The 69,054-nt window shown below is 38.7% G+C and overlaps 2 protein-coding genes, 2 long non-coding RNA genes and 1 other non-coding gene across 5 annotated transcripts in view; all 5 read right to left on the bottom strand.

Annotated features, from left to right (window-relative positions):
- The window catches only part of LOC133861296 (shaggy-related protein kinase eta), an 8,340-nt gene extending 5,006 nt beyond the window's left edge, over positions 1 to 3,334 (bottom strand). Inside the window, exons 1-6 of the mRNA XM_062297049.1 lie at positions 3,068 to 3,334; positions 1,460 to 1,552; positions 899 to 958; positions 541 to 813; positions 350 to 424; positions 219 to 275 (exon numbers count right to left, since the gene is read on the bottom strand). Of these exons, the coding sequence (XP_062153033.1) occupies positions 219 to 275; positions 350 to 424; positions 541 to 813; positions 899 to 958; positions 1,460 to 1,552; positions 3,068 to 3,184 (675 nt within the window). The 5' untranslated portion in view covers positions 3,185 to 3,334. The remainder of the gene's footprint in view (positions 1 to 218; positions 276 to 349; positions 425 to 540; positions 814 to 898; positions 959 to 1,459; positions 1,553 to 3,067) is intronic.
- Positions 3,335 to 14,146: 10,812 nt separating this feature from the next.
- Positions 14,147 to 14,253, bottom strand: LOC133862097 (small nucleolar RNA R71). The gene has a single exon (XR_009899122.1). It is a non-coding gene; the product is annotated as a small nucleolar RNA R71 (small nucleolar RNA).
- Positions 14,254 to 17,428: 3,175 nt separating this feature from the next.
- Positions 17,429 to 21,724, bottom strand: LOC133862072 (uncharacterized). The gene is made up of 2 exons (XR_009899113.1): positions 18,298 to 21,724; positions 17,429 to 17,602 (listed from the first exon to the last, which is right to left on the bottom strand). It is a non-coding gene; the product is annotated as an uncharacterized LOC133862072 (long non-coding RNA).
- Positions 21,725 to 22,851: 1,127 nt separating this feature from the next.
- Positions 22,852 to 25,197, bottom strand: LOC133859768 (uncharacterized). Its single transcript, XR_009898800.1, has 2 exons — positions 23,721 to 25,197; positions 22,852 to 23,025 (listed from the first exon to the last, which is right to left on the bottom strand). It is a non-coding gene; the product is annotated as an uncharacterized LOC133859768 (long non-coding RNA).
- Positions 25,198 to 37,087: 11,890 nt separating this feature from the next.
- Positions 37,088 to 51,757, bottom strand: LOC133860312 (uncharacterized). The gene is given in 7 exon segments (XM_062295942.1): positions 37,088 to 37,958; positions 38,901 to 38,988; positions 38,990 to 39,133; positions 39,707 to 39,866; positions 39,868 to 40,267; positions 40,270 to 40,413; positions 51,526 to 51,757. Coding segments are annotated over 7 exon segments (1,827 nt in total). The 3' UTR covers positions 37,088 to 37,299.
- Between the last annotated feature and the right edge of the window lie 17,297 nt (positions 51,758 to 69,054).

Here is a 69,054-nt window from a genome sequence, read left to right as displayed (position 1 = left end):
CTCATATCTCATGGTTCCTTGGCTGCAAATGCATTTGGATCAAGGGTCTTTGCATAAAGAACTATGGAGCTTTAATTGCAATTGACCATAGAGAAAAGGTTGAAAAGCTTTTCTGAACATATAGCGCCAACTGACACAGCAAATCACTCTGTGGTCTCTATCATTTTGTAGTTAAATATTTGAATAAAATAAAAATTAAAAATGTCAAAAAGACATACCAGGACTTTTGCACTCCCAAAATCGCAAAGCTTAACTTGGTGGGTGAGAGGATCAACCTGCAGAATATATATAAAATAGGTTCAGATAAAGCATTCTGACACATTTAAGAAAAAGACAACGGATATCTTACCAAAAGATTTTGAGGCTTCAAATCCCTATGGCAAACACCGGGAACAGAATGGATATATGCTAGCCCCCTAAAGATCTGCAAAGTATTTTCCATTTATTTGTCAAAATTCTAAAGAGAAAAAAGAAAAACTATGACTAAAAATGAAAAAAAAAATTAAAAAAAAAAAAAAAAAAAAAAAACTCAAGTCATACTTGATATGTGTAAAGTTTAACAAAGATGAGGGGCATCCTCTGGTTCACACTGTTGTAATGCTTCAGAACCTGGTACATAGTCTCAGGAACATATTCCATTACTAAATTCAGAAAAAGCTCATCTTTACTTGTTGTAGAGAAAAAACAATGCTTCAAAGAAACCACATTCGGGTGATCCATCAAGCGCATTAACTGCAGCTCACGATTTTTATACCGCCTATCCTGCAAGACCTTCTTTATTGCCACTGTCTCACCAGTCTCTAAGCATTTTGCCTAAAATATAGTGATATCAGATGGTCAAAAGTACAAATAATACCAACAATTAGTTTTTACTCCTTAAACACAACTAGGTCTGTACCTGAAAAACAATTCCAAATGATCCAGTACCTACAACACGCTCTGCCATGTAGCTGATGGTCTGCAAGCAACATTACAACAAACACCTCAACATACAATATGAAAAGACAGTTAAAAAAGAAAATCCTCAATCGTCATCAGCAATTCAATATTCCAAAATCCTACTCAAAGTACATCAAAGCACCTCCTAGGGCCCAAGCCCACAAAATTGTTACATTGCATTACTCATTGAATAATGCTATTTAATAGAATTCTACATGATTGGCATACAACTAGGATGACAGTGAAAATCAGCCTTTTTTTTTTTTTTTTTTTTTTTTTTTAAGTGTTGATCTAAGGACTAATTTTCATACCTAATCATCAAGTTTTATAGCACTCGTATAACAACCTATTAAATAGCATTATTCTTATTCATTTCTAAAAACTATTTATCCCTAACCAATGAAGTAATGACAGTTTACTACAATTTTATAATTAAAGGGAATTAGAGGAGCTGAAAATAAAAGGCTAGAAAATAAATTTTTTTCTTTAAAAAAAATTAAAGGAAAGAGCTGGTCCTAACCCGTTTAGGTTCGCCATTTTTGCCTCCAATAGTAGTGGAAATGATGTGACCAGTGACTGCATCATTCCCCTCAATAACACCAGCTGACATTTCCTGCAATTCATAGCACCACAGGATGAAGAAAGCCGTAAAATAGACACTAACTAGAATAAGCAGGAAACTTCTCCCTCTTAATGTCTAGCAATGTCCTCACACAACACCCTTGCCCACCTGTAGCCAACAGCAGTCAAGCTCACTTACAAAAATCCCACTTTAATTGACCATAAAACATGCATAAGAACGCACATATAATGTATTTCTGTTATAAAACCAACTTTAACATCCATTATCTACTTATTAACATCCAATTGCAGACTAAACACATTTATTCACATATAAGTACCTATATACAAAAGTACTTTTGCACTTAAGTTCATTGATAGTGAGTCACAAAAACAAACATATGTGGCCATCTTTATCAATTCTATTTTTGGGAGTTGCCATGTCTAACACCTCATGAATGTGACGACACACATTGTCTAAAGAAATTACGAATCGAACCTGACTCAACAATCGAGCAGTGGTTGAAGAAAAAAAAATTATTAGTACATCAACCGCGCATTGATGATAAACAAACTAATAATTGAATCTGACTCAACAATCCAACAAGACTTCCCACTAGCAAATGCATACCAATGACAAACTAGGAATGTTTGGCACGGTGAGAATGTGAAATTGAAGAAATGCAATGCTAACAGAGCTCCAAGCAATATGTATAGGGAAAAGCAAAATCGAAATGGGTATAGCTCACAAGAAAGCATCACATGCTGTAAATTACTTGCAACCCAATTAAAGACATACCAAAGAGAGAATCAAAGGACATTCACGACATGAAGCAAACTAGTGCGTATTGAATAACATTCTACCAAAGAGGAAAAGGTAAAAAGTTCACAAAATTTACAACATTGTTGAGAAAAAAAAAAAAACCATGAAAAATCCCTGGCCCAAAAAAACGAGTACCAACACCAACGTCAACATTGAGCCACAAAATTCCTAGTAAAGAACGAAGATCTAACATACAATCAACCTCAAAATATTGCCAAACTACTCAAAAAGACTTAAGAAGTTTAAATTAAAGGAAAGAATTAGACGAAAGATGAGAAAACTCGTATCGATCTGTCTGATAACTGAGAAGTATTAGGAACGAAAGGTAAAGAAATTTGAAGTCCATGGAAAAAAAAAAAACACAAAAATCCTAGTACCTCAGCTGACCCTAATATAACCTTATGGCTACGAAATAAGCAATTTAAAAAATACTTGCAATTTTTAAAATAAAACACAAAAAAGCACATAGCAAAATAACAGAAGAATTTTTTATTTTTTTTAAAAAAGGAAATCACTCCGATCAGAGACCGCCGGTGAAAACTCCCGGCAACCTCAAACCAAGCAAGGAAGCACCGAAACCTCCAGATCACTCAGAATTCAACGAAGAACAAAGGCCCCGAGCTGGATCAAAGACGATCCAAACCGACAAAAACAGTCAGAGAGAGAGGTAGAGGGCTAAAATGGTAAAACAAAAAAAAAAATGGAGGAGGAAAAAGTAAAAGAGAGGGAGAGAATATGAAGAACCTTATCGGAGTCCATTTCGGAGGCGCGTCGGGGCAGAAGCTTCAGTGGCTTAATGATCTCTGAATGTGTTTGTGGCTGTGGTGGTTGATGGCTCGGCCCCAACGGCATGGTGGCCATGTGAGAGACAGACTATCACCCTCTCGCACACGCCCTCTCTCTCTCTCTTTCTCTTTCTCTTTTTATTTTTATCATACTTTTTCCTGTTTCTCCTCCTCCTCCTCCTCCTCCTTCCTAGTCAGCTTCTAAAACAAGAATTTATCTTTTCTTTCTTTTTCCTCTCTCACTAATCACTCTGGATGTGTCTCAAACGAATGGGGGTGATGGGTCCGGGCATGTTAGATAAAGCGGGAACGAGAGAAGACCCACGCGACTTTCAGGGTGAGACCGCCACGGACCAATTGGATTGCTCCATCTGGCATTGTTGCTTATCAATGTCCGAATTCGGCTAAGGGAAATGATTGGGGTACAACCCCTTTGTACAACTTTGGCACAACCCACTCACAATGAGATAGGGTCTATACACGTGGACTCCACCTCATTGTGAGTGGGGATTGTATCAAAATTGTGATGGAGTTGTATATTTATCATTTTTCTTCGGGTAATGGGATGATGGTCTTCATGGCCTTCTTTTGCATGCAAAACAAAGAGACAGGAGTCACATGGAACTTTATTATATATATTATGTGCTATTTCCAAACCTAGTATAGCTTTCTTTTCTTTTGGTTTAATTCAATATTATAAACTATTTTCTTATTTCTGATCATCCGGATATTCTGGGTAACATGGGTTGATGGAGCCTTGAGGGATCCTAATAGTTGAACCCATGGATCACCCCTCTTCTTTGGAGGAAGGATCCTCTCCATTTCAAATGAAATGGAGAAGAGTTGGTTATTGATTTCAAGAGGAGTAAAATGGTTTAAAAATTTTAAATGATCATTTTACTTTTCTAAAATTCATTAACCGGCTCCTCTCGCCTATTGTCCCTCTTTCTTTTCTTTTTTTTAATGCACAAGAGAGTTGTAGGGGTGAAAATACAAACGATTAATAACCGCATATTAACTGCTAATCACCCTAAATCATTAACCGCTCTTATAGGCAGCTGAAAAAAAAAATTGTTAACCGCCTTGGTTTTAGGGGATAAGTGGAGACGGCTACTAATCATATTTTATATATATATAGTGTTTTAAATGACATCATACATTCGGTAAAACAAAAAAAAAAAAAGAGCCCCAAAAACATTTAAAACAAGCTCAAACAAGAGGTCCAATAAAGAGCCAACACTCAAAAATATGACCAAATTTAAAAGCTGTTATTTGATGCAGTTATAACTTTAAGTAATCAATAACCGCCTAAGGCAAAGCGGTTACTATTATAAAAATATAATAACCTTCTTTTCACCTTACAGAGTAGAAAATCTCTACTCAAGCAAAGAACTCACCCATAAGACCCTCTACTCTGCATGGTAGGAGAGATTGGCCAATAATAACTAAAAATTCAGCCAAGCTGGTCAAGCATTATGACAAGTGTTAGAGATTTGCTAAAGTCATGAAGAATCCCCTAGAGAAGCTTAGTTCCATCTCTTCACCATAGTCATTTGCCAAATGAGGCGTTGATATTGTCAGACCAATGCCCCTGGGAAAAGGAAGTTGGAAATTCCTAATAGTTGCCGTGAATTATTTCACTAAATATGGGCAAAAGCTTAAGCACTAGCCACTATTACCACCGAGGCTGTAACAAATTTCATGTGGAAATCAGTCGTGTGCCAATACGGAATACCCCATGCGTTTGTCACTGATAACAGGAAACAGTTTGACTGTAGACCCTTTCGGAGGTGGTGTGCCGAGCTTCACATTCTGAATTAATACTCAACTCCGACATATCCTCAAACAAATGGGCAAGTAGGAGCAATTAACAAAACCTTTCTAAGGAATTCAAAGAAAAAGCTTGGCCAAAAGAAAGGAGCTTGTGTGGAATTCATCCCGGGAGTGTTGTGGTCCTACTGCACTACAATTAGAACCCTGACCGGGGAAACACCTTTCTCCCTAACTTTTGGAACCGAGGCTTTAATCCCGATTGATGTGGGTTCTCCGAGCTTCAAGGTATCCCACTACAATCCGGGATTCAATGATGAGGGAATTAGCTTGCTTTAGGATTTATTGCAAGAAAAACGATAAGTAGCACAAGTCACCCGGGTGATCTATCAGTAGCGAGCATCTCACTATTTCAACAAAAATGTGAACCCCAAAAATTTCAAAGTTGGAGATTGGGTTCTGAGAAAAGTGATCCTGCCAACAAAAGACCCGGCCGGTAGAAGGAAAGCTCACACCCAAGTAGGAGGGACCCTACCGAGTGGTCAAGACACTCACCCAAACGGAGCTTATCGACTAGAGACAGTCAAGGGCAAGCCATTTTCTGAGAGCATGGAATGCTGAGCATCTCAAGAAATATAATCTCTAATTTTCATGTCTTCTAAACCTTGTTATTTGATTACATGATATATGCAGTCAGAATTTTCATTGATTCATTGTTGTGGTGAACATCTATCTCTCAGAAATAAATGAGTAGCATGGAATATGATTGTTGATTTCGGAAAAATTGAAGAGTTACTTCCCTCAGACAAAACTCAGACAAACCCGAATATTGGTCTAAGTTATAAGAGGGTAGCTCAAAAAAACTGATTAGCTCTTCCATCGGACACAACTCAGACATAACCGAATATTTGTTCAAGTTATAAGGGTGGTTGTAGCACTCCGGATTTTTAAACCCTAAAATAAAAGCGTCTTAATTATAATTTAAGACTAAATAAAATAACTGGCACTCGATCTGCTTAACACTCTTCAGTTTTCTTTAACGCACCACAGTTTTCTTTAATGCACCCCAGACCGATTTCAATGGATTAATTGGTATGATATTATTAGTGTAACAATATTATTGATAAATAATATTATTTGTGGGATATTACACCTAGGATAATAATAATAATAATAATAATATATTAGCTAATTTAATTGTCAATGATTTTTAGCAAAAATCATCATTTTCCATTGATGATTTTTAGTTCACGTGGGAACTCAATTTATTCGCAGTTAGCTCTTAAATATTACAAAAGCTAAAATTGAAGTCCGAAGTAGTAAGACCAATTTTTATTTACGTGGGTTAAGAAGATAATAACTCATGTTTATTTTACATACCCAGCCCACGTTGACTCTTAAATAAAATCACGTTCACAACGTCCATGTCCGTTTCTTTTATCCAGCCCATTTCACCTACAATAAAAACGTCAAAAGCTCATTTTTATCTTTGCAAGAACCAGTCCAGCTCATCAACAACAAAACAAATGAAGGAAAATTCAGTTAGAATCCCAAGTTGAAAACTAAGTGTTGATTAGTTACAGATAAGAGAATTTTTAACAAAAGTACTGCTGCCGCCTGCTTGTACGTCCAAGACTAATATCGCCACCTTCGATCAAGATACACCCGTTGAAGATCCAGCCTTCCAAAATTGTTGAATGCCCAGCCATCGATCATTTCTGCTCCAAATAATCTAAACCCTCCAAGAACTCTATAAATAGGAGGCTGCACTGAGATCATTCTTTACACCTCAGTAACAGCCAAAACTCTAGCTCCCTCTGTAACTTGTTTTTCTCTCTTACAATACTGAAACTCTGAAGAAATTCTCTCCTTCCTCTGTTTCTCTATTAATTAGAACCTTTCCCTTCTACTGAACTGAAACAGAAAAAAAGAAAAAAAGAACAGGAACCTAGTTCCCTTTTCTGTTCTTAGACTTCTCGGCCAAATAGAAAAAGAAAAGATGGAAACCCACAACCCACTCTCATGTTTTTTCAGGTTACGAGTAAAGGAGAGCAAACAAACTCTGTATATGCGTAAATCAGACAACATAAGGACTAAGTTTTAGAAGATACCTGCCCTTGGCCCACACGTTCTCCACGGTGGTTGTAGACCCGAGTCCCTCACTCCATTTTCGGTGGATTCCAGTGACAGCATGTCCTCCTTCTCCTTTGTGGCTTCCAGTATGCAACGCCCCAAATTTGAGCTTGCAAATTCATAAGCAGAAACTTCTAATTTTCACGTGACATTACTATATCAGAGATAAACTATCGCAGCTGAATATTTTTTTTTAAAGTCTTAAGAATTGATAACATAACAGATTGGAATTGACTGAAACAACTCGATACATTTATCAAAAATTTATTTAAGTTTATCTTTACATGCTATATACACATACTAGGTGCATCAAAATTAGTGCCACAAACGACACATAAGCATACAATATAAAACATGCTAAACATAACATCGTTATAAATATTTACATGTTATAAAATAAAAAACACATAAAGACAACTAGCAATTTTTAAGCTAGCACATAATAGTCCGATAATGGTTTCAAAAACCATCAAAACTAGCATATGGGTCCATGCCTTGATTCTCCAAATCTGCACCAGTAATTATGCAAATATGACGTCATTATATTTACATAGACAAATAAGTGAGTCATCCATTTTCATAACTAAGTTACCATTAGATTAATAACAGTTCATAAAGAATAATATGCAAATGCTGTATGAATATGCATCGTGGTAATCATTTAGTTTATGTTTTATGATCATCTTACTTCAGATCTCTTGTTCTTAGGTTATCTGAACCCGTTCACGTCCGTTAAACCTCTCACTTTGAAGTCTTATTTGTTTTTACTGGAATCCTACTGGTCCCAGCATTAGTTATATATTAGAACTTTGGACACCTCTGGGTCCACAGATTAGCTTTTCTTCCCTTTGCTACTACATCAGCTTTGTTGATGGCTATCTTTTCAGTCATTTTATTAATTTGACTCAACATGTATTCATGAATGTTTTCAAGCAATAAACATATATAATACAATTCTAATGAAAAATAGAATCACCCCCAGTAAGTACATCCATAGTGCTCTTGGTGACATAATGTTGAAATATAAGTCATAACCATATATATATATATATATATATATATATATATATAGAGAGAGAGAGAGAGAGAGAGAGAGAGAGAGAGAATTTATATTTGATAATTATGAAAGTCATTAGATTAGTCATAAGGATCACTTTGATTTATGTTCAAACACTGAAACGCGGTAACATAATGTTTGAACATAAATCTAAACAGGATATATATATATACACGTGTCAAAATGCTAGATACTATCGCTGCATCGGGTCTGTGAGTGTTATTGTCTATGTACTAGCTTTGTCTTCTAATAGTGGATTTCCAAAGTTTGGCTGCCCCGAAGTGGCTCTTAATTGAGTTTCCACTTCGTTAACAAAATAATTGTGTTATTTAAATTCCGCATTTACATTATTTTATTACATGTTGCACACGCATACGGTTAAATTAGCAGTCACTATTTTTCAATTGGTATCAGAGCTTGCTACACTCTATTTAGATTAATTTCTTGAGTGTGATCTCTTTGACTTCTTTAATATGTCTGAAACTTTTAATTCTATTGCTGCCTTTGATGACTCGAATTATGGCTATTGGAAAGCTCGTATGCGGTTCTTTTTAAAATCCAATGATGTTTGGCAGATTGTAAAATCTGGTTGGACTAAGCTAGAGGCTTCAGCTGTCGAGTCAATTCCTCATAAAAACGCACGACTTGCCAATGATAAAGCCCTCTATGCTCTATGTCAAGTGCTTACACTGTCTGAATTTGCAAGAATTTCAAACTGTGAATCTGCTCGAGCAGCATGGCAAATCCTAGAAACAACATATAAGGGCACAAAACTTGTAAAATCTGCCAAACTCCAGATGTTGATTTCTAGATTTGAAGAGATTAAGATGCTTGAAGATGAGACCTTCGAAGAGTTTTACACTAAGATGAGTGACCTAAGAAAGTTGATGGTGAGTCTTGGGAAGTCCGTCTCAAATATAAAGCTCATCTGAAAAATTCTAAGATCTTTTCCTGAGAGTTTCAGAATAAAGGTGACTACCATTGAAGGATCTAGAAGAGATGAAGATTGAAGAGTTGATGGGATCTCTTCAAACTTTTGAGCTTTCTCTGCCTCCAGTCAAGAAGGTCAAGACTATTGCCCTCAAGGCATCCAAGAAAAAGGCTAGAGTCACATTTGAAGAAGACTCTGATAATGAAGAAGATGATGTGGCAATGCTGGCAAAAAATTTAGGGAGACTGATGAAGAATGACAAATTCAAGAAGTTCACCGAAAGACTGAAGAAGGCCCTTAGAGAATCTAAGCATGAAGAAGCTGAGAAGAAAGGACCCAAGAGGTCCCAGATGTTTTGAATGCTCAGGCTTTGGGCATATTCAGGCTGACTGTGGAAATCTCAAGTAGGGAAAATAGAAGGCCTACAATGCGACTCTCAGTGATAAGTCATAAGAAGAAAAAACTCTTGCACAAGATCAATTTCTAGCCTTTGTGGCTCCACATGAAGACCAGGAGGATTCTCAATCCTACTAGTCTAAGCACAGTGATGAAGACGAGGAAGAACTCAAAGAGGCCTACAAATCCTCTATGTAGAGTTTGAGAAGTTGAGGGAGATTCGTAAGCAGCACATCCATGAGCTGAATAGTCTACAGACAGAGAAGAGTTCCTTGCTGCTCAAAATATAGGATCTAGAGGAGAAGCTATTGGAGACATAGCTACAGTTGGAGATGGTCACTAATGAGAAGCTAAACCATATGCTGTCAATCCAAAAGAGCCCAACAGACAAGATCGGACTGGGGTATGTAACTTCTTCCTCTGATATCCCCTCCACTTCTAGGACTGTTTTGTCAAGCCCACAGTCCCCAAGCCTCCAACCATCATCAGAGATAAAAGAAAGGAAGTTATTGGTGGAGATATTTCGGCTATTGCAGAGGCCACTCAGAAGCTCCTTACCATTAGACGGCTTCCTATATGCTACCACTGTAGTTTAAGTGGTAACATCAGACCCCAGTGCTCCCTTCTCAAAGCTTAGAGATCACAGGTCAAGAAAGAGTTGCCTAGACAAGCTACATTTGGCACTAGACCTCTGGCCCGACATAAGGCTCCCCAGTATCAGGCTCCATGGCATCAAGCTACACGGCACCAGGCCCCACGGTATTAGGCTCGTAAGCATCAGCGATATCAACAACGATTTGTTCGTGCCAATCAGAATTGCAAATCCAAGACTAACAAATCAAGGCACTACATGAAGAAGTCGCATAAGCTTGAGGATGATCAATTCTATAGGGAGCTGCCTATATGGATGTAGAATATGATATGGTGGATGGATCATAAGGTGAAGTCCTATCAACAACCACCATAGGAAAGGCAGACATGGGTCAGAAAGGAGGAAGACATTCACCCCTTGAGGGGGAATGGACTCACCTAGTTGGTGAGAGTACATATGCCTAGGATTGGTTCCTAATCCTAGAGTATCAGGTTTGATTGCATTGCATTATTCTCTACCTGACATATCTTTGTTTGTTTTGCAATATAGGAACCATTGTTATTTTTTCTCCCTATTTTTCTTGTTGTTTTTGAGAAAATTTTACAGGTACTATTTGAGGATGACAGAAAAAGCACGTCGAACGGTTGCTTTTCTGTATTGGTAATTTTGATCATTTCTTCTTATGGACAGGTTTGATCTTGCCACACATGCTAGGTTTAGTGTTATTTTCTTTACCATTGAAGCATGTTTTTGTTTTCTTGTTTTATTTTTTTTATAAAAATAATAATGAAAAAAATAAATTTGGGGAAAAGATGTTGATTTTTATTCTTTTTTTTAAATAGCTTTCCAAATATTGTATGTATCTTTGCCTGATATCTCAATTCATTGTGCATTGATTGACTATACTTAGATATGATTGAAAGTTTATGCCTGATATCTATTAAGTTTTCCTATCCATCTTAATGTTGGATAGTTACCTTTCTCATGCGATGATTTTGTGCACTATCCAAGGCTTCCCTAAGGTATATATATATATATATATATATATATATATATATATATATATATATATATATATTTTTTTTTTTTTTTTCTCTCTGACTTTTAGCTTTTGAAAATTTTGATAAGTGAGATTTTTTTGTGGTCAAATTGACCAACCACTCTAGTTGAATCTAGGACCTAAAAATTCTGGCATTCTTTCTAGGTTGCAGCATCAAGTGATAAAAAACATTCAAAAATCAATAAATATTGATAAGTAAAAAGATCCACTGCTTATTGTGCTATAAATCTATTCTTGAACTTATCCATATAGAAACAGTCAGTGACCAAATCATTGCGGAAATAGACGGTCACTAAAGGACTAAGTAAAAAAAAAGTACTGCATCTTAGGGGGAGTGTATCAGATGATGGTGTCTAGGCCCTAGGAAAATTAGGTTTGACTTTTGATTGATCTATCATTGATTTTCTCTCTTGTTTAGAAAATTCAGTTGCTTTAAGTCATATCAGTGAACTTCAAACCTTATTGAGAAAGTCTTCACACACACACACGCGCGCGCATTGCATAAGTTGAGTAATATATTCAAAATTTCTATCTGCAGGGAAATTTGTGCTAATTGAACTCTTAACTCTCAATTATGTTTTTGCATATTTTTGAAATGTTATTTGACTGTTTTATCAGTTGATCATACATGCGCGTTCTGAAGCTCTTTTTAGGGAAATATATTTTTTTGCAATTTTTCCATAAGTTTTAGATTTTCAGTGTGAAGTGTCCAGACGGTAGTCTCTTGCGTCCGGACGGGTGCAGTTCAGACGGTATTTTGCACAATCTATGGCCCACAGCTCGTAGGAGTGAGCTTGTTCTGAAGAGGGCCCAATTCTTATTATATGCTCTATGTATGATGATGCATTTTTGCTTGTGTAAGCACATCCTTAATCTGATACTGGAGATGAGAGACGCACACTCTACCGGGCTTCCTTTTGCTTGCTTGATCATGATAAGTGTTGAAAGTTACACATTCAAGTCCCTTAATTTACATATGTTAAGCTCTTAGTTTTGTTATAGTTTGATGTTTTGTGTTATTTTTGTGTTTTCTTGTATTTTACAGGTTTTGGAAGAAAATCCATCAAATTCCAAGATTATAACAAAGTCGGCAAAAATTCGTTATTTTTGGAAAGAATCCAGAATGAGCATGTCTCAGTAATTTAATCATAACTTTTGAATCAAATATCAGATTGTAACAAAATTGGTGGCGTTGGAAAGCTAATAAAAACTTAAACAAATATACTAGAAATAGGTTTTTCTTAATTCGGATGTTTAACATGCTAAAATTGCCTCGAAATAAAGAACCGCAAATCTATACGAATTTTGGAATCTTTTTCCTACTTGGATGGAAATTTCAGGAAAGGAAAGGACTTGTAATTATTCTATTTGGACTAGAAGACCTATTTATAATTGTTCTAGGATTTTTAGAGCTTCTAAAGCTTCTCTAATCCCTATAAATAGGCCTCTAGCCTTTGAAGAAAAATACACACAAGCTTTGAGGAAGAATCAAAGGATACACCAAGAAGGAGATTCTTTCTAGTTTTTATTTTCTTTCTTCCTTTATTTATTTTCTGTATGTATATGATTTTAGTTTATATTAGTTGTAACTAATACTTTCATTAGGGCTCGATTGAAGCCCTAATCATGTCTCTTTACGTTTTTCAATTTGCTTTGCTACAATTTATATATTAATGCTTAACTTGATTAATTCTAGTTTCTTGAATTCCTCGCATGTTTATGTTTGGCCATCATATACATGTGGTATGGATTTGTTATTTATGTCAATTTGGATGACTGAGTCTTGGGCATAATAGAGTAACGAAAGAACTCTGACACAGGTTCTTGGATTAATCAACATAAAGACAACTGGAATAGAAACCATATTCCAATCTGAGTGTTTTTATTGATTTCCATAGATTTATGCTTCATTGAAGAACAACTTAGTAGATACCATGCTAAATCATTCAAGGAAGAAAAGAGTTAGAGTAGATACTATGCCTAACTCGTTGCTTAGGGAAATCAATAGTTTTAGGAGAAGATACCATTCCTTTGTGGCTGGTAAACATTAAGCATCATGCTATGATTGTAGTATTGTGCATATTGCGAATCTTATTTAAGTATGATTAGCAGTTGATATTGAAGCCCTACCTTTTTCTTATTATTATTTTTAATTCAATATTTTATCCTGTCTTATTAAACATATATCTTTTAGGAATATATTTTTAAGCATAATTTACCAATCCTCGTGGAAATGATCTCGTATTTGCCTACTATACTATCTTTCTGATCTTGTGCACTTGCGAGTAAAAGGTACAAGTATTGCCTATTTATTTAGGTATACATTTGCACAACAAGTTTTTGGCGTCGTTGCCGGGGATTGTGTTAAATTGTGATTTTAAAGTTTTTCCTTTTATTTTAGTTATTTCTGTTTATGATAATCTAAAAAAAATTAAAAATTAAAAATTCTAATCCGTTTCTGAGTTCTTTTCTACAGAACTTCGAATTTGGTATTGCAAACGAGCGCACAAGCCATATACGCTCGAGCGTAGTTCTTCCAAACAGCAGTACTGAAGCTGCTATCCACTGTTACAGAATTTTTTGTCTATGCAAGGTCGTCGATCTCAGAATTCAGACGTTATTCCATACGATCCATAGATCGAACACACTATTCGATAGCAAAGAGACGTCTCAGAATCAGAAAATATATTCAAAGTTGAGGAAGAGATGGCAGAAGTACGTGTAGAGAATCCACCCGAGCGAAAGCCAATGAAGAGTTCTTTCATACCACAGAATCTAAATCAACCATCATGCATTGCTTTCCAGCTAAATGTGCAAAGTAATTTTAATTTGTCTCCCCACCTGCTTAGCATGGTTCCACACTACAGAGGCACACCTACGGAGGATCCTTATCTTCATATTCGAGACTTCTTTGATCTTTGCAAGACACAAAACATCCATGGCTTAAACGCGGAAGGAATCAGGTTAACTCTTTTTCCATTTTCCTTGAAAGATAATGCTAAGTTATGGTTAAATTCTTTGGCTACAAGGTCTATTCATAATTGGGAGGAGTTGGCCACAAAATTTTTGAAAAAGTTCTTTCCAGCCCAAAGGACTAGGCAATTGAGGAGGGAGATTCAAACCTTCCAACAAAAAGATGGAGACATATTCTTTGAGGCATGGGAGCCCTTCAATGAGCTACTTCTAAAATGCCCACATCATAATCTATCTCAAGACGATTAGGTACAAGCTTTTTATGAAGGTTTAAATGATTCTAACAAAAGTCTCGTAGATTCAGCTTTTGGAGGCGTGCTAATGGAGAAAAATAGCAAAGAGGCCATTGAACTTGTTAGTATTTTGGCCTCATTCTATGTTTGGACAAAATCACTTATGTGTAAAGATGCTGTAAACATGGATTCCACTTGTCAGAGCATTTTTAGAAGACTCTGCACTACGAAAAAGATAGAAGATTTCAGATTCCCTGTCAGCCGTCCGGATGACGCGTCATCCTGTCCGGACGTCCATATGTCCACTGTTCCATCCGTCCGGACGACGTGTTCATCCCGACCGGATGCCAGACAAACCATCATCATCCGTCCGGACGACGTATCTTTTCGTCCGGACCCTTCACTATATCGAGAAGCTTTTGTTCCAGCTTGCATCCATTCAAACCTCTCAGCAGCCCGTCCGAACGACCATCAATGATCGATCAGCTTCAGATTCTTTCCAAGTTCAGAATATGGGAAGATTGACACACCGTCAGGACGATGTGGTTTCCCGTCCGGACGTCAGTCAGCATTGTTTCGGACGCGCATGCAACTAATATGGAAATTACCGATTCGACTTCAACCGTATGGACGTCTGCCTCTCTTGGTCTGGACGCACGCATAGCAGATATGGAAATTGCGTGTTGAAGAATTGCCGTCCGGACGTTCATCCCCTTCGTCCGGATGTGCTAAGCCTTATATGGAAATTACTTGCAGCGGACGTGCGACCGTCCGGACGTCAGTGTCTCACCGTCTGGACGTGGCTCTTAAACAGGAAAGATTTTCAGCGAAATTTTTGGAAAATCCTGTTGTACAGTTGTCCGTCGGGACGGCCCAGGTTTACTGTCCGGACGGCGTCTGTTCATATTACAGTAGTCGCCCATTCTGCACCTCAGCCTATAAATAGAGGCTCCTGGGCATTGAGAACTGCAAGAATTCGGTATTGAATTCCACAAGAGCTCAGAGAAGTTCAAGATCCCTCTGAAGCCGTTTCAAGTGTGCTGCGCTACAACTGAAGTCTATCTTAGAGGTCGGCTCTAAGGTAAGGAATTCCATTGAAGACCCCTTCAGGTAGGAGACCTGGTTGGGAAGCGTTCGTGTTGGGTTACACGTCAGAGAGCAAGGTACGACCACGCAACGGTACATGTGAGTGTTACTATCTTGTATCTAGCCTCGTCTTTTGAATAGTAGAATTCCTGGGTTTGGTTGCCTCGGAGTGGTTTTTCTCTTGATTGAGTTTCCACTTCGTCAACAAAAACTGTGTGTCTTTTATTTTCCGCTGTGCGTAATTTTTGTTGACACTTGTTGCACACACTTTATTTTTAGAAGTCAATTTCAATTTTCAATTGGTATTAGAGCTTGGTACACTCTGAGAAGATTAAATTCTTGAGTGTCATTTATTTTTGACTTCTATTTACTACTTTGTCTCAAACTCTTAATTCTGTTCCTACCTTCGATGGTACGAACTATGGCTATTGGAAAGCTCGGATGCGATTCTTTTTAAAATCTATTGACTGCTGGAGTATTGTTGAAACTGGTTGGACTAAACCAGAGGATACAACCCTCGAGACAGTCCCTCTAAAAAACGCCCGACTATCCAATGATAAAGCCCTCCATGCTCTATGCCAAGCACTTTCTCCTTCTGAATTCGCCAAAATTTCAAACTGCGAATCAGCCAAAGAAGCATGGAAAATCTTGGAAACAACATATTAAGGCACGAAACTTGTTAAATCTGCCAAACTTCAAATGTTGATTTCAAGATTTGAAGAAATTAAGATGTTGGAAGAAAAGACCTTTGGAGAGTTTTACTCCAAGATGAGTGACCTGAGGAGCTCCATGGTGAGTCTTGGGAAACCTATCTCGGATGTAAAACTCATTCGAAAGATTCTAAGATCTTTGCTTGAGCGTTTCAGAATCAAGGTGACCACCATTGAAGAAAGCAAGGATCTTGAGGAGATGAAGATTGAAGAGCTGGTGGGATCTCTTCAAACATATGAGCTGTCTCTGCCCCCGGTCAAGAAGTTGAAGACCATTGCTCTAAAAGCTTCCAAGAAGAAGGTAGAAGCATCATTTGAAGATGACTCTGAGGATGAAGAAAAGGCTGAGGCTATGTTAGCCAAAAATTTTAGAAGAATGATGAAAGATGATCAGTTCAAGAAGAAGTTTTCTGAAAGAGTAAAGAAGTCTCCCAGAGAAGCTGAACCTGAGGAAGAAGATAAGAAAGATCCTAGAGGACCCTGATGTTTTGAATGCTCAGGCTTTGGGCATATCCTGGCCGATTGCGGGAAACTTAGAAAGGGCAAGGGGAAAGCATACAATGTGACTCTTAGTGATGAGTCAGAAGAAGAAGCTCTAGAGTCTGAAAAATTTCTGGCCTTTGTAGCCCCACATGTTGAAGAAGAAGACTCGTATTACTCGGAGCATAGTGATAATGAGGAAGAGCTCAAAGAGGCCTACAAGACACTCTACATAGAGTATGAAAAGCTGAGGGAAGGCTGAAAGCAGCACCTTAATGATCTGAATAGTTTGCAGACCGAGAAGAGTTCATTGTTGCTCAAAGTACAAGAGCTCGAGGAAAAGCTACTAGAGACGCAGCTCTAGCTAGAGAGAGTCACTGATGAAAAGCTGACTCGTATGCTGTCTATCCAGAAGAGCCCAAATGACAAGACTGGCCTCGAGTATGTAGCTCCCTCTTCTGATGTTCCTTCTTCCTCAAAGACTGTGTTTGTGAAACCTACAGTCCCAGAGCCTCCTCCCACTGTTGAAGATAAAAAGAAGGAAAAGGTCAACGATGATGTTCCAGACACTCAGGAGCCTCATTCCATCAGAAGACCTCCCATTTGCCATCACTGTGGTCTTAGTGGGTATGTTCGCCCTCAGTGCTCTTTCCTGAAAGCACAAAAGGCCAAAGCCAAGAAAGAAGTGCCCAGACAAGCTCATTATGGCACTAGACTTGCGGCTCAGCATCGGACTCCATGGCACCAGGTACCTCACCAAGCACCAAGGTATCAGTATTGTAACGCCCCAAATTTGAACCAGCAAATTCGTAAGCAGAAACCTCCGGTTTCCACGTGACGTTACTACCTCAGAGATAAACTCTCGCAGCGGAAGATATAATTTATCCAACAGGCTTGAATTAAATAACACATCAAAGCTTTATTGAGTGATAAACGTAATTAAAGTATTACATTTCAAATTGATACAAGAATTCACTACAATCATCAACTACATTATCGAACAGTTCTAATTCCTGTAATGTTAACAAACTCCTATCCTTGAGCTTTATACACTTTCGTACCTGCAACATGGGCTATACCGCCCATATATAAATACATGGGTCAGTCAACTGCTTTCAATAATGATAAGATTACTGATTTAATTAAAAGTATGCGATGCAACAATGTGTAGTGCAACAATATGAGAACAATTATAAACACTTATGCCAAGGACTCAAACTCCGAAATCTCTATTCTTTCTACGGGCTTTTCACTGAGGGTCCTTTCTTAAGGCCTCAGTCCTGGGTTGTCTATCCCTCTCAGAGTACCAAACCCACATACTAGGGTTGTCTATCTCTCACAGGGCCTCAAATCCCACAAAATTCCATGGATGTCTATCTCTCTCAGAGCCTCAAACCCACCAACTGGGTTGTCTATCTCTCTCAGAGCTTCAAAACCGAGGATGTGTATCTTTCCTATATCCATGGATGTCTATCTCTCTCAGAGCCTCAAACCCACCAACTGGGTTGTCTATCTCTCTCAGAGCTTCAAAGCCGAGGATGTCTATCGCTCCTAAATCTAAGAATGTCTATCCCTCAGAGCTTCAAACCCACCAACTGGGTTGTCTATCCCTCTTAGGGCTTCCTATCTGTCTCTATGCCTTAATACTAAAACATGTCATATTACAACCAATATGCTCCAAACAAGTTGCATACTATTAAATAAAACAGATATCAAAACATTATGGAAAGCTCCACTTGATCATTCTGAGTGAGTAAGGAATACTCACAGTCTTTTTGTACAGTTTCTCAGTTCATCATATTAAGGATTTTTACTAGAAAATCCAGTGAAAATAGTGAGTTCGGTCGCCGGAAAGTCGCCGGAAAAGTCGCCGGAGTGTCTACCGGAGACGGGTCGCCGGTGGGTCAGGTTTCCGGGTTCGGGTCATGGGTTGGGGATCACTGCCGGGTTTGGGCTCAGCGGGCCTGGGCTGAAGTCAGCCCATGGGTCTGCAGGTCTGGGCTACGGGTTTTGGGCCTCTGTGGTCTCACGGTTCGGGTCATGATTTCACGCACGGTTACTGGGTTTGCGGGTTAGATCTCGCCGGGTCTGAGATGGGTTTTGACCAGTAGCTGGGATCTGGGCTATGGGTTCTCACGGGCTCGCCGGAGGTCGTGTCGTCGGTGTCTTCTGGCCTCGTCGGCGCCACCCACCGGAGGATCGGGTCCGGGCACTCCTCAACTTCCCGATCTCCCTCGACATCTCACGGTCTCTCTACTCTCGGGTCTGCTACAATCGGCCGGAACCCGGCCGAGTTTGGATCGATCTGCTACGGTTCGGCTGGGTCACGGGTCACAGGTTCTGCTACGGTATCTCCGGGTTTCACCTTCACGGGCCACCCGGATCTCTCTCTTCCCATCTCTCAGGTGCTGCCTTTCTCTCCGTTTCAGTCTCACTCTCAGACAACTTCTCTCTCTCTCTCTCGATTAGTTTCTCTCTTCTCACATCTCACGCTCTCATTGCTCTGACTTTCACTGTGCCACCGTGAAGAAGAAGGCAGAGAAGAAGAAACTTAAGGAACTAAAGTGGGGTTATAAAATAATGAAGGAAGAGAAGGAAGGTGCTGGAAATAGTGTTCCAATTATGATAGTCGGCCACTTATAAATATAATATCATTAAACATAATGTGCTGGAAAGAAGGGATAACAAGAAAAGGAGCAGGCATAATGAAAAAGAAGGAGAAGTGCGTCTGCAGAGGGAAGGTGCTCGACTATATAATGTGGTTAATAAACTAATAATGGAAACTAATGATTATATTATAGAGTTTATTCTATTCATGAGTGCAATGACAAGCTGTCCACTAAGTGTTCGACTATATAATGTGGTTAATAAACTAATAATGGAAACTAATGATTATATTATAGAGTTTATTCTATTCATGAGTGCAATGACAAGCTGCCCACTAATTACTCATTGCATCGATAGACTTATAATAATGAGGAGTGGAGAAAATGGTGGGAATAATTAGGCAGAGTAGGAGTTTCAGTGCGGCAGATTGAAGAACACCGAGTAGATTAAAACTGTGAAGTGATGCGTTGGTTGGGAATTATAATTAATGATATTTTATTCATATCTGCCTATTTTATTAACTTAGTAAATTTTCGGATTATCAGATTTATTAAAACACCGTTTATTAAATCAGTTGAAAATATTTATCAAACAATTGATCGTTTATTTATTCACATAATAATCATTTTTCATCTTTAATCAAATTATTAATATGTTTAAAAATCTGGGGCGCTACATTCCTCCCCCCTTAATGGAATTTCGTCCCCGAAATTCGTAAACTATGCTTCGCATAAAGTTTACCTAATGGAAGATTTAGATTTCTAATTCTTAAGTCTAGCGTCACAGATTTTTATGTGAAGCATCTAATTTATTAGACATGAAATTTAAACAAGTATACCGCACCGTGTGATAGTTATCAAATATAATATTTTAAGCTCATTATAACAAGAAGTATAATAGATCAAACAAATGTGTAGCTTGAAGAAGGGAAAATATTCATTTCTCATTATAGGAAAATCTCTCGTACAACAAATCACTTTTATGAGGATGTTTTCTGATAATCTTGGTGGAAAGCTTGCCAAATGAGAACATGGAAGCCTCGAAGGAGAGGAAGGTGGGGAAGGTGAAGAAAGCAAAGAAGTCAAGGCAAGCAATCCGGAAAGGATATGAGTGCGGTACTCATATCGTAGTGCTCTCTCTCTTCTGTCATAGATCACCATCACTGGATTGTAGATGGATGCGAGGAGAGTCCAGGTTGATATGGCGGAAGAGAAGGTCTTGCATGATCAAGGATAATCTTGCTTCTGGATAGTATGATCAAGAATAATCTTGCTTCTGTGTTTATGAATCTGTTTGTGATGCTGCATTTTTCTAACTATAGGTTTGGAAATTTGGTTATCGAACTACATCTTCTTTCATAGGAGGCGATGATAAGTTCAGACTAGAAGGAAAATTTGGCTCTCAAAGTGTGAAAGGTTGAGAGCTCAGGGGTGCGTTTTGCAAGAGAGAAAACGAGTGAATTAATAGAGGAGATTCGAGAAGGGTCGATGCAAGTGGTACCGACAGTGGATCGTAAAATCTTCCTACCTTTCTCGAAACGCTCATCCAGTTCATTCTCGGGATGCCCTTCTACGACTGCTAGTTGCGGAAAGTGCGGCGCGAAATCCGGAAAAGTCTTGGGTGAATTCGGAATTCGAGAAGGTGAAAAGGGTGAAAACTGAAAAGAAAGAGAGCTCGTGATTCGAGAGTTGTCTACTAGTGGTAGTGGCAGCTGCGCTCAGAATGACGTTGATTAGACTGTGTCTCGTTCACTGATTAAGTTCTCTTTTCTTCCTTCAGATCTTTCGAATAACCGCTTCATTTCTTTCTTTTCTCCTTCAGGTCCTTTGAGGAGTATCATCATTTCCTTAGTTTTCTAAAAATGGCTTCCTCATCCTCTCAAAATAATTTTGATCTGAATGCTGCGCCCGTAGTACCAGAAATTTGGCGTCCCTTGTTCCTATCTCAGAGAGGTCCTCTTCTGACAAATGACTCTGTGATGCTGAGTGATGCAGCAGCTGCCTCCGTGGCTCAAGGCATCATAACTCCTCGAGATGAAAAGTTGTTGGCGGATAGGACTGATGCTCAAGCCATCAATGACTCTTTGGCTTTCAGTATTCAGGGTGCTTCTTCTGTTGCAAATATGGCTCGACGTCTGCAAGTTCGGGGGAATGAAATTCGAGCGTTGAAAGCTCAAAATTTGACTTTGCAGCGAATGTACATGTACTTTAGGCGAAGGAATAGGGTTCTACAGCAAGAAAATAGAAAGCTGAAGAAGGTGGTAGATTCCTATGCGAAAGACTTGGGAAAGAGGTATGCTGACTTGGAGCAGAACACCAATCGTCTCCAAGGACAATACCAGGACCTCTTGCGTGTAGTCCAAAACCTCAGGGTTTTCCGCCCAGAAACTTAGTCAGGTATTCTATTCGATCTAGAAATTTTTATTTACAAAAATAAATAACTAACTGCAGTATTATGAAATACCTGTAGGTATAAGCATACCAGTAGTCTCCGGGAATGGTGCAGAAAAGGTCCTGTTTTGCAAGTCTATTTTTCTTTGAATCAAAAGCAGTTCATCTTGTTAAGACAATAATTATTCTTTTACGCACCGTTCATATCATCTAATATGTCTGTAATCTATTGAACTATTTATTTCTACTCGATCTTTTACTAAGGTGTAATTTTTATATGGTACTATGTTCTTCTTTCTATTTCTGCATAATTACTATCATCCTCAAATTTCATTAGATTAAATCTTTAGTATTACTCCAATTTAGTTATGCAGTCAATCAATACTTAAATTTGCTAATCATAAACTTATCCATCAAGTAAGGATTTCTAAGAGAATCAATAAATCACATAATCAAGATTTTATTTAACTTAAGCTCTAGAAAACCTCAATGATATATAAACTTCCCCAAAGTTCATCAGATGCATAGGGAAAGTAATCTCTCCAAAACTCATCAAATCATTTGATCAACTAATTTCCTCAAATATATATAAATCAGTAATTTACGCTTTATACACCTATCTTCAAAAGATACCAGATTTGGAATAATAGATGCATTAATCATAACATATCTTTCCTTACATTCTAGGGTTAATTGGATAGACCTCAAAGCCTCAAAATTTATCTCTGATCCTTAGGTTATCCTTATTATGGTTATGGGAAAGTTGTATCTCTAAGCACATGAAATATCTATAGAGTGCTTTATAAATTTACTAACTTAATATCCATAAATTATTTCAACGTATTAAACATTTGGATTCTGTAATCTATATCTCCAAAAAGAAACATTTATGACTATGCCTCAAAAATACTAGATATCAAATCATCTTAATTCTGAAATTACTTCTATTTACATACCTCCGATTTCTTATCCCCTTACGCTAGGATCATCATCAAGGAGGAAGGTTTCTGCACTAAAATACATCACACAAAGTATTTTATAAAAATGGTTTACACCTATAGCTCTTGTGTTATTCTTAGACATCTAGGGTCAAGTCTTAAGGTCCTCAGAGCAAACTGCTCTGACACCATACTGTAACTTACCCAAGTTACAGTATGACACTGAATGTTCACTAGGTCGCAGAACAACTGCTCTGATACCATTCTGTAACGCCCCGAATTTGAGCCAGCAAATTCGTAAGCAGAAACCTCCGGTTTCCACGTGACGTTACTACCTCAGAGATAAACTCTCGCAGCGGAAGATATAATTTATCCAACAGGCTTGAATTAAATAACACATCAAAGCTTTATTGAGTGATAAACGTAATTAAAGTATTACATTTCAAATTGATACAAGAATTCACTACAATCATCAACTACATTATCGAACAGTTCTAATTCCTGTAATGTTAACAAACTCCTATCCTTGAGCTTTATACACTTTCGTACCTGCAACATGGGCTATACCGCCCATATATAAATACATGGGTCAGTCAACTGCTTTCAATAATGATAAGATTACTGATTTAATTAAAAGTATGCGATGCAACAATGTGTAGTGCAACAATATGAGAACAATTATAAACACTTATGCCAAGGACTCAAACTCCGAAATCTCTATTCTTTCTACGGGCTTTTCACTGAGGGTCCTTTCTTAAGGCCTCAGTCCTGGGTTGTCTATCCCTCTCAGAGTACCAAACCCACATACTAGGGTTGTCTATCTCTCACAGGGCCTCAAATCCCACAAAATTCCATGGATGTCTATCTCTCTCAGAGCCTCAAACCCACCAACTGGGTTGTCTATCTCTCTCAGAGCTTCAAAACCGAGGATGTGTATCTTTCCTATATCCATGGATGTCTATCTCTCTCAGAGCCTCAAACCCACCAACTGGGTTGTCTATCTCTCTCAGAGCTTCAAAGCCGAGGATGTCTATCGCTCCTAAATCTAAGAATGTCTATCCCTCAGAGCTTCAAACCCACCAACTGGGTTGTCTATCCCTCTTAGGGCTTCCTATCTGTCTCTATGCCTTAATACTAAAACATGTCATATTACAACCAATATGCTCCAAACAAGTTGCATACTATTAAATAAAACAGATATCAAAACATTATGGAAAGCTCCACTTGATCATTCTGAGTGAGTAAGGAATACTCACAGTCTTTTTGTACAGTTTCTCAGTTCATCATATTAAGGATTTTTACTAGAAAATCCAGTGAAAATAGTGAGTTCGGTCGCCGGAAAGTCGCCGGAAAAGTCGCCGGAGTGTCTACCGGAGACGGGTCGCCGGTGGGTCAGGTTTCCGGGTTCGGGTCATGGGTTGGGGATCACTGCCGGGTTTGGGCTCAGCGGGCCTGGGCTGAAGTCAGCCCATGGGTCTGCAGGTCTGGGCTACGGGTTTTGGGCCTCTGTGGTCTCACGGTTCGGGTCATGATTTCACGCACGGTTACTGGGTTTGCGGGTTAGATCTCGCCGGGTCTGAGATGGGTTTTGACCAGTAGCTGGGATCTGGGCTATGGGTTCTCACGGGCTCGCCGGAGGTCGTGTCGTCGGTGTCTTCTGGCCTCGTCGGCGCCACCCACCGGAGGATCGGGTCCGGGCACTCCTCAACTTCCCGATCTCCCTCGACATCTCACGGTCTCTCTACTCTCGGGTCTGCTACAATCGGCCGGAACCCGGCCGAGTTTGGATCGATCTGCTACGGTTCGGCTGGGTCACGGGTCACAGGTTCTGCTACGGTATCTCCGGGTTTCACCTTCACGGGCCACCCGGATCTCTCTCTTCCCATCTCTCAGGTGCTGCCTTTCTCTCCGTTTCAGTCTCACTCTCAGACAACTTCTCTCTCTCTCTCTCGATTAGTTTCTCTCTTCTCACATCTCACGCTCTCATTGCTCTGACTTTCACTGTGCCACCGTGAAGAAGAAGGCAGAGAAGAAGAAACTTAAGGAACTAAAGTGGGGTTATAAAATAATGAAGGAAGAGAAGGAAGGTGCTGGAAATAGTGTTCCAATTATGATAGTCGGCCACTTATAAATATAATATCATTAAACATAATGTGCTGGAAAGAAGGGATAACAAGAAAAGGAGCAGGCATAATGAAAAAGAAGGAGAAGTGCGTCTGCAGAGGGAAGGTGCTCGACTATATAATGTGGTTAATAAACTAATAATGGAAACTAATGATTATATTATAGAGTTTATTCTATTCATGAGTGCAATGACAAGCTGTCCACTAAGTGTTCGACTATATAATGTGGTTAATAAACTAATAATGGAAACTAATGATTATATTATAGAGTTTATTCTATTCATGAGTGCAATGACAAGCTGCCCACTAATTACTCATTGCATCGATAGACTTATAATAATGAGGAGTGGAGAAAATGGTGGGAATAATTAGGCAGAGTAGGAGTTTCAGTGCGGCAGATTGAAGAACACCGAGTAGATTAAAACTGTGAAGTGATGCGTTGGTTGGGAATTATAATTAATGATATTTTATTCATATCTGCCTATTTTATTAACTTAGTAAATTTTCGGATTATCAGATTTATTAAAACACCGTTTATTAAATCAGTTGAAAATATTTATCAAACAATTGATCGTTTATTTATTCACATAATAATCATTTTTCATCTTTAATCAAATTATTAATATGTTTAAAAATCTGGGGCGCTACAAGTATCAAGCCCCTTGGTCTCATGCTCCTCAGCATCAACGGCCTCAGCAACGGTTTGTACCAGCCAATCACAGTGGCACCTACAAGAGCAAACCCAAGCAGTTTAGAAGGCCTGAGAAGATGAAAGAAGAGCAATACTCCAGTGAGCCTCCTATCTGGATCCAGAACATGATGGAGTGGATGATGCAGTCCTGCCAGCAACCACCCACTGGAAGGCAGGCTTGGGTCGAGAAGGACAGCTACCCCATGAGGGGGTACAGACGCACCTAGCAGTTTCGGGTGTTCATGCCTAGGATTCAGTTCCTAATCCTATGGCATCAGGTTTGATTGCTCATTTTACTTGATATATTGTTATATGCAATCTAGGAACCAGTTGTGTTTGCCCCCTATGTTTCTTGAAAGAACTGTGCAGGTACTTGTTGGGGAAGACAGAAAAAGCAGGTCGAGCGACTGTTTTTCTGTAGTGGCATCATTGAGCGTACACAGGTTTGATCTTGCGTTAGCATATGATGTCATTTCCATATTGCTTGTTGTTTTTGTTTAATAATAATAATAAAAAAAAAATGGGGAGAATTTGCAGGATATTTTTTTTTCTCTTGGCTTATTAAATATTGCATTTATGTTTGCCTGATATCTCAATTCTGTAAGCATTAATTTACTCTGCTTAGACATAATTGAGAGTTTATGACTATATTGGCCAAGTGTTTTTCCTGTTTATGCAAAAGTAGGATAGCTTCTTTCCTCACGCGATGAAAAAGTGCACTATCCTGGGCTCCCCTAAAGGTACATCTTTCCTTCTCTGACCTTTTACTTTTAGAAATTCTGGATAAGAGAAGAAATTTTTGATAAGATGACCAAATTGACCTCATGCTAGTTGAACCTAGCACCTATAAACTCTGGTATTCCCTATAGGTTGCAGCACCATAAGAAACAAGCAGTTAATCGTATGAAATCTATGCTTTACAGTATATATTCTCTGCTTATGTGCTACATTTGCTTTATGCCTTGCCCTCTACGTGCAAGTAAAACATTTACGTTGTCCTTCATGGTACAAGTAAATCACTTAGGTGCTGCATCGCAGGGGGAGTGTATCAGATGAGGGTGGCTAGGCCCTAGTAAGGTTTGACTTTTGGCTTATCTTCCACTTATTTTCTCTCCTGTTTAAGAAAATCTGGTTGCTATTGGTCAAAATATTGAAAGTCATACCTTATGGGAAAAGAGTCTTCACTCACACACATGCATTGCTTGAGTTGAGTTGTCTATTTGAATTTTCTATTACCAGGAAACTCAACTCTCTTTTATATCTCTGTTTAGTTTTGAGATGCTCTCTGATTGTGTTATCAGTTGATTATACATGCATGTTCTGACACTGACTTGAGAAAATTTGATCTCTGTTAAATTTTCCTCAGTTTTTCCTGGTGTTTCAGTGTGGAGCGTCTGGACGGTCCCTCTTGGTGTCCGAATGGGTGGAGTTCAACAGTTTGGACGGTGCCATTTTTGGAGTCCGAACGGACGGCATTTTGTTGTCCGGATGGGATCTGTTCCACGTCCGGACGTGAGCTGTCATCTTCGGACGGACGGGTAATTTAATTCGTCCGGACTCACGTAACTGTTTTGCTCCTTTCCGAGGCAGCTCACGTCCGGACGTCATCAAAACACCGTCCGGACGGGCACCCCACAGAGGCTATGAATTGCTCAGATCGCCGATCTCTCCCCTCATACCCCACAAACTTTTCTCTTTGGCATCTTGTGATTAAGTTCTTTGAGTTTTTGGAGTGATCTCATTTTTTTGTGTGCATTCTCACTCTCATTCCAGGTATTTTCTTCTTGTCTTATTTCTTTCAGTTTATTTTACAACTGTTAGATTTTTTTTGGAATGTTTTTGGGATATTTGCCATGCTGAAATTCTTTGGACTTAATTGTGATATTCTCTGTCTTTATTTTTACAGAAGTCCTTGTTACTGCTGTCATTCAGCAAAATTTTTATTACACTAACAAGAATATTTTTTTGTGGATTATTTTTGGCAAAAATTCTTGTTGGTTCTTTTGCAGAATCATGTCTGCCATCAGCTCCCAGCGTCGGGTCCGCCAGAGGACAGAGGAAGAGCAGAGTGCTTTCCAAGCCAAAATCATGTATTGCAATGTCCTCGCTGAGCGGAACGTGGTCCGTGCCGACATCATGGTGCCTCCATTGGATAGCATTTATGAGACTATCCAGACATATCATTGGGGGTATCTCTACACATGTGCCTGCATCGTCCTCACCAGGCTAGTTAGGATTTTCTATGCCAACCTTAAGGTGGCTCAGGATGATGACCGTGGGATGGTACTGCAGTCCATTGTTGATGGACACATCATCACTGTTGATCCCCAGATCATCAGTCAGTTCATCAGGGTACCAGTCCTTGATCTGCCTGCCAGTCCTTACAATGAGGTGGTGCTTCCTCCATCTATGGACGATCTCCAAGAATTCTTCCATGCCGTTCCACAGGGTGAGGGGCGTTCGACTAACATCAGGATTGGTGCACTAGCTCCGGCTCATCATATGTTGGCCAAAATTGTTCAGCACAATCTCTGGCCAGTTGCCAGGCGCAGTGATCTGATACTGAAGAGGGCACAGTTTGTTTATGCTGTTCATCTTCGCTTGCCTTTCTGTCTTTGCAAGCATTCTGGGAGTCATGCTCAAGGCTCATGATGAGAGCAATACCGGTCTCCCCTTCGGCTGCCTAATCACTCAGATCATCCTTCAGCCCGGTATCAATGTTAATGGAGAGCCTAGGATGAAGATCCAACAGCCCCTCAGCAAACAGACATTGATGAAGTCGAATGCGCAGCTGCGACGAGAGGATTCTGATGATGACATGCCTGCTGCTATACATGTTGCTTTTCCAGACGTGGCTTCATCCTCTCATACCGTCCCACCATCTGAGCCAGAGGCTAATTATTCTCAGATCTTGGAGGCCTTAGCTGCCATTCAGGGAGGCATGACCACCATGCAGCAGTCTATCTCCTCCTTGCAGCTAGAGGTGCGGTCTATCAACAAGTGGGTGGAGCAGACCCATTTGGACCTCCAGGAGTGCCTTCGAGTCCATCATCCTGGCAGCAGTGATGATGAGGATGATGTTGCTGCTCAGACTGTCCACAAGCCAGAGGATGTTTGATTTTATTTCCCTTTGTTTTATTGTCTCTTTTTGTGTTATTTTGAGACTTTTTGTTATTTTCTGATTTTTATTAAACACTTAAACTTATATTACTCTGTTTCCCGGGTCTTTCTGAGACCGTTAGGGGGAGTAATTTCTATGACAGTTGGTTTTTATTACTCTGTTTTACCCTTTGTCCCTTTGTGACAAAAATGGGGAGTAATTTTTATTATTGGACCGGGAATGTATTTCCAAACCGGTCAAGTGATTTTTGTCCCAGAATGGCAAAATGGGGAGTTTGTTAGTATTTTGGCCTCATTCTGTGTTTGGAAAAAATCACTTATGTGTAAAGATGCTGTAAACAGGGATTCCACTTGTTGGAGCATTTTCAGAAGACTCTGCACTACGAAAAAGATAGAAGATTTCAGATTCCATGTCAGCCGTCCGGACGACGTGTCATCTCGTCCGGACGCCCATATGTCCACTGTTCCATCCGTCCGGACGACGTGTTCATCCCGACCGGACGCCAGACAGACCATCATCATCCGTCCGGACGACGTATCTTTCCGTCCGGACCCTTCACTGTATCGAGAAGCTTTTGTTCCAGCTTGCATCCGTCCGGACCTCTCAGCAGCCCGTCCGGACGACCATCAGTGATCGATCAGCTTCAGATTCTTTCCAAGTTCAGAATATGGGAAGATTGACACACCGTCTGGATGATGTGGTTTCCCTTCCGGACGCGCTCATACATAAGGCAAGAATCACAATTCAAATATCACCGTCCGGACGTCAATCAGCATTGGTCCGGACGCGCATGCAACTAATATGGAAATTGCTGATTTGACTTCAACCGTCCGGATGTCTGCCTCTCTTGGTCCTGATGCACGCATAGCAGATATGGAAATTGCGTGTTGAAGAATTGCCGTCCGGACGTTCATCCCCCTTGGTCCGGACGCGCTAAGCCTTATATGGAAATTACTTGCAGCGGACGTGCGACCGTCCGGATGTCAGTGTCTCACCGTCCGGACACGGCTTTTAAATAGGAAAGATTTTCAGCAAAATTTTCGAAAAATACTGTCGCACAGTTGTCCGTCCGGATGGCCCAGGTTCACTGTCCGGACGGCGTCCGTACATATTACAGCAGTCGCACATTCTGCACCTCAGCCTATAAATAGAGGCCCCTGGGCATTGAGAACTGCAAGAATTCGGTATTGAATTCCACAAGAGCTCAGAGAAGTTCAAGATCCCTTTGAAGCTGTTTCAAGTGTGCTGTGCTACAACTGAAGTCTATCTTAGAGGTCGGCTCTAAGGTAAGGAATTCCATTGAAGACCCCTTCAGGTAGGAGACTTGGTTGGGAAGCTTTCGTGTTGGGTTACACGTCAGAGAGCAAGGTACGACCACTGCATCGGTACATGTGAGTGTTACTATCTTGTATCTAGCTTCGTCTTTTGAATAGTGGAATTCCTGGGTTTGGCTGCCCCGGTGTGGTTTTTCTCTTGATTGATTTTCCACTTCGTCAACAAAAACTGTGTCTTTTATTTTCCACCGTGCTTAATTTTTGTTGACACTTGTTGCACACACTTTATTTTTAGAAGTCAATTTCAATTTTCAGAACTCTTTGAGGCTCTAAGCGAAAACTTCCAACAATTCTCATCCCGAGAGAGACAAGGACTCAAAGGAAAAGGGCGTCTATGAAGTGAATGTCAATAATGGAATTCAAACTTAGATGGCTACCGTGGAGAGGAAATTGGATATGCTAGTAAAAGCCGTGACTACTCATCACATCTCTCCCATTCAACAGATTGCTCAAGTTGAGGTATGTGCCATATGCTCTCACTCTGACCACAGCATTGAGACTTGCCCCATGTCTTCATTTATAGATCAAGAGCAAGCAAACTATGTGGGACAAAATAACTATCCTCCAAAGAACAATCCATACTCCAACACTTACAATGCAGGGTGGCGAAACCACCCCAATTTTTCATGGAGTAACAATCAGAATGTGCAGAATCCATAAGGGCACCAAAAAAATTTCCAGCAAGGAAATAACTATCAAGCTCCACCACAAGTAGTCCAACTGAATCCAGAACCAAAGGAGAATGACCTCAACAGTGTTCTATGCCAATTTATAACTTCATAACAACAGACCCATACTCAGACCAATCAAGCTATTCAAAGGTTGGAAACACAAGTGGGGCAGTTGGCCAAAGGGCTGAGCGAGAGAAAGAGGGGCGAATTTCCATCTCAAACACTACCCAATCCAGGAGGTCACGAGCAACTCAAGCCTGTAACAACCCTCAGAAGTGGGAAGACCATTGATAACAAGGTGAGAATTGAGGAGACAATACCAGCATCTCCAATTGCAGCCACAACCTCCAAGGTAAGTGAAAAAGAGAAGGTGAGTGCACCACCCTTCCCTCAGAGATTACTAAACCAAAGAAAGAAAAGCAACTTCCAGATATTTTTGAGACTTTGAGAAAAGTTGAAATCAATATTCCTTTACTAGATGCAATTAAGCAAATTCCCTCTTATGCTAAATTTTTAAAAGACTGTTGCACGTATAAAAAGAAGTTTTAGGCTCATGAAAAAGTTGCTTTAATAGAAGAGATCAGTGCGGTGCTATTGAGAAAGTTGCCACCAAAATTGAAAGATCCAGGTAGTTTCACTATTCCTTCCAGGATTGGTGACCAACTTTTTGATCGTGCATTACTGGATTTGAGAGCAAGTATCAATCTATTGCCATACACTATATATGAGAAATTGGGTCTGGGGGAGCTCCAACCAACCTCAATCACCTTACAATTGGCAGACAGAAGCATTAAAAGGCTGAGAGGTATTTTAGAAGATGTCCTCGTAAGGTAGATATTTGCACAACAAGTTTTTGGTGCTGTTGCCGGGGAATTCCCAATGGAAGCCCACTATGAGCAAATCATCAACCACATCGAAAGAGAAAGAGAGCTTCAAAGTCAGTTGGTGGCTAATCCTAGTGGATATTATGAGGAGGATTGGAGTTCTTCCTATCATGAGCAAGCTATCACAACATTGAGGAGTGAAGAAGTAGGAGAAAATCATAAGGAAGAGGGGAAGGAGGAGCAAATTGAGGTCACACATGATTTACATCGGGAAAAAGGAAAGGAAGTGAGCATTGAGGCTTCTTCAGCATCAACTCCTATTCTCGAATTACCAAGAGGCCATGAGAATAGTTTGTTACTGATATTAGATGAGCAAACTGTGGTCATCAAAGCAGAAAAACTCTCTAAGTATTCTCCTCATAGTATTCTAGTTCATGATTCCCTTTCGGATGAGAAGCTATTTGAGAATTCTCAGAGTAATTTACCCCAATTTGTGAACATTAGGAACTACCTTTCTGTAGGTAGAATTCATTCTCTATGGTCTAAGAGAAGAAAAGATTGGTGCTTCAAGTTTAAACTCAAAAGCTACTACCAACAGCGCTCGAGCAGTCCAGGAGCTCAAGCACATCTGCCCAGATTAGTGGTTCTGAGGCCACTGCATGCACTAAAAATCCATATCCTTTAAAGAATTCTGGTTTTGTTTTTAATTATAGTTTATTTTATTTTGGGTAATTTTAGTTTTATTGTGGTTAATTTTAGTTTCTATTCTTTTTTATTTTTTAGTTTTCCTTTCCTTGGTTTTGTTTTTCAGGGACAAGTGTTTTTGCATTCAAGTTTGAGGGTATGTTACGAGCCATACCTAGTCCAACCAATTTTCTCATCTCCTGGGTATGATCTTTCCATTTTATCTACACATTGAGGACAATGTGTAACTTAAGTTTGGGGGTATGGGACACACACACACTTTTTGTTTTTGTTTTTTTTTTTTTTTAAAAAAAAAGAAGTGATAATTGAATAGCATGTTCATGTTATTTTTAAGACTTTGGTTGATCTAAAAATTGTGATTTGAATTTCATTGGTGAGCTTAGAATGTTGAACACGTGATCATTTGGAATTGATTTTAAAGTCCTACTACTTACTTTTGGCATCTAAGGATTCATTTGTTTCAATCTAAACTATCACAAGCACATTAGCATATAATTTGTGAGGTATGATATATGAACTTGATTGTGTATTTTTCAATGTCTTGAGTGAAGCTGGGTGACTTGTTGAATGGATACCTTGTCATATTTATAATAATAATAAAAAAAAAAGAAAAAGAAAAAAAGAAAAACTATTTTTGAAGCTTTCACTGAGTAACCGGACTTCTTGCCTCATTAAGCATTGAATGTTCACTTCAAAAAGTGAGAAGTTCGCATTGGTTAAAGTCATGACTAGTTTAGTTCTGTAGCCTTTTTGACTCAAGTTAGTAAGCTCTTAGGGGTGTTTCCAGACCTAGTGCCTTAAAGCCATTTGGTTTGAGAGCATTAGCCTAACACTTGTTGCATGGGTCAATTAGAAAGCTTAAGAGAACTAAGCATTGCACAGTCTGACCCAAAAAAATAAAATAAAAAATAAGAGAATAAAGCTCTTGCTATTATGCCTTGGTTATTCAATTTGATGGGGATCCCAGTGAATTTTGAGATATTGAGTCATTGCACATTGGAATTAATTTGAAGCCTCATGATTATGTATTAGTTCACCTTACACTGAATTGAACTTGTGATGCCTCAGCTTGTCGTTTGTAAGTGGTTAGACTTTGAAATTCTATTTTATATTGAAGATGGTGTTTATCTTTCTATGCTTGCTAATGAATGGGAATCATAATTTTGGTGACACTTAACTCTTTGGAATAAACATGAATTTTTGCATAATGTTTGTGGGTATCATTCTTGTCAAACCCTCACGAGACTTCACTCGTCCACTTGGGAGTTCTAAGGGTTTAAAAGGTTTATTGCATACGCGAAATACAATCGTGTTTCCCGCGACAGAGGAGGTAGAGTAGTTATTGTTTTAGTTTTCCTTTTATTTTCAGTTTTGCATTGCTAAGGGACTAGCAATATGTAAGTTTGGGGGTGTGATAAGTGTTGAAAGTTACACATTCAAGTCTCTTAATTTACATATGTTAAGCTCCTAGTTTTGTTATAGTTTGATGTTTTGTGTTGTTTTTGTGTTTTCTTGTATTTTATAGGTTTTGGAAGAAAATTCATCAAATTCTAAGATTATAATGAAGTTGGCAAACTCACTTTTGGATAGATTCAATTCCAATTAATTTTGAATTTAAGGAAAGAGAAGTCGGCAAAAATTCGTTATTTTTTGGAAAGAATCCAGAATGAGCACGTCTCAATAATTTAATCATAACTTTTGGTTTAAGTATCTGATTGCACCAAAATTGGTGGCGTTGGAAAGATAATACAAAATTTAACAAATATAAAAGAAATAGGTTTTTCCTAATTCGGATGTTTATCGTGCCAAAATTGCCCCGCAATAAAGAACCACAAATCTGTACGAATTTTGGAATCCTTTTCCTACTTAGATGGAAATTTCAGAAAAGGAAAAGACTTGTAATTATTCTATTTGGACTAGAAGACCTATTTATAATTGTTCTAGGATTTCTAAAGATTCTAGAGCTTTTCTAATCCCTATAAATAGGCCTTTAGCCTTTGAAGAAAAATACACACAAGATTTGAGGAAGAATTATAGGCTACATCAAGAAGGAGGTTCTTTCTAGTTTTTATTTTCTTTTTTTCTTTATTTATTTTCTATATGTATATAATTTTAGTTTATATTAGTTGTAACTAATACTTTAGTTAGGGTTCGATTGAAGCCTTAATCATGTCTCTTTAAGTTTTTCAATTTGCTTTGCTACAATTTATATATTGATGCTTAACTTGATTAATTCTAGTTTCTTGAATTCCTTGCATGTTTATGTTTGGCCATCATATGCATGTGATATGGATTTGTTATTTATGTCAATTTGGATGACCGAGTCCTGGGCATAATTGAGTAACGAAAGAACCCCGACACAGGTTCTTGGATTAATCAACATAAAGACAATTGGAATAGATATCATATTCCAATCTGAGTGTGTTTACCGATTTCCATAGATTTATACTTCCTTGAAGAACAACTTAGTAGTTACCATGCTAAATCCTTCAAGGAAGAAAAGAGTTAGAGTAGATACCATGCCTAACTCGTTGCTTAGGGAAATCAATAGTTTTAGGAGAAGATACAATTCCCTTGTGGCTGGTAAACATTAAACATCATGTTATGATTGTAGTATTGTGCATCTTGCAATCTTATTTGAGTATGATTAGTAGTGGATATTGAAGCCCTACCTTTTCTTCTTATTATTTTGAATTCAATCTTTTATCCGGTCTTATTAAGCATATCTCTTTTAGGAATATATTTTTAAGCATAATTTACCACTCCTCGTGGGAATGATCTCGTATTTGCCTACTATACTATCTTTTTGATCTTGTGCACTTGCGAGTAAAATGTACAAGTATTTGCCTATTTATTTAGGTAGATATTTGTACAACAGATCACCAAGCTTATCATTCAGTCTAGGATAGACGTCTCTGCAGAGCTGATGATGAGTATTCAAGACTCCCTTGGCAGTAAGACTCTCATGAAGTCTAATGCCCAACTGAGGTTCGAAGGTCAAGATGAAGCACCTTAGCCTCCTTCAATCTAGGTTCAGATACCTACAGGAGCCTCATCCGCTCAGACTGCTCCTCCTCCACAGTATGATGTAGGGTATACTCAACTATTGGCTGCATTGAGTTCTACGCAGGGAGATATCAGCTCTATTCAGTGAGAGGTCCGCTCTATTAGCACTCGAGTTGAGCAGTGCCAGCTTGATATCTAGGAGTGTCTCAAGCATCATCATTCTGATGAGGATTGATTATCTTTGTTTTGGTGTTTTTGATTTATTTTGAGACAATTTTTTATTTTTGGATTTTTGTAATACTTATAAACTCTGGATTTTATTTATATTCTATTTACCCTTGTCCTGTTGAGACTTTAAGGGGGAGTTTTGTGGTTTTTCTAAATACTTTGTTTACCCTTTGTCCTTTTGAGGCAAAAAGGGGGAGTATTTTTTGTTTAGGATTGGGATTGTATTTTTAACCGATCAAGTGATTTTTGTCCCAAAATGGCCAAATGGCGAGTTTGTTAGTTTGTGATTGACTGCATTCTGTTTGACAAAATCACTTTTATGTAATGTTACCATTTTATCAAGAATGCCGATTATTTAAGAGTCTTCCTTTCAGAAATATGTTTCAAGAAGTTCAAAGAAGATTTTGTGTAGATTCCAAGTCAGAGAAATCGAATCCTAAGCTTCCATCCGGATGACCCAGTCATGCGTCCGGACGCCCATCAGTGTCTATTGTTCAAGCTTGCATCCATCCGAACATGTTGCTGCAGACGTCTTAGCAACACGTTTAGACACTCTTCAGAGTTTGAGAAGAATCTAGTGTTCAAGTGCATTCGTCCAAACAACGTGGCAATACTGTCTGGACTCCAGTTACTGTTCGACAAGTAAAAGGATTTCCTTCGCAGACACAGATATGGGAAGACAGCTGCAACCATCCGGACATCAGGTCTATACCGTCTGAAAGCTATCCTTGATAAGGCAAGACGTGGAGAAGAATTGCAACCGTCCGGACGTCATGGCAACATTGTTTGGATGCCAGTCCTTATTATGGAAATTGTGTGCAGCAGAAGTGCAACCGTCTAGACGCTAGGGAAACACAGTTTGGACGTTGCCTTATTCAGGAAAGATTTTCAACGCTTTTTGGAAAGCTGGTTGCACAGTTGTCTGTCCGGAAGGCCTTAACTTGCGTTCGGACGCTACCTAGAGAATACCGAATCAGAGTCGATTTAGGTCTTCTGTAGCCTATATATAGAGGCCTCTAGGCATGTATTATTTACAGAATTCTGTATTGAATTCTTTAGAGTTTAAAGAGTATATTTTAGGAGATATTGTGTTGATCCGTTTAGCTCTCAAGCCGTTGCCGTTGTGCTGTTGCTGTGCTTATATTTGAAGTTTATCTTAGGGAGGAGCCCTAAGGTAAAGGAATCCATAGAAGACCCCTTCAAGTAGAAGACTTGGTTGGGAGGCGTTCACGTTGGGTTATGTGTCAGAGTGCTAGATACGATCGCTGCATCGGGTATGAGAGTGTTTATGTCTATGTACTAGGTTTGTCTTCTGATAGTGAATTTCCTGGGTTTGGCTGCCTCGGAGTGGTTTTTTTCTTAATTGAGTTTTCACTTCGTTAACAAAATAATTGTGTTATTTAAGTTCTTAAAGGTAAATGCTCAATACCCAAGTAGGCTTTCAAAGTTGACCATGATCGAGTGCTTTCTGGGTCGTTTTAGACCTTGTAATTTTCTTTTATTCCCCAAAAATAAAAAATATTGAGACTTTTTACATACAAAGAATTTACTTGTTACTAATATAGTCTAGCCTCTGTTCTTCTTTAGATCCCTTGTTTCCCTCCGATAGTACATATATCCTAAATCGAGTCAATGCAAAAGAAATGAATGCATTTCCATACTATTAAGTAAGTGAAATATATAAAACAGAATTTGTATTATACCACATCACTTATTCTATTGGATCTTATGGAGCCTGTTCATGCACAACATGATCAAGTTTGATCATAGAAAAGATTCTCTTCAAGTGAACCAGCCTATCCTCTGTATGGGGCTTACGTAGTGGTTGGAACAAAGACACATTTCTTTAGTTGTGAATTCAAACAAATGTGGCAGATAAGGAATATATCTAAACAGACTAATCAATAGTTCAAGTCACACACTCCCATAATCCATTTTCTCTTCAGAGAATTCACTTCATCCATTAGTGTCAAATAAATAATACAGTGGGGTTGAAGGGAAATATCCAAATACATGTTTTATTCTTTCAATAATCCATATTTATAGCAATGAAATCCTATTGTTTCTACCTTGAGTGAAGTGATAAATGACTGATTACAAATATCTATGATCTATATTCTATTCTTTATTCTCTATAAAGGACTAGAAATGCCTTGCTTACGTATCATTGGGAAGTGCATTAACATAAATATGGCAGTAAGTAGAGGTAATACAAAAGTGTGTAAACTATAAAAACGAGTCATAATGGATTGTCCTACATTAGCACTTATATGTAATAACTCTACCAAAGGCGATCCTATTATAGGAAAAGGTTCCGGTACGCCTGTTACAATTTTTACTGCCAAATAACCAATTTGATCTCGAGGCAAGGAATAACCAGTCACACCAAAAGATGTGATCAATACAGCAAAAACCACACCTGTAACCCAAGTCAATTCACGAGGTTTTTTAAAACCACCGGTGGGATACACACGAAATACGTGCAAGATCATCATTAGGACCATCATACTTGCCGACCATTGATGAACTGATCAGATTAACCAACCAAAGTTTGCTTCAGTCATTATAGATTGAATAGAAGCAAAAGCCTCAGTAACGATCAGGCAATAGTAAAAAGTCATAGCAAATCTTGTAGCTACTTGTACTGAAAAATAAGTAAGCGTAATTTTGCCTAAACAATAAAATATATTGACATGCAGAGGAACGTATTTACTAGTTATATCATCTACAATTGCCTGAATCTCAAGACGTTCTTCAAACCAATCATAGAATTTATCGAGATAGGTAAACTCGAGGAACTCCCCCTCCGAGAACTGTATATGAGAATTTCATCTAGTACAGCTCAAACAGAAACACCCCAATACTGGCTATAACGGATATGTGTAATAGAAAGTTTGAAACTTCCTTAATCCTATGATTCAATCTTTCTCTGAAGATACGAAAGAATAAAATTTGAAAGCTCTTCTTTGTGGTTATAATGCCAAAATATCAAGTTGGCTCATTCGTCTTTATGTTGATCGTTATAGGCCTCTTGAATCTTCTATTTACCTATTTTATTTGATTTTTTATTTTTATTTGTATGTAATGCGGCTTTACTTCTTTTAGTATTGATAGGAATTCTCTTGTTAAGACCCTATGAATCGATTAAAACCTCAGATTCATACTACAACCACAATGATTCAATAAAACCCTCAAACTAAGTCCAAAAATTCCCTGAGTAAGAATCGGTGGATCATCACTTATTCAATGAATATACATAATGAATAAAAATCCAAAGAAAGGTTTATCCTTTAATTAAAAAAAGAAAAGCATAAATGGGAAAAAGAATAAAAACCTTTCGATTTATAGCTTCTAACCCTATTTTTTTTTTAACTCTTTTTGGTTAATTTTTTTTTTGGAGTCTGGCACACGAGGTTTGAATATTAAATATGAATCATAGTTATAATAGTTTGTAATCTATTTCATATATTTTGCGCGTTTCGGAAACTAGAATGAATATCCGACGAGGTAAAACCATTTGTATCAAGATGCCAGAACTGATTTTTGTAGTATCCATAGGATCAATTATAACAAGTCACACACTCATATTCTGGAAATACAAAAACAAAGAAATTCCACAGTCAAACTACCAAAAAATAGAATGGGCTAAAAACGACCTAAATGCTTCACTTTGTTTTGTGTTGAAAAACTCTTTAGTAGTTCTTGTGAATTTAATTCATTGAAATTCCGTCCAGTAAAATGGAAGAATTATAAATCTCCAAAATAATAGATAGGAATATCGCAAATAGAGCCATTGCGATACCCATTAAAGGAGTAGTTCCCCCAACCGGGAGCTACTTTACCATATTCCGAATTCAATGGTTTCAATAAATCCCTTGCAATAGTTCGTCTTGGACCAGATCTAGAACTATCCTCAACGGTTTGTGTAGCAATAAATCCTATTTTGTATTCATTGAGAGCCGTTGACTTTGTATACCATTATATTGTAAATAAATGATCTTATCATAGATCTGTTGTGGTGTTTAAATTATATTAAAATTATATAATAATGGAAATAGCAACCTTAGTTGCCATCTTTATATCTGGTTTACTTGTAAGTTTTACGCGTACACCTTATATACTACTTTTGGGCAACCCTCTCAACAACTACGAGATCCATTCGAGGAACATGGAGACTAGTTGAAGTAATGAGCCTCCCAATATTGGTAGGCTCATTACTTCAATTGAGATAATAAAAAATCATTTCATCTTTTTAGTTGGAACTTTAGGTAGTTCCCAAAAACAGAAAGCGAAAAAGATTATTCCTAAAGTTGAGACTAAGAGGAATGTATAAACCAATGCTTCCATAGATTCAATTGTGCTTTACAATTATAGCTTCCATACCTATTTATTTTGGATTGTCTCCTAGATAACTAAAGAGCAAGAGTTAAAGAAAAGGCAGCAATTCAAATCAAGATTTATCCGGTACCCTATTTATGTTAAACTCTGTTAAATCACAAAAATAAAGGTGAAAAGTAAGAAATCAATCTTGTATCACACTACTTGTCTTTTTGTAGTTGGATCCCTAAGTTTTTGGAATGCTCGAAATTCTACTTGAGCATCCAAATCTGGGTCAATACCTGCAAAAACATCTCTGAACAAGGTTCTAGAACCATGCCAAATGTGTCCGAAGAAGAAGAGTAGAGCAAACGAAGCATGTCAAAGTAAACCAACCTCTTGGACTACTACGAAAAATACCATCGGATTTCAAAGTAGCGCGATCTAATTCAAAAATTTCTCCCAATTGAGCATGTCTAGCATATTTTTTCACAGTAGCAGGATCACTATAACTAACTCCATTCAGTTTGCCACCATAGAACTCCACAGTTACACCTACTTGTTCGACACTATACTTCGATTCTGCCCTTCGAAAAGGAACATCGGCTCTAACAATTCCGTCCTTGTCTACCAAAACAACCAAAAATGTTACAAAAAAAGTAGGCATACGACATACAAAAAGTTCATGACCTTCTTTATCTCTAAAGATAGGGTGTCCTAACCACCCAATAGCTATTCCATCCCCGTTGTCCATTGAGCCCGCTCTGAATAATCCCCCTTTGTCGGATTATTGCCGATGTAATCATAAAAAGATAATTTTTCAGGAATTTTAGACTAAGCTTCTGATAAACTTTGATTTTTGGCTAGCCCAGCACCAACTCATCGATATATTTCTTGTTGGGTCACGAATCTTGAAAGAAAAGTTGAGCCTTTTATAGATTTTTAGAACTTAGCAATTTCTATTGTGTCGTACTGAATTTGTCGGAAAACATTCATGCCAATTAATAATAACAAAAGTGAGTGATTACTCATGTTACACAGAGAGAGAGAGAGAGAGAGAGAGAGAGAGAGAGAGAGAGAGAGAGAGAAGGCATTGTGTAACGCCCTGCTTTCGCAAAAAGCGTAGGTGAAAATTTTCGAATTTCCACAAGACATTACTAACTTATCAGAGGTAATTATTGGCAACGGAATAAATGTAATATAAATTGGGATTAGGTTGACACTTCAGAGCTACTACTAAAATACCTCAAATATATATATAAAAGGAGTCTGTCAGCATAATTATACAGACAGTAATACAGTAATACCAGTCTTGCCACACCGGGCTAAATAATTATACAAGCCAAAATATATATATATATATAACCGGAGAATTATAAATATTGTTTTAAGATAGGCTAATGGACTATAACAGGGTAGTCCCAAAATATAGGCTTTCCAGCCTTACAAAACTGAACCAGGAACCATCTATGTGTTGGGATTGTCCTGATAATCCTCTTCTTCCTCATAGCCTGAACCATTACAAGTACCATACAAAGAAAAGAAGACAACATAAACACTAAAGTGAGTCCGCTGTTTCCAATAATAATATGAGTGCTGATTTATTTAATTAATGCAACACAATGCAATGGCCATATAATCACATGTATATACAAAATATAATCCATGATCGCGAGTCATAGACATAAAATGAACATAAACGTAATCATAAAGCAATGATAGTTTTAAGGGTTTAATTTTAGGTATTTCCCTTTTTCCACTCCTCTGTTGGCCTAGGCACGGTTATCGTGTTATTTGAAGCCTGGGCTTCCTCCCTTTAACTTTTAATTATAATCTTTGGGAGCCTAGGCTCCTGGAAACCTCGGAATCCTTGGTGACCTAGGTACACCAGTTTTTGTATTTATTATTCTTTTTCAGGTACCTCCTCATTCACTAAGAACCTAGGAACTCATGTGAAGCCTCGCGTACCCACTGTGGATCTAGATCCAGCAGCTTGTTATTAGACAGATTATTAAAAATAATAAAACATGCAAAGCCACATGCGCAAACAAGTAAATAAAATAGTAAACATAATATTATAGGAAAAGTCAACCAGCTTCATCCTCAATAAGTATAGAGATACTTACTAGTTTTTGCTCCAAATATTTTCCTTTACAACTGCATAACAATCATTATGTGATGATAGCGAGTTAATAAAGTATTCTTATGAAATCATCATTACTACCCTATTTCTTCCTAGAAATCGCAACGGCTACCGAATTAAACATGATTTCTTATTTATCTATTTTAATGCTTACACACTAACTCTTGTACTACTAGAATTATCCATCACATAATATACCTTTAAAAATAAGAATACATTGTCATATAATCAAGCACAAATATGATTTTACTCTTCTTTAATTCATATCCTTATAACACACCTAAATATTGCTCACCTCTTTTCCCTTAATATATATATATATATATCAAAATCTCAACATATTACTCTCACACTTATATACCTTGATCTATTTTTAAAACACAATTTATCCATTCTAAATTACTAATCTCATGTAGTAAATACTCATCCATATGTTTACACATATACTCACATGTAAGCTAGCCAACTTTCCATATAACATGCATAATTAAAAACAAGAACAAGTCATGATTTCAAATAGCAATTGAACTACTTGATCTAATGAGAAGTTTGAGGGAGAAAATACTCACCCAAAGTTCCTCAATGGCCTAGAGAGTGAAGGAGAGTTGCTGTCCAAGAAAGTTCCACTTGCAAAGCTTGGCTTCTTGGTCTCAAAACAAAGGAGGTTTTCCACTCACACTCTACTACTGATTTGTGGGAGAATGAGGGTGGTTTTTGGAGCTTAATTGGGTTTGCTAGGTGCTGGAAAGTGGGGTGAAAATGGGAGATTTTCGTGCTACTCTTTCAGCACTAGAGTGAGGGAGAGTTTTGGCTATAGTTTTGTTTCTCCTTCATGAAAATCAACTCCCCATGCAACCTATATATAGTACTCTTGAAGGGCTGAGATTTAACCAACAAATCATCATCCCAATGGCCAGATTTGAGCCAACCAACACCTCAAATCCATAGCTCAAATCTCCTAGGTTACTATTTCATATCTTGGCCCATGATTGCATGATATCTAAGGAAATCTAGTTGGGCTTCAACCAAAATGGACTAACTAGGCTAACTAAATGTGGACATGATCATTTGGCATCAAGTACCACGTTGGGTCCCAAGTTATTAGGTGGAAAGATCAATTTTCGCAGCTGGCGGAAACTGCACTGCACTGGGCGAAGTCGCTCGATCAAAAATAAAGTCGCTCGATCGACTAACCTCAGTGATCCAATTCTCTACATGCATAACTATGTAACTTAATTAAACTAAGAGCAATTCTTAAGTCTTATATTTATGCATATATTGATAACTCAAGTGGGTTGTCTTTCCCGGGTATTACACATTGCTAATTGTGTGCAAAGAATACTACCTTGTTGAAGATTCTTGCAGGTAAGCACATGGTAGGAGGAAGACATGAGTGCATGCTAAATTGATCGGTTTTTATGACACCCATTTGGTGTCACCAGAAGACATGAGTGCTTGCTGAATTGATCGGTTTGACACCCATTTGGTGTGTAGTGACTGAGCTTATTTCGGAGGTTCTTGGAGTAAAATTGTTGGTTTCGCTGTAAGTCCTTAAATTATGTTTCATATACCTTGATTTATTTTAAGACATGACATACAATTTCATTTAAAGGTGGAGAAAATTTATAATTACATGAATATTGTATATGATAAGCAGCATATGTTGATTGATCTATTTGAAAAAACAAATAGCATCTAGCACTTATATTAGCTATGGCATGCTAAATTAGCATGAATAATTTAAAAGTATTTGCTAATTTTTCATCTATATCATTTAGCTTTCAATTTTCCTACATGTTGATTAGAAATAAAATATATGTGCTTATTGATGTTCCTATTGGGGCTCATTTAACATCTGAGAAATTTATTATATCATAAGATTGATACCAATGGCGTATTTATGACAATGAGCAAATATTAGTTGATTATTATATGGTTGAGCCTAATACTTTGCATATTTACTGGGCTTTTAGTTTAAAATATTTTATTTTACTATCTTGACATGAAACTATCAATTGAGGAAAAAGAAAGAAGAGAAAATGACAGATCATATTTAGAGAAAGATGGGGTCATGGAAGTCATTTCTTAAAGCACTTGTGTGCTATTAATGAAAAATTTATTTTCTTATTCTTACTTGGTTTATTCATTAATATTTGGTATGATAGATTTATACATGTAAATCTTGGCTACATCAAGCAAATGGAAAGAATTATGAATGCTACAATTGTTAGTTTTGGGCTACCCATCAAAGTGTGGGGGAAGCCATTTTTTGGCTTGTCACATTCATAATAAAGTGCTTCATAAGAAAAATTGGTAAAACTTCTTATGAACTTTGGAAATATATTAACCCTAGCTTGGAATACCTCAAAGTGTGGTGGTGTTTGGCAAATATTATGTTACCCGAGCCTAAAATGATGAAACTTGGTTCTAGAACTTATGTTTGTGCTTTTATTGGTTATGCTTGCAATAGTTCATCCTGTAAATTAATTATCATCAAAATTGATGTTTTAGATTACAATACTATTATTGAATCTAAAAATGCTATTTTCTTTGAGCATGTGTTTCCTTTGAAAAATAAGGAAAATTATTGCATGAATCTTCTATTGCTTCTAATAAATCCGTTGATGATATACAAGAATTGAGAAGAAGCAAGCGAGTTAGAAAAAAAGGGAATTTCGGTAATAATTTTATTACTTATATTGTTGATGATGATCCAACATGTTATGGTGAAGCAATTAAATCTAGTTGATGCGTTTTTTTTTTTTTGGTTAGATGCTATAAAAAATGAATTGGAATCAATTATGTCTAACCATATTTGGAACTCATTTAATTACCTCCTAAGACCAAATAACTTGGTTGTAAATAGATGTTTAAGAAGAAGCTTAAACCAAATGATATAATAGATAAATATAAGGCACGCTTGGTGGCTAAAGCCTATAAGCAAAGGTGACATGTTGATTATTTTGCTACTAATTCTTCGGTTACTTGAATTTATCTATTAGAATATTGTTTGTCATTACTTCTATTTTTAAACTTGTTGTACATCAAATGGATGTCAAAATTGTTTTATAAATAGTGAAGAGATTTATATGGAGCAACCCAAGGGACTTGTAATTCCCGATCAAGAACACAAAGTATTTAAATTGGTGAAATCATTGTTGGATTAAAATAAGCTCCTAATCAATGGCATGAAAAGTTTGACAAGGTGATGTTGTCTAATGTAGATTTGATTAATGGTGTAGGTAAATGCATAGCGAGCTTTAGAGTAATGAATGTGTCATTATTTGTTTATCTATATTGGTGACTTGCTTATTTTTTACTAGCATTGATGTTGTGCTAAAGCTAAAATATTTCTTGCATCTAATTTTAATATGAAAGATACGGGTGAAGCCAATGTCATTTTGGACAATAAAGTTATTAGAGATAAAGATTGCACTATTTTATCTCATACACATTATGTTGAAAAGATGCTTAAAATGTTTGAGCACTTTTAATTCGCCTATGTCACACCGTATGATTCAAAAAATACACTTAGTGAAGAATTACGGTGATGGTGTTTTGCAAGAAAAATATGCACAAATCATTGGTAGCTTTATGTTTTGACAAACTGTATATGCCATGCTATTGTATATGAGTAGATATACTTAAAATCCTGGTGTTGAGCATTGGGATGCTTTCAATAAATTGTTGAGATAATTAAAAGGCATAATTAATTTTGGTTTGTCATATTGTATTCTCCTTTATTGAAAGGATATTGTGATGCTAACTGAATTTTTTATTCAGATGAGCTAAAGCTTATATGTGGCTATGTATTTACTCTGGTTAGATGGGCTATCTCTTGGAGGTCCTCAAAATAGACTTGCATAGCAAGGTTTATTGTGCAGTCAGAGTTAGTTGCCTTGGAGAAGGCAAGAACTGAAGATGAATGGCTAAGGAGCCTATTGATTAATTGATTTGCCTTTATATGCTAATCCTGTTCCACTTGTGTTTTTATTGTGATTGACAGGTTGCCATAGCTCGAGCAAAGAGCAACATTTATAATGAGGAAAATGCACAATATTGTGAGGTAGCTTATTGAGACCAGTATAATGTCTATGGACTTTGTGAGATCAAAAAGGAATTTTACAAATCCTTTGACCAAGCCACTAGCAAGAAGGCTGGTGAGTGAAACATCGAGGGGGATAGGATTGATATCCAAATTATGACATTGTGATTGATACCCAACCTTTGTGATTGGAGATCCTATGAATTAGGTTTAATGGGAAATGAAGTCACAAGTGATCATGGTAAGGTACTTGATAAGCGTCGAATGTTGCACATTCAAGCTCCTTAACTTGCATATGTTAATTCCTTAGCATTGTTATGTGTTTGATTTTGTGTTGTTTTATTATTTTCAGGTTTTAAATAAACATGCAATTAATTCCATTGATTTTGGGCTTAAAGCACACTTTGAGAAGACCTAGAAGATATGGTTAAGCTTAACCAATCATAATAAAAGACCTAGAAGATGTGGTTAAGCTTAATCATATCAAGAAAATGATTAAATCGGAATTTCTCCAATAAGAGTCAAAATCGGATTGGATTCAAATTTAGATTCTGCACATGTCTAAGTATTTTGATCATAAGTTTTTATTCAAATATTGGATTGTGATGAAATTAGTGGCGTTGAAAAGCTAATGTAAAATGAAACAAATATGCTTGAAATATATTTTTCCTAGTTCGGACATTTTCTATGCCAAAATTACCCCTCAATAAAAAAGCACAAATCTGGATGAATTTGGAATCATTTTCCTACTTCGATTGAATTTTCAATCTCCAACTTGGACTAAGTTCCGATTGTTCATGGATTCCTAGGGCTTGTAGGCCTCTCCTAGTCCCTATAAACAGACCCCTAAGCGTCAAGAAAAGGTGTGCTTAGCTTTAGATATAAAATTCTTCTTGGAAGCTTGAGAAGTTGAAGAGGAGAAGAACATAATAGGAGGCCATCCCAGTACCACGATGAGCAGCTAAATTTGTAATAGGGTGTTGATGTAGCCCTTTCCAAGTAACAATGGTTTAATTGTATTTTAATTTGGGATTTTCTATATGCATGATGGTTGTATAACTATGAGAATTGAGCTTAATGTTTATATTCAATCATTATGAATTTCTTATCTTGTCTTAGAAAATCTTTTATATTGATTAAACTCAATCCTTCATATTTGCTGTGATTATGCGAATGATTGTTATAGAACGGTTTTAATTAACATATGATCAAGAGGGTTAGATAGGCCATGCTTAGGGAAGACGGATTGTACTACACCCTAGTTTAGTGTAATTTAGGTAGACAGTTCGTACCAACCGAAGATGGGTTATACTATTACATTGATTGTATGTATCCTATTAAAGACGTAGCTAATCCATACTTAGGGAAGACGGGTCATACTGCACCTTAGTGGTTAGGTGGACGGTCCGTGCCAACCAAAGATGGATTATACTTATTCTTTAGAGGTAATTTCTTGACTACTCGAGTGAGATGAGTCCTATATCATGCATAGTATGAATTTCCCTTGTTAATTTATGATTGACCATTGTTATGCGGTGAGTGGTCAAATCAATCCCCTATTCTTTCTCTCATCACTACTCTTTTTACATTTATGTCTTTTACTTTTATGCATTTAACTTAGTTACAAACAAAATCAAATCAAACATCTTTTAAATTAATTTATATTTAATATCAAAAAGCTTGATAACAACACCTACGCAATCCTTGAGGTTCGACACCCTCAATATAGCCCTATCCTGCAAGGATCCGTACTATTGCAAGTGGTAATTGTTAGTATTTTATGTTGGTTACATTCTGGATGACAAAAACATTTTATGTAATGGTTGCATTTTAAACAGGATGATCGGTTTCTATTCAGAGTCTTCATGTAATATGGACAGTGTTCATTTCAAGTCATGCGACTGATCACAAGTTTCTAGAAGATGTCCATGAAGATACCGTGCAGTTTCCAAGTCAAAATAGCCAGTTCCTGTTCAACCGTTTGGACGAGTTTTTGAAGGCGTCCGGACATCAGAGCAACACCGTCCGGATGCTAGGTCAAGCTTCTCCAATTTCTACTCAGATTTGGATTTTAGTCGGCACTGTTTGGGAAGTCTCTGCAAGACGTCCAGACGACGTAGCAACATGTCCGGATGCTGTCCAACATTTCAAAATATTTCGGACTTCCTTTTCGAGCTCGAAAAGGAGTTACAGCAAAGACCGTTCGGACGCTCGGCCAAGCCGTCTGTACGTGGACCTGTTATGGAAAGAATTGCGCTATTCTGGAAGGCAGTCGCAGAAGACTGTCCAGACGTGGCTAACTTTTGTCTGGACGTGCGTGCTAGAGACTCCGAATTTGAGTTGAAAATGGATTTGTAAAGCCTATATAAAGAGGGCTCTAGCCATGTATTATGCACAGAATTCGGTTGAATTCTCTTAGCTTTGAGAGGGTGTTTATGGAGAATTGAAGATCTGCTAGCTCCCAAGCCGTTGCCAGTGTGTGCTCCTTGTTCGTGTGACGTCTATCTTAGGGGTCGACCCTAAGGTAAATGATTCTATCAAAGTCCCCTTCAAGTAGAAGACTTTGTTAGGAAGCGTTCACGATGGGCTTCGTGTTATATTTAAAGGTATGACTACTATAATGGGTTTTGTGAGTACGAGTGCTTTGTAACTTGTTTTGTCTTTAGATAGTGGATTTCCTGGGTTTGGCAACCCCAAAGTGATTTTTCTCGTCATAGAGTTTTCACTTCGTCAACAAATATCTTGTCTCTTTTATTTTTCGCATTTAATATTTTGTTGCACACAAACACACACTTGGTTTTTTAGAAGTCATTATTTATTTTTCAATTGGTATCAGAGCGGGTGCACTTGTGTTTGGATTTATTTCCTAAGTGTGATCCATGACTTCTTCTAACATAAATCTTCCTGAGTTCTCTGTAGATGATTTTTATGATTTCTCTAAAGATACCCTTTTGATAGGTAAACTCTTTAAGAAATCCAATAGAGAACTCAAGAAGATTAAGCAAGAAAAAGAGTCTTTGATTTTACAATTATTAGAATCACATGTTTTGATTGACTCTTTGAAATCTGAGAATACCATGCTTTTTGATACCATTGATGCACTAGAGAATAAATTAAAAGAATCAGAGGATCTCTTGAAAAAATTATCTAGTAATAATTTGAAAAGCATGCTTTGTATTTATATAGATATTTCTAACAAGCCTGATTTAATTGTTAATGATTTAAGTACTTCTACTTCACATGCTTCTAATTCTGAATTAGATTCTATTGATATTAAGCCTGTGATAGAAGATACATCTTGTTTAGATAATTCTTGCTTAACTAATCATGTGATGCCTAACTCCAAGGAATCAGGAATACAAGGTAAGTTTATTTCTAAGTGTCAAAATTGTGGGAAGATTGGTCACATTAGGCCAAATTGTTATTTGTTGAAATCCCACAGGCCTTGGATTAAGCAGGATGCTCTGAGGAAAAGTGAAGTTGAAGATTCTTCCTCATCAAAATACGTCCCTCCGCATAGGAGACATATAAAAGGTAAGGGCAATATTATTTGTAAGAATGCTAACCATATTTCTGCAGAAAAAGTCAAGCAGCATTCCAACAAAAGAAGCCTGCCCACCTGTCATCATTGCGGCATCACCGGTCACATCCGACCGAAATGTCCACAGCTTCAAGCTCAGAAGAAGAAGGCTCAGAGGACGTTGCCTACTAATACCACATCAGATACTCTACCTTCGGCGGGACATCAGGTTCCACGGCATCAGCGGCAACAACAGCGGTTTGTTCAGAAGAACACATCAAGGCACTACAAGAAAAAGCTGCAAAAGCCCGATAGCAACCTTGCCTATGAAAGGTTGCTGAGCTTGTTACAAGGGATGCTGAGGAGAATGGACAGTATGAGCAATACCTGATCACATCTGAAAATTGAAATTGACTTCTAAAAATAAAGTGTGTGCACAAGTGTCAACAAAAATTAAGCACAGCCAAAAATAAAAGACACATAGATTTTTGTTGACGAAGTGGAAACTCAATCAAGAGAAAAACCACTCAGGGGCAGCCAAACCCAGGAATTCCACTATTCAGAAGACGAAGCTAGATACAAGATAGTAACACTCACATGTACCGATGCAGTGGTCGTACCTTGCTCTCTGACGTGTAACCCAATACGAACGCTTCCCAACCAGGTCTCCTACCTGAAGGGGTCTTCAATGGAATCCCTTACCTTAGAGCCGACCTCTAAGATAGACTTCAGTTGTAGCGCAGAACACTTGTAACGGCTTCAGAGGGATCTTGAACTTCTCTGAGCTTTTGTGGAATTCAATACCGAATTCTTGTAGTTCTCAATGCCCAAGGACCTCTATTTATAGGCTGAGGTGCAGAATGGACGACTGCTGTAATATGTACGGACGCCGTCCGGACGGTGAACCTAGGCAATCCTGACGGGCAACTGTGCGATAGGATTTTCCGAAAATTTCACTGAAAATCTTTCCTATTTAAGATCCGCGTCTGGACGGTGAGACACTGACGTCCGGACGGTCGCACGTCCGCTGCAAGTAATTTCCATATAAGGCTTATCGCATTCGGACCAAGGGGGATGAACGTCCGGATGGCAATTCTTCAACATGCAATTTCCATATCTGCTATTCGTGCGTCCGGACCATGAGATGCAGACGTTCGGACGGTTGAAGTTGAATCGGCAATTTCCTTAACTGATGAGCGCGCGTCCGGACCAATGCTGACTGACGTCCGGACGGTGATATTTGAATTGCGATTCTTGCCTTATTTATAAGCGCGTTTGGACGGGAAACCACGTCGTCCGGACAGTGTGTCAATCTTCCCATATTCTGAACTTGGAAAGAATCTGAAGCTGATCGATCACTGATGGACGTCCGGACGGGCTGTTGCGATGTCCGGACGGATGCAAGCTGGAATAGAAGCTTCTCGACATAGTGTAGGGTCCGAACGGATGATGCTGGTCTGTCTGGCGTCCGGTCGGGATGAACATGTCGTCCGGACAGATACAACAGTGGACAGATGGACGTCCGGATGGGATAACACGTCGTCCGAACGGCTGACAGGGAGTCTGAAATCTTCTATCTTTTTCGCAGTGCAGAGTCTTCTGTAAATGCTCTGACAAGTGGAATCCCTGTTTACAACATCTTTACACATAAGTGATTTTGTCCAAACACAGAATGAGGCCAAAATACTAACAAATTCCCCCTTTGGCCATTCTGGGACAAAAATCACTTGACCGGTTTGGAAATACATTCCCGGTCCAATAAAATAAAAATTACTCCCCTTAACGGTCTCAGAAGGACCCGGGAAACAGAGTAATATAAGTCAAACAGTTTTACAGACAAGAGGAAGGAAAAACATCAAGCTGAATGGAAGAAGAAAAAAAAAAAAGGAGCAGCATGGATAGGTCCTTCACAAGTATAAGAGCATGCTCATGTATCCTTGTCTTGAGAAATTAGACACAAAGCATGTCAAAATTATTCAAACATACAGTTGATAGACAAGAATAAGATAGGCACAGATTCCCTTGCAACTTGAGTACGGAAAGTAGCACTATTTGCTCATGCAATGTGTGGGTGTGCGAAGACCTTTACCTATAAGGTATGACTTTCAATATTTTGACCAATAGCAACCAGATTTTCTTAGACATGAGAGAAAATAAATGGAAGAAAAACCAAAAGTCAAACCTTACTAGGGCCTAGCCACTCTCATCTGATATACTCCCCCTGAGATGCAGCACCTAAGTCATTTCTTCAGAGAACTCATGGGCAAGAGAATCTAAGGTGGCTCCAAAAATGATGTCATCAACATAGATTTGAGCAATAAGTTTGTGAGTACCTTGATTTCTGATAAATAGAGTTCGATTAGCTTGTCCCCGAGTAAATCCCTTAGTCAAGAGATAAGTAGTTAGACGCTCATACCATGCTCGAGGAGCCTGCTTGAGCCCATATAGAGCCTTTTTCAGCTTGTACACATGGTGGGGATGATGGGGGTCTTGAAAGCCCTTTGGCTGTTCTACATAGACTTCTTCTTGAAGAACATCGTTTAGAAATGCACTTTTAACGTCCATCTGATATAACTTGAAACCCAGATGACAAGCAATAGAGAGGAGAATTCTGATGGATTCTAACCTGGCAACCGGGGCAAAAGTTTCATAAAAGTCGACTTCCTCTATCTGAGTATATCCCTGTGCAACAAGACATGCTTTATTTTGAACCACAGTACCAAGCTCATCTGTTTTATTCTTGAAGATCCACTTGGTACCAATAATATTCTGTTCTGCAGGACGAGGAACCAAGGTCCATACATCATTTCTGGAGAATTGATGGAGCTCATCATGCATTGCAGATACCCATCCTTCATCCTGTAGGGCTTCATACACTTTCTTGGGTTCTGTCTGAGCAAGGTAGCAGCTGTCGAAAACTTGATTGGCCACTTCACTGGTAGGCTGAATGACTCTACTTCTGAGCCTACGTCCTTCATCTATGTTTCCCAGAAGCTGCTGAGGAGGATGATTATGCTTTACCCATGATCGCTTAGGAGGATTAGCAGGAGTATCCTCATATTCGGAAGTAGTGGGAGTGGTATCCGAGGTCGTGGGGGAAGAGGGAGACTCATCTGGAGACACGTTTGGAGAGGACTTAATAATATCAGTTGGAGTTGCTGAAGAGTCAACTGAATCAAGTCGATTTTCCTCCCTGCTGATTGGACTCTGAATTTCTTCATCATCAATGACTACATTTATAGATTCCATCACAATCTCTGTTCTTTTATTGAATACCCTATAAGCATGACTGTTTGTGGCATATCCCAAGAATATAACTTCATCACTCTTGGTATCAAACTTCCCCAGATTCTCCCTGTCACGAAGTATATAACATTTATTTCCAAAAGTTCTGAAGTACTTTACCATGGGTTTTTTACCTCACCAAATCTCATAGGGAGTCTTGTTTGTCTCAGGCCTCAGGTAGACTTTGTTGATGATATGACAGGCAGTGTTTACAGCTTCCCCCCAGAAGTGTTGAGCAAGATTCTTTGAGTGGATCATCACACGAGCCATCTCCTGAATTACTCCGTTCTTTCGTTCAACAACTCCATTCTGCTGAGGAGTGATAGGTGAAGAAAATTCTTGCTAGATTCCATACGAGAGACAGAATTCTTCGAACTTGGAATTTTCAAATTCTCTTCCATGATCACTACGGATTCTCATAATCTGGCAATTTTGCTCAACCTGAATCTTCTTGAATAAGTGCTGAGCTGTATCAAAAGCGTCAGATTTTTCCCGAATAGGAATAGCCCAAGTATATCAAGAGAAGTCATCTACAATAACCAGAATATACTTTTTCCCACCTAAACTAGCAGTTCTAGTGGGACCCATGAGATCCATGTGCAGTAATTCTAAGTTTTTGGAAGTTTGAATACCTTAGGTCTTCTTATGAGCTGCACGAGTTTGTTTCCCTATTTGACAAGAACCACAGATTCCCTTTCCAGTCTTCTCCATTTTGGGCAGACCTTTAACCACATCTTTGCCTGCAATTTTCAACATATCTGTGAAATTTAGATGCCCTAACCTTTGGTGCCACAACTCACTGTCATCTATGGTTGCCTTGTTGCAGAAGATCTGAGGATCTGTAGTGAGACCAGGAAGACCATAATAGTTGTCAGCAGTTCTTTCTCCCCCCATAAGCCATCTACCACTGCTGTCAAATATGTTGCATTCCTTTTTGGAGAATTGCACCACCAAGTCATTGTCACAAAATTGGCTGATGCTGAGAAGGTTTGCCTTGAGTCCCTCTACGTACAAAGCTTCTTAGGATGTCCCGAGACCTGGAATATCAATGATTCCTTTTCCAATGACTTTGGATTGACTTCCATCTCCATAGGTGATCCATCCACCTTTGCCCATCTAAACTTCTTTCAGTAATGTCTTGTCACCTGTCATGTGCTTAGAACAACCACTATCCAAATACCACAAACAAATATCGAGAATTTTCAGTGCAGTATGAGAAACTAAACACATATTATCTTCCTTTTTGACCCTGACTTGTTTGGAAGTTTTCTTATGATTATTTACTAGGACAGATCTTTGCTTATTAGGGGTGAGGTATGCTAACTTCTCACTAATGAGATTAACTTGATCACTTAACATTTTGACTTGTTCTACAAAACTTGGTTCATTTTTTCTAGGGGCAAGAGTTTTGTTTCTAGGATTTTGGGACCTAATCTGGAAACAATTAGGACGAATATGACCAGTAACACCACAGTGATGACATGTAGGTATAGACTGATTTCCCCCTTCACTCCCATAAATAGATTGAGTATGAGACACAATAGGCTTAATAAACTTGGTTCTATGATCATATCATGAGAAATAGAAGCAACTTTATGCATACTCAATTTAGACATTATAGAAGTCAAAGAAATAACACTCAAGAAATTTAATCTTTTCAGAGTGTACCAAGCTCTGATACCAATTGAAAATTGAAATTGACTTTAAAAAATAAAGTGTGTGCACAAGTGTCAACAAAAATTAAGCACATCGGAAAGTGAAAGACACACAGAGTTTTGTTGACGAAGTGGAAACTCAATCAAGAGAAAAACCACTCCGGGGCAGCCAAACCCAGGAATTCCACTATTCAGAAGACGAAGCTAGATACAGGATAGTAACACTCACATGTACCAATGCAATGGTCGTACCTTGCTCTCTGACGTGTAACCCAACACGAACGCTTCCCAACCAGGTCTCCTACCTGAAGGGGCCTTCAATGGAATCCCTTACCTTAGAGCCGACCTCTAAGATAGACTTCAGTTGTAGCGCAGCACACTTGTAACGGCTTCAGAGGGATCTTGAACTTCTCTGAGCTCTTGTGGAATTCAATACCGAATTCTTGCAGTTCTCAATGCCCAGGAGCCTCTATTTATAGGATGAGGTGCAGAATGGGCGACTACTGTAATATGTACGGACGCCGTCTGGACGGTGAACCTGCCGTCCGGACGGACAACTGTGCGACAGGATTTTTCGAAAATTTCACTGAAATCTTTCCTGTTTAAGATCCGCGTCTGGACGGTGAGACACTGACGTCCAGACGGTCGCACATCCGCTGCAAGTAATTTCCATATAAGGCTTATCGTGTCTGGACTAAGGGGGATGAACGTCAGGATGACAATTCTTCAACACGCAATTTCCATATCTGCTATGCGTGCGTCCGGACCATGAGATGCAGACATTCAGACGGTTGAAGTCGAATCGGCAATTTCCTTAACTGATGAGCACGCGTCCGGACCAATGCTGACTGACGTCCGGACGGTGATATTTGAACTGCGATTCTTTCCTTATTTATAAGTGCGTCCGGATGGGAAACCACATCGTTCGGACGGTGTGTCAATCTTCCCATATTCTGAACTTGGAAAGAATCTGAAGCTGATCGATCACTGATGGATGTCCGGACGGGCTGCTGAGATGTCCGGACGGATGCAAGCTGGAACTGAAGCTTCTCGACATAGTGTAGGGTCCGGACGGAAAGATACGTCGTCTGGACGGATGATGCTGGTCTGTCTGGTGTTCGGTCGGGATGAACATGTCTTCCGGACGGATGGAACAATGGACAGATGGACGTCCGGATGGGATAAAACGTCGTTCGGACGGCTGACAGGGAGTCTGAAATCTTCTATCTTTTTCCCAGTGCAGAGTCTTCTGAAAATGCTTTGACAAGTGGAATCCCTGTTTACAACATCTTTACACATAAGTGATTTTACCCAAACACAGAATGAGGCCAAAATACTAACAACATCTACCACGGGTACACCAGGGTTGGGTCAGAAAGGATGAGACCATTCACCACTTGAGGGGGAGTGGACTCGGTGCAGTCTCACCATGCCTAAGATTTTGGTTCCTAAATCCTAGTGCATACCGGGTATGTTTGCATTGCATTTATTGTCATATCTTATATATCATATTTTTGCCTTGATTTTTGTTTGAGGAACCACCTTTTCTATCCTTAGATTTTCTCTTGGTTGATTTGAGAATTTTTTGTAGGTACATTCTAGGGATGACAGAGAAAGCATGTCACTGCTTTTCTGTCTTGGTATAGTCAAACCTCTCTCCCTGAGGATATGTTTGCTCTTACCTACATGCTTTGTCTAGACATATGTTATTTTCCTTTTAAGCATGTCTTTGTTGCTTTTCCGCTTTTATTTTATTTTAAAAAAGGGGGGGGGGGGTGGGGAGAAAGATGCAGATATTTATTCCCGTATTTAGCTTTTTCAGATATCTTATGTATTTTTACCTGATGTCTCAGTTCTTGGTGCATTACTCTTTTTGCCTTTATATAACTGAGAGTTCTTGTTTGATATCTGCAAAGTTTCTCCGCTGTATCTATTTGATAGATAGTTGCTTTTCTCATGCGATGAAAATATGCACTATCCAAAGCTCCATTAAGGTACATTTTTTTTATTCTCTCTGACTTTTTGCTTCTGAAAATTCTAATGAGAGAGATTTTTTTTGCTAAGATAGTCAAATTGACCAACTCGCTAGTTGAACCTAGAACCCATAAATTTTGGCATTCTTTCTAGGTTGTAGCACCAAGTGATAAAAAGCATTCAAAACTGAATAAAATGGATAAATAAAAAGATCTACTGCTTTTGTGCTATAAATCTACTCTTGAACTTGTCCCTATAGAAACAGTCAGTGACCAAATCATTGCGGAAATAGACGTTAACTAAAGGACGAAGTAAAAGAGAAGTGCTGCAGCTTAGGGGGAGCGTATCAGATGAGGGTGGCTAGGCCTTAGTAAAATAAGGTTTGACTTTTGACTGATCTACCATTGATTTTCTCTCTTATTTAGAAAATTCGGCTGCTTTAAGTCATATCAGTGAACTTCATACCTTATTGAGAAAGCTTTCACACACACATGCATTGTATGAGTTACGTTTACTATTGCAAAAATTTATATTTGCAGGGAAATTTTTGTGCTTATTGACTCTTACCTCTCAATTATATCTTGGTATATTTTTGAAATGCTATTTGACTATTTTATCAGTTATTTATACAAGCGTGTTCTGAAGCTAACATTAGGAAATTTTTTTTTTTGCATATTTCCCTCTGTTTTTTCAGCTTCTAGTGTGAAGTGTCCGGATGGACATGTTCTTGCGTCTGGACATGCTTGGCTCTGTCGATCTCTTATCTGACAGCATACCGTTCGGACGAGTATGTACCACGTCCGGACGCAAGCTTTTTGCTTTCTCTGCCAAACACATACTACTACTTTTTGCCTGTCCTATCATGTCGTGTTGTGTGTTTTCTCTCGGACTGATTTTGAGATTTTGTCATTCTCTGCACATCTTTTCTCATTCCTAGGTATTTCCTTTGACTTTCCATATTCTCTTAAGCTTTGGTTCTTTTTAGAATATTGGAATCTTTAATTGATTATGATTTGAGAGATTGTGCATGAATATCTTTTTTAGTCTTTATGCTGGATGGATATTACTAATCTGTCTTTTGGATTGCTATATCTACTTTTGTATTTCTTTATGAATCCAATTGATAGCCATCATAATACCACATTCTTTTTGAAACTAATAGGATCTAATATTTCATTGTGGGGTTATTTTTGATTAGATTTCTGTTTAAATCTTTTCAGGAATATGTAGTCCTGCAGCTTTAGCATAGTGTCAGATGAAGGACTCTTTGGAAAACTGACTAATTTTGAAGTAGTATGTTCAAAATTCCAAAGGTCTCAGATTTCAGATGAGTTCATTCCCCCCGCTCATACAGAGTCTTCCGTAACCTTTTCCTCTAGATCTGCACCAGCTATAGATTCAGTGGTGAATCTTCTTTATCATCTTCCAGACCACTTGTTTAGAGGATTTCTTTCTACGAATTATCAGTGTTGGGCTAGAAGACTCAAGTGACTGAAAATTTTCAGTCTATGGTTTCCCGGCTTCAGGAGCAAGAAGCCGAAGTGGTTCAAATTTAAGAAATGTGATATCTTGAGGTTTTGGTTTTATCTTATTTTGATTTCAGCTTTTGATGAGACACTTTACTATTATTCTTGTTGTTTTGAATTTTAGTAATTGTGGTTTTCTCTTATACTCTATTTACCTTTTGTCCTTTGTGACAAAAAGGGGGAGTATTTTTTGTTTTAGGACCAGAAATATATTTCCAAACCAGTCAAGTGTTTTTTGTCCCAAAATGGCCAAATGGGGGGTTTGTTAGTATTTTATGTTGGCTACATTCTGGATGACAAAAACACTTTATGTAACGGTTGTGTTAGTATGTAGTTGGCCTCATTCTGTTGGACAAAATCACTTCTTTGTAATGATGCTTTTAAACAGGAATTCCACTATTCGAAATGCTTCCAGAAAATTCTGCACAATCAACAAGTCAAAAAAATTGGATCCCTTGCAGCTGTCCAGACGACGTGATATACCGTTCGGACCCCCAACTGTCCAAAGCATCATCCGTCCGGACCTTCCACTGTGTTGAGAAGCTTCGAACTGTTCCAGCTTGCATCCGTTCAGACGTTTCAGTAGCACGTCTGGACGACACTCAGTGTTCGACCAGCTATGAGATTTCTTTCCAAAACACAGATATGGTAAGATCGCTGCAACTGTTTGGACGATGTGGATTCTCGTCTGGACGCGCTCATCCATAAGGCAAGTATTGCATTCAAAATCCAGACGTTCGGATGCCAGTCTTCATGGTTCAGACGCCCTAGCTACTGATATGGAAATTGCGTGCATCTGATCAACCGTCCGGACGACCATTCCCTTGGTCCGGACACTCGAAGCCTTAATATGGAAATTACATGCAGCTGAAGTGTGACCGTTCGGACGACAGGGCAACACCATCCGGACGCGACTCAAATCAGGAAAGAATTTCAGAGAAATTTAGGAAAGCTGATCGCACAGTTGTCCTTCTAGATGCCCTATGACTACCGTCCAGACGGCGCCTACGTTTCTCAAGCCAGACGCTCATTTGAACCTGCAGCCTATAAATAGAGGTCCCTAGGCTTGAGAACAGCAAGAATTCGGTATTGAATTCCTTAGTGCTTAGAGAGTTATATTGTAAGGTTATTGTGCTGAGTTAGTCTTTCTGAAGCCATTGCTTGTGCTGTTGCTGCGCTGATCTGAAGTCTATCTTAGGGGTTGGCCCTAAGGTAAAGGATTCCATTGAAGACCCTTTCAGGTAGGAGACTTGGTTGGGAGGCGTTCGTGTTAGGCTACACGGTATAGTGCAAGGTACGACCACTGCATCAGGGGTATATGAGTGCTACTACTTTGTAACTAGTCTTGTCTTCTGAATAGTGGATATCCTGGGTTTGGCTGCCCCGAAGTGGTTTTTCTCATATTGAGTTTCCACTTCGTTAACAAAATTCTTGTGTTGTTTAAAATTCCGCATTGATATTATTTTGTTAACGCTTTGTGCACACACACACACACACACACACACACACACACACACACACACACACACACACACACACTTGTTTATATTAGAAATCAAATTTAATTTTTCAATTGGTATCAGACCTTGGTACACTCTGTTTAGATTTAATTCTTGAGTGTTATTTATTTTTTTGACTTCTATTCAAAATGTCTCATTGTCTTAATACTGTTCTTGCCTTGGATGGTACGAACTATGGCTATTGGAAAGCTCGTATGCGATTCTTTTTAAAATCCATTGACTGTTGGAGTATTGTTGAAACTGGTTGGACTAAGCTAGCGGATGCAACGCTCGAACTAGTCACTGAGAAAAACACGCAAATTTCCAATGATAAAGCCCTCCATGCTCTTTGTCAAGCACTCTCACCATCTGAATTCGCAAGAATTTCAAATAGTGAGTCCGGTAAAGAAGCGTGGTGAATTCTGTAAACAACATATAAAGGCACTAAACTTGTAAAATCTGGCAAACTTCAAATGTTGATTTCCAAATTTGAAGAAATTAAGATGTTGGAGGATGAGACATTTGGAGAGTTTTACTCCAAGATGAGAGACCTAAGAAACCAAATGGTGAGTCTTGGGAAAACTGTCTTGGATGTAAAACTCATTCGTAAAATTCTAAAATCTTTGCCTGAGCATTTTAGGATCAAGGTAACCACAATTGAAGAGAGCAAAGATCTAGAAGAAATGAAGATTGAAGAGTTGGTGGGATCTCTTCAAACTTATGAGCTGTCCTTGCCCCTAGTTAAGAAGCTAAAAACCATTGCTCTGAAAGCTTCCAAGAAGAAGGTCGAAGTCTCATCTAGAGATGACTCTGAGGATGAAGAAAAAGCTGTGGCCATGCTGGCCAAGAACTTTGGTAGGTTAATGAGAAATAAGCGGTTGAAAAAGAAATTTTCTGAAAAAATGAAGAAGGTCCCTAGAGACGCTGAACCTAAGGAAGACAAGAAGAAAGATCCCAGGGGCCCAAGACATTATGAATGCTTAGGGTTTGGGCATATCCGGGCCGATTGCGGGAATCTCAAGCAAGGTAAGGGGAAGGCTTATAACGCGACTTTCAATGATGAGTCCGAAGAAGAAGAAGCTCCTGAGTAAGAGAAATTTCTAGCCTTTGTGGCTCCACATGTCGAAGAAGAAGATTCTTACTCAGAGCATAGTGATGATGGGGAAGAACTCAAGGAGGCTTTTAAAAACCTCTATATAGAGTTCGAAAAGTTGAGGGAAGGTCGCAAGCAGTACATTCATGATCTGAACAGTTTGCAGACTGAGAAGAGTTCATTGCTGCGCAAAATACAGGAGCTAGAGGAGAAGATACTAGAGACTCAGCTCCAATTAGAGAGAGTCATTGATGAAAAGCTGACTCACATGCTATCTATCCAGAAGAGTCCAACCGACAAGACTGGTCTCGGGTATGTTGTCTTTGTTAAACCTGCAGTCCTAGAGGCTCCACCCACTATTGAAGATAAAGGGAAGGACAAAATTAATGGAGATGTTCTAGGCACTTAGAAGCCTCCTTCCATCAGAAAATCTCCTATATGCCATCACTGCGGTCTAAGTGGGCATCTCAGGCCCCAATGTTCCCTTCTTAAAGCACAAAAAGCAAAGTCAAGAAAGAAGTGCCCAAGCAAGCAAATTATGGCACAAGACCTCTGGCCCAGCAGTAGACTCCATGGTATTAGGCTCCTTATCATGCTCCATGGAATCAAGCACCAAGGCATTAGGCTCCTCAATATCAAGCCCCTTGGTCTCATGCACCACGGCACCAGGCATCTCAGCATTAGCGGCCTCAACAGCGATTTGTACCAGCCAATCATAGTGGCAAATCAAACACCAAATCCAAGCACTTTAAAAGGCCGCAGAAGGTGGAAGATGATCAATATTGCAGGGAGACACCTATTTGGATGCAAAGCATGATGGAGTGGATGGGTCAACAGATGAAGTCCTGCCAGTAACCACCCACAGGAAGGCAGGCTTGGGTTAGAAAGAAGAAAGAAGTGCACCCCATGAGGGGGAATAGACTCACCTAGTTGGTGAAGGTGCTCCTGCCTAGGATTTGGTTCCTAATCCTAAGGCATTAGGTTTGATTGCTTGATTTTTACTTGATATATTCTGTGTTTTCTGTTCAATCTGGGAACCATCTTTTTTGCCCCCTATTTCTCTTGAGAGAATATTGCAGGTACTATCTAGGGAAGACAGAAAAAGCAGGTCGAGCGACTATTTTTCTGTATTGGCAACATCGAGCTTACACAGGTTTGATCATGCCTTGCATGTTATATGATGTCATTTCCATATAGCATTTTGTTTAATAATAATAATAATAATAAAAAAATCTTGGAGGAGAAATTGCAAGAATTTTTCTTTTTCTTGGCATGACAGATATTGCTTGTGTTTTTACCTAATATCTCAATTCTTTATGCATTTATTGACTTTGCTTATATATGATTGAGAGTTTATGACTATATCTGCCAAGATTTTCTTGTATATACAAAAGTTGGATAGCTTCTTTCCTCATGCGATGAAAATGTACACTATCCAAGACTCCCCTAAAGGTACATCTTTCTTTCTCTGACTTTTTGCTTCTGGAAATTCTGAATAAGAGAAGAGGTTTTTGATAAGATGGCCAAATTGACCAAAATGCTAGTTGAACCTAGAACCTATAAATTCTGGCATTTTCTCTAGGTTGCAGCATCAAAAGAATCAAGCAGTTACTCTTATGAATTTTGTGCTATATGCTCATATTCACTGCTTTTGTGCTGAATTAGCAATATTCCTTGTCCTTTATGATGTAAGTAAAATTTTACCTTGTCCTTCATTGTACAAGTAAAACAATTGGGTGCTGCATCTTAGGGGGAGTGTATCAGATGAGGGTGGCTAGGCCCTAGTAATTTATAAGGTTTGACTTTTGACTAATCTTTCATTGATTTTCCCTCTTGTCTAGAAAATCTGGTTGCTTTTTGTCATATCAATGAAATTCATACCTTTTGGGAAAAGTTTTCACACACACACACACACACACACACGTATTGCATGACTTGAGTAATCTATTGAAATTTTCTGTCCACAGGAAAATCTTTGTGCTGATTGAACTCTAAACTCTCTTTTATATCTCCGCATAGTTTTGAGATGCTTTTTGATTACTTTATCAGTTGATTATATGTGCGTGTTCTGAAGCTGACTTTAGGAAAAATAATTTTTGCAAATTTTCCCTCAGTTTCTGTCTTCTCAGTGTAAAGCGTCCGGATGGTCTCTCATTGCGTCTAGACGAGTGTGGCTCAGACGGCTGGACGCTAATGTTACACGTTTGGATGCGCGCGGCCTGGACGGTAAGGTTACACGTCTAGAAGCGCAAAGCCTGTCGCATGTTTACGAGGCAACGCGCGTCTGGACGGGTTAATGAGCCGTCCGGACGAGGACCCCACTGGTTTTAAAAACCCTGGCCGCCGCATTTTTGAGCTACCCCACTCAATTTCTCTTTCTCTTTTGGTGTTTAGTGGGTGATTTCTCGAAATTTTTGCTATAGCTGGTCCTATTTTGTCCTCTTGTGCTTGCATCTCTTCTCTCCAGGTATATTTTTTTTGCCCTTCGTATTCCTTTAGTATTTTGTTATCTATTGGAATATTTTATTTTTGGAGATTTTTTTTTTTTTTTTTTGGTGATATCTGCTGTGTTGGGATTATCTTGTTTCCATAGTATTTTGGACTGTATTGTGTTTGTGTTAGATGTAATTTTTGGAAATGTCTAATTTACTACCGTTATAATGCCGAATTTTATTTTGAAACTAACAAGCAACTGATTGTTTTGGATTATTTCTAGCAATCTTGTTGGTTATTTTTTTGCAGAACCATGTCTGCTGGCAGTCCACAGCGCATGGTCCGACAGAGGACAGATGGAGAGTTGGCAGCTCGAAGAGCCAAAATCATGAACAGATCTGTCATTGCTGAATAGAATGTGGTTCGGGCAAATATTAGGTGGCCTCGCTAGACAGCATTCATGATATCATCCAAACCTATCATTGGGGCTACCTCCACAACTGTGCTTGTGTCGTCCTCACCAGATTGGTCCGCTTGTTTTATGCAAATCTTGAGGTCGTGCAGGATGATGATCGTGGGCTGGTTCTTCAGTTCTCTATGGATGGTCACATCATTACAGTTGATCCTCATATCATCAGCCAGATCATTGGGGTACCCGTGCTTCAGCAGTCTGCTAGCCCATACAATGAGGTTGTCTTGCCTCTGTCTCTGGATGATCTCTGAGAGTTCTTTTAGGCTGTACCTCAGGGTGAGAAGCGTGCCACCTCCATCAGGATTGGTGCCATATCTGCCCCACATCGCATGCTTGCCAAGATTGTCTAGCATAATCTCTAGCCAATTGTGAGGCACAGTGATCTGATTTTGAAGAGGGCTCAGTTCATATATGCCATTAGTCTTCGCTTGCCTTTCTGTTTGTGCAAGCATATTTTGGGTGTGATTTTGGAGGCTCGTGATGAGAGCAATACCAGTCTCCCGTATGGTTGCCTGCTCACTCAGATTATTCTACAGTTCGGCATCAGCGTCACTGGAGAACCAAAAATGAAGATTCAGGACACCATCAGCAAGCAGACGTTGATGAAGTCTAACTCCCAGCTGAGGTGTGATGATTTGGATGATGCTCCACAGCCCCCTCCCATCCCTGTCGGATTCCTGACATGGCATCCTCTTCACAGACTGTTCCGCCACAGAAGGATGCCAGCTATGCTCAGATTTTGGAGGCATTAGCTGCACTTCAGAGCGGCATGAGCACCATGCAGCTGACTCTTTCATCTTTGCAGCAGGAGGTTCACTCGATCAACCTCCGAGTGGAACAGAGCTAGCTGGACATCCAGGAGTGTCTCAGGCATCATCACCCATCCAGCAGTGATGATGAGGACGATGCACCGATGGCAGATGCATTCTGATTTTTGCTGTTGTTTTTGATGTATTTTGAGACATTTTGGTTATCTTTTTGATATTCTTGTTAAACTCTTGGATGTTATTACTCTATTTACCCTGGTCCTTCTAAGACCTTTAGGGGGAGTAATTTTTGGTGTGTTTGACTTCTATTACTTTGTTTTACCCTTTGTCCCTTTGTGACAAAAAAGAGGAGTAATTTTTATTTGGACCGGGATTTTATTTTTAAACCGGTCAAGTGATTTTTGTCCCAGATGGCCAAATGGGGAGTTAGTATGTAGTTGGCCACATTCTGTTGGACAAAATCACTTCTTTGTAATGATGCTTTTAAACAGGGATTCCGCTATTCAGAATGCTTCTAGAAGATTTTGCACAATCTACAAGTCAGAAAAATTGGATCCCTTGCAGCCGTCCGGACAACGTGATATACCGTCTGGACACCCAACTGCCCAAAGCATCATTTGTCCGGACGACGAGAATTTTCCATCCAGACCTTCCTCTGTGTCAAGAAACTTCGAACTGTTCCAGCTTGCATCCGTCCGGACGTTTCAGCAGCACGTCCGGACGATACTCAGTGTTCGACCAGCTATGGGATTTCTTTCCAAAACACAAATATGGGAAGATCGCTGCAACTGTCTGAACGATGTGGATTCCTGTTCGGACACACTCATCCATAAGGCAAGTATGGTATTCAAAATCCAGACGTCCGGAAGCCAGTCTTCATGGTCCGGACGCGTGAGCTACTGATATGGAAATTGCGTGCATCTGATCAACCTTCCGGAAAACCATTCCCTTGTTCTGGACGCGTGAAGCCTTAATATGGAAATTGTGTGCAACTGAAGTGCGACCGTCTGGAAGACAGGGCAACACAGTCCGGACGCGGTTCAAATCAGGAAAGAATTTCAGCGAAATTTTGGAAAACCGATTGCACAGTTGTCCATCCGGACGCCCTATGACTACCCTCCGGACTGCGCCTAGGTTTTTCAAGCCAAACGCTCATTTGAACCTGCAGCCTATAAATAGAGGTCCCTAGGCTTGAGAATATCAAGAATTCGGTATTGAATTCCTTAGTGTTTAGAGAGTTATATTGTAAGGTTATTGATGAGTGCCAAATATTGTATATTTGGACCTCTTAATTTGCATTTGTTAAACCCTTAGTTTTGTTATTTTTTGATATTTTATGTAGTTTTGGTGTTTTAGTGTTTCACAGACTATTGAGATAAAATTGCGATATTTATGTTGAATTGCAAAGAAGCGGATCTTGCGGCATCAAAGAGGAAACACAAATTTTTGAGAGGACCAAACTACCTAGTAGGAGCAAGGGACTTGGAGCTAATTTTGTTTTTTTATTCTTGCAGGCACACTGGGAGGCGCCTTGAGCCAATGTGAAATGTGGGAGCCAATTTTTAAAAGCCAGCAGTAGTCCCTACGTGTACAGGCTTCACATGATTCTTTCCATAATGAGTAGAGAAGACACGTTGCTTTTGAGCATTGGTAGTAGCTCAACACAATGAGGCAGCGATTCTTTCCATAACTGACCAACTTGCACCTGGAGGACCGAACCATGCATTAAAAGTCAGCACATAATTCTTTCCATACTTGGCTGTATGTGAACATGGAGTGCGTGATTTTAGACTTAGTCAAGACCTGATGTCCTGGACCATCGAGCTTTCTGTCCAAGCCAGCAGCATTGAATACACATAAGGCAGAAAATAATTACTTTCCAAACCTGGTGCAATTCCTGTCCACGCACAGACCTGGCAGCTGAAGACAAGTTCCCTTCATGTTTAATGTAGCACCAAATTCCTTCCAAACCTGGGCAGCATTTTCCGAAAGAGACACACTCTGCAGAACCGAATCCTAGGACTGAAAGGAAAGAAATAAGGGAATGGAGGAAGTCATGCGGCATGTACCTAAGACACATGCATGACGTGCGGCTCAAAAGGAGGACTGAATTCTACATAGATTTTCCTTCATGGCAGCACCAATAGTTGCTATGTTTTGCTCTCCTGAAATCACGTAAAATCCAGCACCAAATCAGTGATCCTCTACAAGAAGAGCAGCAGCAACAAGACACGTTCTGTATATTTCCATAACTACAGGAACATTTACTGAATACTCTCCAAGAACATGCGGCAAGTAGCTTTTATTTCCAAAGCTGGGTAGCAACAAACACGGCAAATTTGGAGGCGCTCTTCAGTTTTTCCTTTACACGAATTTTCCTTTCCATGACAGCACGTGGATACATGGAGGGGCCCCACTAGATTTCCTTGTTTAGGCACCAACTAGGCTTGGCAATTCGGGTTATTGTGTCAACCCATCGGGTTAGCGTGTCAACCCATTTAACTAATTTGGTAAAAAATGTGTAATTATCGCATCATAAATATGTTATAAACGGGTTGATGGGTCATAAACGGGTCATAAACGTGTCATAAACAGGTTGGTGGGTCATAAACGGGTTGACGGGTTATAGCCTAAACCCAAACCCTCTATATTCGTGTCGTGTTCGTGTCGGATTTGCGGGTCGTGTCAAAATTGCCAAGCCTAGCACCAACCACACACGTTTCAGCACCAGCGCCTACATGTATTTTTTTTGTTCTTTTCCCTTGAAAGTGAAGAGAGGCGGCTGAATGTTAAAGCAAGGGGCAGAAGTGTCTTATTGTAAAAATTAGGTTTTAACCTAATTTTCTACTATAAATATCCCATGCTAGGCACCACTTAGGGCATCACTTTTTCTCTTCAGAGCACTTGTCTTAGCTCTTTTCTTTTGTAAGTTGTTACTTTATTTATTTTAATTCAAAGTTATTCGGTTTTCAATTCTTCTTTTTAGATTCTTCGCTTTATTTTTATGTTATTTTCAATTCTTTTATTTTTTATTTTTTCCTTTTCCATGTCATTTTAATTCATAGCTCTCTTTTTATGTTATTTAATTTTAATTCGTCTTTTTTTTTTTCTTATCATACTAGTTTATCGCTTTAAATTTATTCGAAGTTATTTTGTTTCTTCTTTTCTTTTTCTCGTCATTCTATTCTTTTCTTTTATGGTTTCTATTTTTGGTATCCTTTTGTCTTTAGCTATGAGAGGTTAAATCTTCAACTAAGGTTGAAGATGAAACCTCGTCATTGATAAAGACATATTCTTGTTATTTTATTTATACAATCCCGCATTCTTTTTCACTATATTGTTCAAAGTCCAAATTCAATTATTTGATTTACGTCTTTTAATTGAATGTTAATGTATTTAAAGTTAGATATTTGATGTATTTCAACCAAACGGATACATCGAATGATTTGATTTGATTGGATGATTTAATTTTAATTGGATATTCGTTGTGATTTGTTATAGAGTTGGATTCATTGAATTATTTAACATGCATTTTTTTTTTTTGTGGAACTTTGAACAGAAAATACAACTTATTTGTTTATCGGGTGTATGAATGGAATACAAGAATGTGTTTTTGATTTGGCGAGGTGGATTCTGAAACCTTAGTACTTTTATCAATTGTCCTTATTCATTTTTATTTTTGCTTGACAAAAACTCTCGAATATTTGGTTCTAGGTTAAAACATAATTAATTTAAATAGAAATTGATTTTCGTTTGCTTACAAACACTTCCTTGTGGATACGATCCCGTACTTGCACATGCATTATGCTATATATGACTCGTGCGCTTGCGAGTATTAAAATTTGCATATCAGTTATTGTGCTGAGTTAGTCTCTCTGAAGCCATTGCTCTGTGTGTGTTGTTGCGCTGATCTGAAGTCTATCTTAGGGGTTGACCCTAAGGCAAATGATTCCATTGAAGACCCCCTCAGGTAGGAGACCTGGTTGGGAGGAGTTCGTGTTAGGCTACACGTTATAGTGCAAGATACGACCATTGCATCAGTGGTATGTGAGTGCTACTACTTTGTAACTAGTCTTGTCTTCTGAATAGTGGATATTTTGGGTTTGGTTGCCCCGTAGTGGTTTTTCGCATATTGAGTTTCCACTTCGTTAACAAAATTCTTGTGTTGTTTAAAATTCCGCATTGATATTATTTTGTTAACACTTTGTGCACACACACACACAGACACACACACTTGTTTATATTAGAAGTCAAATTTAATTTTTCAGGTTGCATTTTAAACAGTATGATCGATTTCTATTCAGAGTCTTCATGTAATATGGACAGTGTTCATTTCAAGTCATGTGACTGATCACAAGTTTCTAGAAGATGTCCATGAAGATTCCATGCAGTTTCCAAGTCAAAACAGCAGGTTCTTGTGCAACCATTCGGACGGGTTTTTGAAGGCGCCCGGACGCTCCTCAGTGTCGAGAGGCTTCAGCGTTGAAGATGTATGAATGTCAGAGCAACACCGTCCAGACGCTAGGTCAAGCTTCTCCAATTCCTACACGGAGTTGGATTTCAGTCGACACTGTTTGGGAAGTCTCTGCAAAATGTCTGGATGACGTGGCAACACGTCCGAACGCTGTCCAGCATTTCAGAATATTTCAGACTTCCTTTTCGAGCGCGGAAAGGAGTTACAACAAAGACTGTCCAGATGCTCGGCCAAGCCATCCGGACGTGGACCTATTATGGAAAGAATTGCTCTATTCTGGAAGGCAGTCACAGAAAACCATCCGGATGAGGCTAACTTCCGTCTGAAAGCGCGTGCTAGAGACTTCTCTCATATAAGGGCCGTACCCCCGGTCAGCGTATTCGAGACGTTCAACGATGTGTCTTCTACATTACATTTATTAGCAAGGTTTCCACACTAGCAGAGTACGTCCCATGTCACTCCACTAGCACTTTGAGAGACAGTAGCAATCAACATGAATTATTGGGTTTTCGGTTCTAGGCACTATTCCCATCCTGAACCTTTGGGAGACGTAGCGCCCAATATTAATAGGTTGATTATTAACAGTATGCAATAATCAGTCACACGCATCCAATTAAAATAAAACATAAACACAACACTTTCGAAATCCAGTACTACCCTCAGTAAGTAATTTATACTTACAGC

The sequence above is a fragment of the Alnus glutinosa genome, chromosome 2 (genome assembly GCF_958979055.1).
Source record: "Alnus glutinosa chromosome 2, dhAlnGlut1.1, whole genome shotgun sequence".
Taxonomy (NCBI): Eukaryota; Viridiplantae; Streptophyta; class Magnoliopsida; order Fagales; family Betulaceae; genus Alnus; species Alnus glutinosa.
Note: the sequence above shows the minus strand (reverse complement) of the source record. Positions and strands in the feature narration are given on the sequence as shown.